Source organism: Rhipicephalus sanguineus, chromosome 1, assembly GCF_013339695.2.
Source record: "Rhipicephalus sanguineus isolate Rsan-2018 chromosome 1, BIME_Rsan_1.4, whole genome shotgun sequence".
In the NCBI taxonomy this organism is placed as follows: Eukaryota; Metazoa; Arthropoda; class Arachnida; order Ixodida; family Ixodidae; genus Rhipicephalus; species Rhipicephalus sanguineus.
Window position 1 is genome coordinate 300,248,724 of NC_051176.1, and position 72,089 is coordinate 300,320,812.

The 72,089-nt window shown below is 46.6% G+C and overlaps 1 protein-coding gene and 1 long non-coding RNA gene across 3 annotated transcripts in view; both read right to left on the minus strand.

Moving 5' to 3' along the window:
- Positions 1 to 36,411: 36,411 nt before the first annotated feature.
- On the minus strand, positions 36,412 to 60,051 carry LOC119379363 (ADP-ribosylhydrolase ARH3). 2 transcript variants are annotated; one of them, XM_037648673.2, is made up of 6 exons: positions 59,766 to 60,051; positions 59,323 to 59,428; positions 54,909 to 55,119; positions 52,028 to 52,206; positions 50,243 to 50,441; positions 36,412 to 36,666 (listed from the first exon to the last, which is right to left on the minus strand). In XM_037648673.2, the coding sequence occupies exons 1-6, from the start codon at positions 59,932 to 59,934 to the stop codon at positions 36,463 to 36,465; spliced, it is 1,068 nt and encodes a 355-aa protein (XP_037504601.1). In that variant the 5' UTR covers positions 59,935 to 60,051; the 3' UTR covers positions 36,412 to 36,462. The 2 variants fall into 2 exon arrangements, with proteins under 2 accessions (XP_037504601.1, XP_037504602.1); XM_037648674.2 differs by having other exon boundaries at positions 59,725 to 59,906.
- An 11,993-nt stretch (positions 60,052 to 72,044) lies between these two features.
- Positions 72,045 to 72,089, minus strand: part of LOC119379366 (uncharacterized) — a 3,256-nt gene continuing 3,211 nt past the window's right edge. Inside the window, exon 3 of the long non-coding RNA XR_005181149.2 lies at positions 72,045 to 72,089. This exon is cut by the window's right edge and continues 870 nt beyond it. This is a non-coding gene — a long non-coding RNA (uncharacterized LOC119379366).

Here is a 72,089-nt window from a genome sequence, read left to right on the forward strand (position 1 = left end):
AATGCTCAAAACCAGTGCAAAATAAACTAACAAGGTCTAAAATAATATAAACTACAGAAATCACCAAGAACTAAGCGTAATGATTCACCTAAAATCGCGAAAACCACTAAAATCGCGAAAACCTCGGCCAGAGGCGGTGGCAAGCGCTGGGTTTGCTGGTTTGCCTGTGCTACACGCACTTCCTCAGCTTTCACGGTAGTGGATATGCATTAAGTGCAGAACTACACCATGCAGGGCCTACGCAAGAGCGACACTAGCGCAGGATTTAGCGCGTAATTTAGAACTACACCAGGGCCTACACTAGAGCAACATTGGCGCAGGATTTAGAACTATACAAGAGCTATGTACAGGCTGTTTCGCACTTTGGGGAAAACTCGGAGCACATTTCAAAGCGCTCCGAGTTTTCCCCTAAGTGTGCAACAGCCTGTACATACACGCGCTACATTAACCACAGATTTTTTTTTTCGTTTTTATTTTTCCGCGGTTTGTAGTTGGGGGTGTGGGTTATATGAAGGAGCGGGTTATGGGCGAGAAAGTACGGTATCGATGTAAACAGCGACTCAGCATCTTGAAACTGTGGGGTCTGAATATGAGCCGCTCTCAGTGCACGCGGAGAGTCGCGAGGTCGTGCAACAACAACACGTGCACATTTATTAAACACGTTTACATTCGACGAGCTCGCCTTCCGAATCTAACACACAATAGTAACACGTTTAAGTAGCCTTGTACAATGCCACTACAGTACCCGGAAAACACAGCAAACCCAAGACAACATAAGACGTACAATGCACCGCGAACACACTTTTTTTCTGCCTGTTGGCGTCACGGAGCACGTGATCTTTTACGAGCTGGCAGCTGACCAATAATCCCTCGCATACTACCTGAAAGCATCAAGTCTGCCAGAAGGAGACCCTCGCTATGAATGCAGGAAGATTATTTTAAAGACGATAGTCTTTCTTGGGGAACTTAAACGCAGAAATTTTGGTCTGTCTTTCTGTTTGTCGGCACGTCCCTCGATTCAGCCACTCGGCCAAAGTTGAACCACTTGCCCAAGGGCCAGCCGTCTTGAACTGGTACGGCTGTTCATACTTGTGAACGTTGTCGATCAAAAAGTAAATATCATGCATATCTGAGGTGCAACATCACTAGGTAAGCATTAGGTGGCGTGTTCCTTTAATAGAAAATGCATACATACGTAATTTTAAGGACCCTAGTTTCTTAAGCTGCGCTGAAAATGCATAAGAATGGAAGCTTGAGCGAGTTGGTATGCGTTCATCTTTGTTGAAACAGCGCTCATTAGACGACGACGAAGTAAAAGAAGGCACTGTTAATATTTCCATTAACAGACCCCATCTCAATTTCAATATGTTATAAACAAGAGCCCATTCCACAGGTTGAGTCGCTTAAATATTTGGGGATAATTTATAATGGCAAGCTAAACTGGACTCCTCACATAGAAAGTATTGCATCTAAGGCACAAAGTGCCTTAGGCATACTGCGCAGACTGAGCAGCAGACGATATGGATTACGTAGGGACACAATGGTGATGATATATAAAATGTACATGCGTCCAATATTAGAATTTGGGTGTGTATTGTTCTCAGGTGGCCCTGCTTACAAAATTAAGCCTTTGATTCTGCTGGAGCGAGAAGCCTTGCGATTATGTCTAGGGCTCCCTAGGTTTGTAGCTAACAATGTTATGTACCAGGAAGCTAGATTGCCAACATTGCCTTGTCGATTCCGCATCCTAACGGTGCAGGCATTTTTAAAATTTTATAGCTATCCATTAAGACGATCTGAATATGCTTTTATAAAAAACCAAGACTCCTTTTTTCTTGCTCATTGGCCACGTTTTCATACACCACAGATTATTTTTGTTCAGAAGCAGCTAGACCGGATAAACGTGAAAATTCGAGATGTGCCTGCAGCAAATGTGTCCAATCAGAATCTAAAGATAGAATATGATGAGATTTTCCCCCCTAAACCTAAATTTCAACCATACAGGGTATTAAATAGCCGGCTACAAGATTACCTTGCACACGTGGAAACAAATAATGTAGTAGCCACAGACGCTTCAGTAATAGACGAAAAGGCAGGAGTAGGCATTTACTCCCCTTCGCTTGGTTGGTCATTTTCATTAAGACTACCGGACTTCACCCCCATTTTTGAAGCTGAACTCTTGGCAATTATTCTAGCCCTGCGTAAATTAGATTTGAACGCCCATAGCGCAATAATAATAACAGACTCCATGTCAGTATGCACGTCCCTTACAGCTTCATCAAAATCAACTGCCCTAAAGACGTTCCTGACGCTAATTCCTCCACAGCTGAAGCTCTTAAAATTATTATGGGTGCCTGGCCACTCTGGATTAGAATTAAATGAAATGGCCGACTCACTAGCGCGAGCTGCATTGAATGGCCCAGTTGTTCCTGTCCTTCCTGTAGTGGCCAGTATAACTGCGATTAGATATAGAAAATTTTCACTTCGTGCAGACGCCATAGAATCAATAACAGCTAGGACAGAATTTAGTCATTTAAAATTTCCGTGGAAGATCCAATGGTGTCCTACTAGACAATTGGAAGTATTAGTAACTAGACTACGATGTCGTGTGCCCTCGTTAAATCTATATTCACACAGGGCTGGTCTGGCGGTATCGCCCCTATGTCACTTTTGTTTAGAAATAGAATCAATAGAGCACTACTTTTTATCATGTCGCAGATACAGATTACTCAGAAAAAGACTTCTTGATAGCCCATTCGCTAACCTGGGGCTGCAATTTACAATTGACAATGTTCTTACCTTCGGTGCTGCAACTCTGGGCTTCAGCCACAGAAATGCGTTTGATGCCGTGTGTAGCTACCTTCAAGAAACAAAACGAATACGGCTTTAAATTTCCGCTTGTATAAGTATTATTATAACAAACAACAAAAAAGTTTTGATAATATTTTCATTATCATTGTGCTTCTTCTTATTATTATTTTTATTCTAATTCCTATTCGGAACAATGATTAAAGTGTCTGATCTGTATGTTTAAAAAACTATTATTGCACTCTTTCATTGATGCGTACGTGTTTTTTTTTATATATGCATTGCTATTATTTATTTATTTATTCTTTTTATTGGCATCAGCATTCAATACTCAAAATATTATTAAAAAAAAAAAATTTTTTTGTAAGACAACTTCTTGGCCAATCCCCCTGAGTGGGTATGAGCCATGCAGTAGAGGCTACTACTACTACTACTACCACAGGACAGGCAGCGCCTGTCCTGTGCCTTCTTTTACTTCGTCGTCGTCTAGTGAGCGCTGTTTCAACAAAGCTGAAAATGCGACTGCGCTGAAATTTGCCTTCCTCCGTGCCCTTCGCACGAGCTCACTGTTGTGTTTCGGTTTCGGTTCTGTTGCACTGTACGAATGCCATGGGTTGGTGTTGAAAAACTTTAGTTTTGAGAAGGCCAAGAAGGTGAAAAAAAATATTTAAAAAATGAAAAAGCAGCGTTGTGGGCGGCCTTCAGGCTGCCGGTTGTGGGTGCCGCTCTGGCGTTCCTGTTTTACCCAGGCGACGTGTAAATAAAAGAGTGTGTGGAGAGTACTCGTTGAGTGCGGACGTTTCTCTGCTTCAGCGCTTCGCGCCAAACCGCGTTTTCGGGCTGGCTGGCGTCCCCGCCGGTCGCGTTGGTCACCGCCGGTCTTCGCCTGCTGCTGCGCCGGGACTACCAGCACGCAACACAGCACTCATGTTTCCCGACGTATTGCCAGATGGCGTCCATATCTCACACAGCGCTTCTATCGTCTTTACACGACATTTGCAGCGAAGCACGCAGATACGCGGCCAATTTTTAAGGGCTCCTTTTTCGTTGTTACACACAATATTAATGAGAACTAACAGACAATAATGCCACAGAAAGTATGGATGTTATTTTCAGTAATTAGGATATAAATGTTAAGAAAGGAAGTGGACGAAAAGATAATTTGCCGCCGGCAGGGACCGAACCTGCGACCTTCGAATAACGCGTCCGATGCTCTACCACTGAGCTACGGCGGCGGTCATCCACTCCTAGGTTTAAATACACATATATACCCCATAAAGTGGACGCTGCTTATTGTGCAGACTTCATTTTAACGCACCGAGTTTTCGCACACTTGTGACGTCGCCTAACAAGGAGGCGACTTTATGGCACACCGAAAATTTTTTGACGAATAGCAAAGAACCAATGACCAATAATACGCCGTATTAAAAATAGTTTATTATCATTTTTTTTCTTTACGCAGTCATAAGTAAGTGATAATTACGTGGTGGATCACTTGCGCGTCATTTGTTGCGTCGTGTTATGAGCAGGTGCTGTGAGCATGACCCAGAAACTTTAACGACCTATACGGAAGGAAACAATGCGGGGTAGTTTAACGTTATAATCGCCTACATTTTTTCAAGGAAAATTTGAGCTTACACAGTTTGCGTAGGCTATTTACTTGGAGGAACCGAAGCGGAGGAGTAAAGGGCCACTTCAGCGCTCTTCCCCCCCCCCCCCAAGCTGGGAAAAGTAGGAGGGCAAGGAATGGCACCTAGTATATAAATTCGTAGTCATTTATAATCTTGTAACTATACACAACCAGCTCAATGTGGCTTCCATAAATATTATTCGACTGAACTTGATCTTCTTCTTTAGAAAGACCTTACATTAGAGGGTTCTAACAGTAACGAAATTGGCACTCGGCTTATCCTGAAGACTTAGACTGTGAAGTTGCAGATGGAATGCTCAGATGAAAAACAGGTTAAATGTGGTTGTACTTCACGGCAATGTTTCCAAAATATTATTAAACCCTGCTGTGTTGTCGCGGTATAGGACGGCCCAGCCTGCACAATCTGTGAAGATTCTTCATTGATTTAAAACAAACAGTTTTGAAAAGCAAATCATCTAATCACCTCTATGAATATAAAAAGTCACGTCAAATTCAGAGAATATATATATATATATATATATATATATATATATATATATATATATATATATATATATATATATATATACACGGCAGACATAGTGAGGGACGCCAGCCCCCCACTTGCGAACGAGTTGATACGCCACTGACTCAGTGTTGCGCAGTGAAGCGATACGTGTTGTGGGGATGGCACGCGCGTCCGGCGGATTAGTCGTAGTTAGCTTGAACAGCCGCCAAGCGAGAGGTGGCGCTGTGCTCGCGCGGTGGCGCCAGCAGCGCCTCCTGGGGGAAAATGAAACTTTGTCGTCGTAAGCGTTTAGCACGCACGCATTATCATGAGCGTCCTGAGGGATCGCTGCTTTGTGAAACGAAGAGAAATTTTGTTTTGTAGTGCACATGAAAACGTGCCAAGTTCACGCTCGCCACGTGCCTGCCACGTGCCATGCAATGTCTCCATGTCGTATAACTTCTAGACCAAGGGACTTTGAGAGAAGAAGAGCGAAAGTAGGACTGACAATTGGGCGAGTTGGTACGGATTCATAATTTATTATGAAAACGGCGTGACGTAAAGAGACGAAAAAACTGTTCGTGTGTTTTCAGTCTTTTCGCCGCGTCGTTTTCATCAGAGCGACAACAGTGACAAAAATATTTGGCCAAATGTGAAGCTAATCGAAAGTACACAGGATGGCTATCGCTCCGCCACGGTGATCTAGTGGTTATGGCACTCGATTGCTGACCCGAAGGTCGCGGGATCAAATCCCGGCCGCGGCGGCTGCATTTTCGATGGAGGCGAAAATGTTTGAGGCCCGTGTACTTAGATTTAGGTGCACGTTAAAGAACCCCAGGTGCGGAGCCCTCCACTACGGCGTCTCTCATAATCATATCGTGGTTTTGGGACGTTAAACCCCAGATATTATTATTACAGGATGGCTATCAGCCAGTGAAGAAGGGCCCCTGTACATGAACTGCCAATCATGCAACGCTGACTGCAAATGTGAAAAATTAAAAAAAAAAGTTAGGCGAAGCTTGCACTAATAAGCCGCGCAAGGCTTGAAACCGCAAAACTGGACGATTCTGAGGACTAATTTGGTTGCTTCTAGGCCTTAGTTAGGTGATGCAGGTTCACACTAAACATTTTTACACCCTTAAGGGTGTAAATCGGTTTGTCGCCAGACGGACACCCTTAGGGTGTTATTGACTACACCCTTCAATTAGGGTGTTAATTTAACACCCTAAAGAAAGGGTGTTCAGCAAAATTTTTATGGGGTGTTAGGGTGTTAGCTCGTATTAACACCCTTTTGTATGGGTGTTGGAAGGATGTACACGATTCCTTTCGCGTCATGTGTAATGGCGAAACAGAAGATTTAGGTGGTCACAAAGGGCGTCATGCATGTGTTCCTGTGGATGTCATTAATTCGGGGTGTACTACCGAATTTGCACAAACGCATCTTCATATTGGTTTGGCTTCATATTGGTTTCACATAAGAAGGGCTTGGTTGGAAAGACACCCCGAATTAGTGAAATCTGCAGTGATCCATGCGTAAGCCTCGTGTGTTCATCTGAAGCTTCAAATTCGGTCATCACCCACTTGTGCTGCATATTAAGGATCATGAAATGAAATCAGAAGTAGTACACACATATAAATATATATATATATATACAACATCATGTACGAGCATATGTACAAAGCAATGCTTAATATGGCTTCCACATCCAGTCAAACTGGTCTGCAAAACATAACACTTGATTTTCAAAAAATATAAAATATTTATTGCATGCTGTGATACAGAAAGGTATGAAAAATTGGAAAAAAACAGGCATGGGTAATGATCAAACTTTTTTTACGTACAACAAAATTTGTGTTATGTGCGCTTTGACAACAAACATAAGCTGATCGAACCTGCCAATGAGGGTGCCTGATACTTGAAAATGATTTGTTAAATTAAAATAAAACTTCCTTATTAAGATGTCTTGAACAGTCAAAAAATCTAAAACATTCCTACTGTGCTCGAAAACTAACAGACCTTTGCATTATATCAACACTAAAAATATAATTCAAGCAAACAGATGCCGAAAATCGCCCGTTGTACTAAGCAAAACTGAAACGGGCGCTTTCATACAGCAAGCCGTTTCATTGTCCTTAACAGAAATTGTTCATGTTTGAGCTCGAGGTAGGGGAAATCTGCAAAACCGCAAGTAGATGCACTTGGACCCACTGGAACACCACTGTCTAGTTGATGCAACATATGGCACCTCTGAAATACCGCTGTCAGTAGATGGAGCACAAGGGATTGCAAGAATGTCACCCTGCATTGAAAAATAAAATGCATTGTGAGTGTGCACTGCATATGCACCTTGTACTACAGCGCAAACACAATCGTAAACACGTTCCCGCTATTTATTGTGTCCTTGTGTGTTCGAGCACTAATACAACGTGAATACACACCTACTTCCCCAGACCCGTTCGCTACAGTATATTGTTCGCTACAGTATAATGTCCTGTACAGTGCAGAAAATTTAGTGCCAGTGTAATGACATGCATAATTAGTTGCGCAGGGAACAAACGGCAAAGGGAACAAAGCTGATGCTATGCGCGCTACTGGTCTCCCTGTGCATTAACAAAAGAAGGCGCAAACAGTGGTGAACCTTTTCTACAGCTGCTTCTGTTTTACGAGCTGGAAAAACTTAATATATGGGGCACCTACTAGCTCTGTGATCAACCTAGGCGAAATATTGTGCTGTATTAACTGTCATATACGCAACAAATGAAACCAAGAGACAATAATAAGCGCTGTCTAACAAAGAAACTAGCCATCGAACAACTACTTTCCTTTAATAACAATTATAGTTGTGTCTTGATCAGTAGTACATACGTGTGTGCATGTATTCAGAATTTCGAATACGAATCGAGTATTTCGATAATATATTATTAGCATATTGGGCTAAAAATGTGAAATCACGCTTTTTGGAATATTCGGACAAATTCGAACAAATGAAGACGTGATTTGTCGCGGAAAGATTAACCGCGTCCCTCAACTCGTGATATGGCCGACGCCACGCAAAAGGTCTTTCGGGGAAAGCGAAAGGCCTATCAATAAGTCTGACTTCAGCGCGAATGCACGCGGCAACGCCGTTACAGATAAACACCGGAAAGCACGAAAAACGCGGTTACGGCCATCTATGAACTTGCCAGTACGACACAGCCCTATAACCATAAGAAAGTGAAGCCATCTGCCACAGCGCTGTTGTATGCGTGCTGCGCAGATTAAATAGGTGACGAGCCAAACGCGCCTGGCCGCCATTGGCTGCCACCTTTGTTCCTTGTGATGAACCGCGAAGTACGCGTCCGTCGCGGAAACTAAAACAGCTGGCCCTCGCAAGGCCTTTCGCTTTCCCAACTGACGAAAGACCTTTTGCGTGGCGTCGGCCATATCAAGAGTTGAGGGACACGGTTAATCTTTCCGCGACAAATCGTGATCGCGGCATGCGCCAACCGGTAGGCATATGGCCAGCCACTACGACAGGGGCGATTCGTCGCAATTACGACTTAACCTTAGCAGGCTTGGAACGATTACGTGTTAGTGATATCTTACTTAAACGCGGCACCTGCGCTCTGATAGGAGAGGAGCGGGTGCGAAGAATATTCTACAACAGGGGGTCGGCAACCTGAAGCCCGCGGGGCAGTATTATGTGGCCCCCCTCCTTTCACTACCTATCTGAAGACCGACATGGCAGTTCTGACCTCAAATGGGTTTAGACAAAAACAAAAATTGCTTGCAGTTGGCATTACAACGATTGTTTGTAAATTGCAACCTTAGGAGATGCGTGCTAAATACAAACGTGATTTCCATTCCAGTTTTTTACGTTATTGTTCGTTCCACGAATTCGTTTGCTTTGACTGCAAACCGTCCATAACGCTGAGAACATGGACCGTCAAAATAAGTTGCGCCGCGCGCGATAGAGGCCGAAAGGGGAGGATCAACCGGTTGGAAAACGTGAAACTGCACGTGCCAAAGATCATGATGTGTGTGTATGTGTGTGTGTGGGGGGGGGGGGGGGGCGACACCCGAAACAGCACAATGCAGAGAAAACACGAACAAGCAGCGTTAGCGAGTGTTTCGTTTACGTAAGTTTTTTCATATTTTTCTTGTTTCGTGTGCAGCTTAACACGGGCGTTATGAGTCCCCAAGTAGCCCAACTGTCGACCCTGTTGCATTATATAACCTAGGTAGGTGTCCCGCCGCACTGTACGAGCTCAGGCAGACATTCACTTACATCCGAGTATTACACACGCGCTTTGAGGTATAGTGACAAAATGGCTGTGCGCAGCGGTCCACAGCCAAATGTAACATGAAGCGCGTAACAACCGCTGCCCGACACCGCGGACGGCGCACTTTCGACGCTGAAACGATTCGCTTCACGAAGGCGCGGATTCGAAGCGCGGCCGGCGCGACAGCAAACAGAGAAAGGACGAAAGAGTTCAGAACAACGGGTGCTGCGCCTGCTCGAAATTCGTCGCAGGCGGAAGCGGCCGCCAAGCTTCCCTGTTCCATTTAGCAGTGAACTGCTCCGTACATACAATGACATCTCACGCAAGACACAAACGCTAACCACAACAACATAAAAGAGAAAGCAGATACTCGCCTGGAACATTCGCGATGATAAGATCCCATACCGCCAACAATGGCGTCACAATGGCACGGCTGAATCTCGACGTATCCATTTTCGACAGCGTACATACAGCCACTTTCGTTGAGAAGACGCATGGCTAACGCACAACGTAGGGGCGACATCTTAGATCACACCACGCGCATATCAATCACAGCTGCACAACATATAAGTTAACACATCGCTGTACGCGAACGAAAACCAAACTATACCGCACGACGACGCACAACCACAGCCAAGCGAGAACGGAGCACAGCGCGGCCGTCGCTGCTTCCCCTGGCTTCCAGGCTAAAAGCACCCCACGTGATTCTACGCGCTATCACGTGACTGCCGACTGTTTCCATCGCCAGGAGCGCTAGGAGCAAAGGAGGGAACGCACAGCCTTGGCTTCCGAGATGGAAGATGCGCTATCTCGGAGGCGATGGCATAGTTTGTAAGAATGGCAGACTGGGCGTGTTGGTTTAGCATATTTGAAGTGTAAGGCGCGGTAACGACGACGGACAGTACGCACACGCTTGTGACAGCGCGTGATGGGCATAAAAACTGTGCTGTTTTCGAAGTAAACATTGTTGAAAGTGGCACTCTGTGTGTGTACCTTACACTTCAAATACGATGTCATAGCGTGCGTAGTTCTCGCTCCCTCTCGCAGTTGCCGTAGTCTTCGTCTTTTCTCACCCTTGAGCAGTGTGATGGGAGTTGGCAGTGCGTGCGCCGTGCCGTGCATTCAGCCATCATTGGGTTTACAGCATATGACTTGCACTTATTGTCATGCCGTAAGTTTTACGAGCATCCGCGGTCATGCACGCGCTGCGCTAAATCGGCGCAGCGTGTCAGGCGACATGTATACATGCATGGAGTTCGTGGTGCCCTAGGAACTCTCTTATGCAAAGGTGAGCGCAGGGAGGGGGGGGGGGGGTGCGGCCGCTTTCTCAAGTAATATGTAAGGGGGCGCCAATTCTGCCCCATACATTTACTCTGTCGAACCTCTCGCGTCATCTTTAATGCGCAGGGTTATGGCTGCGCATGCTCTTCGACAATAATGTCAATGGAGGACCTTCGATGGTGAATACGAAGCACAATTTACCTCCTACCTTTACCCCCGGTGGCCGTCGGGAGAAGCACGCCATCGCTTCATTTTCATTTTTGCATCCATGGCTCATCCATGGTTGATCTTGTTTTGTTCCTTTCGGACTCGACAAAGTGCAAGGGGGGGGGGGGTGCTGCAGTGAGACTTGCCCCTCCCGCCCTGATGGAGAAATCTGAGCACGCCTATGTTCTCATTTTCCTCGTTCGGTAGCGAGGTGCTAACATTATTGTTACTCATGTGTGTCCCCTTAAGGTGACATTGATTTCCTTCCAAGTCTTTGCTTACCTTTTCCAAGTGCTTCTGTGCAGAAATAACGTGGAGAAATTGTGCGGCCAGTTTTTGGCATCGTATATGGAACCGATAATGATTTTCCTGCAGGTTTCCCTTGCATGGATGAGTGGTACGAATTCAGGTGTCGAATTGTTAGCTTCCGTAATGTTTACATTAGGTGGCTAATTAGTACCACAAGGCAAGTGTCATTGTGTCCCATCTTGTTTAATGGACCTCAGTGAGGCCTCGGCTTACTCTAATGTTTGTGGACGAAAAATTCATATCACAGGTACATTTTCCACTGCACGTGCGTAAACAAGTGGGTCGTGAAACTTTATGCATCAGTGTGTAATGTATGCATATTTATGTATGTCAGAATCGCGTGCTCTATGTTGTATACATTCCACATGTACAATTGTACTATATTAGCCTATATCTTGGTCTGTTCAAAGTAATTCTTTTTTTGTCCGTCTTATTGGCTAAGCGAACAATTATAAGTGTTCATACCGAAACTTGTAAAAAGTGTTCATGCCGGCGGGATGTGTTCTGTCCCACTTACAGTTTTATACCCAGAAAGTTTTTGTAATGAATTCAACTTTTGTTCTAAATTGCTTCTACATTTGTATATGTGCCCTCGTATAAATGTTCATGCGGTTGATATGTATAGTGGAAAATATGAAACGGTAGGGCACACCTCGAGCCTGTGCAAAAAAAAAGTGTTTGCTGATTTTCTTGTACATTTTCTCGAGTCTTGTATTATTTTGTGAAGCAATGATACTTCGTCATTTGTCTATGGTATGGTACGGTAAACTTTATTGAGGTCCTGCAGGGCGTGTCTCAACACGCAGCGGGCCGCTCCCACGTAGGGACCATATGTGAAAATAAAATATCACGAGAATTAACATTGTGCCAATGGCTCCACCATTTCCTTGTTTCCGTAATGTCACTGACATCGTAACCTTAGAAAAGGCAGTACAACAAAAGACGCATTACGCAATGCATGCGATTTTAATATGCATGCATGGATGCAGCTTAGTGCTTCAGTGTGTACCCTTCACTTCTTCCATTAACACCCTTATGAAAGACATTAACACCCTTTTTTCCGCGCACACCCTTCTGTTAGGGTGTATATAAAGAAAAAAGGGTGTCGTGCAATGGAAAAAAGGGTGTTAATGTCATTAACACCCTTTTTACACTCTTAAGGGTGTAAAAATGTTAAGTGTGTTGTTTCTAGGTCGTTGCTAGGCTTTAGCTAGGTGATGCTGGGTTGTTTCCACGTTAATTCTCAACGCAGAGAGGTTAGAGTTAAACCACAGACAGACACGACACGGATGCCCAAACTCAAGAGACAGAACCTCGCGCTGAAACCAAGCGTTTGCACTTCTCATAGGTCTACGGGCACGTCGTCGTTGGCGTAGCCCTTCCATCGCTTCGGGTTCTTCACGCAGCCGCCGCTGCCTTTCTCGTTTCCTAGTGTACGTACTCGGGGGTCTTCGGCTCACCGGCGTCGCTGCGCAGCCATTTGTTGTTCTTGTTGTCGTTGTCCTCTCCTCATGGCACATACCCAATGGGGGGGGGGGGGGGGGGAATCGGCCGAGTAGTTGGTGAATTCTTCCTATATTTTCTGCATGGTGTAACTCCTTGGTACGCTATTTGTTTTTAATTATTGAAGTGCCAATTATGAGTAATGAAAAATTTAATGCCCATGGAATTTAGCAAGAGATTCTTTTAGTAGCAATGATATATTCCTGAACAGCAAGGAAAACATCCCTGTGACTGTACCCCAGGGTAGTGGCCCCAAAAGAAAGAAGAATGGGTTCTGATAATGCCAGGCCCAGCTTTCGAAGAGGTGGTGCTAGTATTCTTTTCCTAAATTTGTTGAACCGGCGACATGGTATGAAAAAATGACCAATCGTTTCTTCCTGATTACAGAAGAGGCACAGAGAGGAGTTCACTAAACCTGATCGATGGAAGTAAAAATTGAGGGAAGTAACGCGACAACGAATTTTTGTTATGGCAACTTCCATCATCCTTGAATTAGATAAATCGCTGCGCCAAGAGACTAGAAGGTGCTTGTATTCTGGAGAAGCTGTCAATGCCGAGTCTAATAAGCTTTTTCTGGTTGTAAGTGTGCGGAAACACGCCGTCGTGATGTGAGCTGTTGGCGGGAAAACAGGAATTATCGGTGCGGTCAGCGACGCCTTTGCAAGACAATCCGACATTTCATCGTAAAACAAGCCCTTGTGCCCAGGTAACCAGATTAAATGAATACATTAGAAATGCGCGGGGACCAGTATTTTAAAGAGCTTCGTTATAGGCGTGTCAGCGGATGTGGAAAGCGAAGAGCACACAGACAATGAATCGGTCATTACTGTCGCTACTGGAATTGAAGTACTTAACTTGCGTAAAGCCAGAATTATTGCCATAAATTCAGCAAGGAAGACGGGAATAAAATCAGGCAATCACAATGAAAAAGACCAATCAAGTTCAGGGCAAAACATTCCGATACCAGATCTTTCCTCAGACTGCGATGCATCCATTGCAATAAAAACATTCGTTGGCAGAGTTTTTAGATGTTCTTGCAACAACCCATTTAAAATACCGGAAGGTAACAATTTCGCGTGGTTCGGAAAAATATCATGATACAAAATATCGGGAGAGTTTTGTTGCGTAGTCAGGGGAAGCAAATCACAAATTTGTACATTTAGTGGATCAAGTAACGACTGAACAAATATAATTTGTGCTTTGTGAAATTTGGGCCATTGCGCGGAGAAAAATAAGTCAGGATCCGAGATAAAAATTATCTGTTCGTGGATAGAGGGTGATTCATATAATCTTAAGAAAGTTTGCACCGTTAGAAGGTTAAATCGGCATAAAAGGGGTGGCGTGCGCGCTTCTATAGGTATAACGCGGCATTTGCAGCATATTTACGAAGGCCTAAGCACAGCCGCAGAGCTTCTCTCTCAAGTAGAACCAGCGGCCGAGTACGCTGGCGCACCAGAAAATAGAACACAACCAAATTCTAACACCGGCCGGACATACATTTTATATATCATCAAGAGTGTCTTCCTTCTCATCCCGGATCTACGGCTGCTCACCCTGCGCAAAACACCCATAGCGCGTACTCCTTTTGTCGCGACGTATTCAATACGGGGACCCCAGTTGAGATGTTCATTATAAATAACTCCAAGGTACTTTAATGATTCGACTTGCGGGATATCCTGGAGCTTATAATTAATAGGTATGTGTACAGGGTCTTGAACAGGAAAAACGAGAATAGCACACTTATTCGTATTCAAGTTCTGTAAACCATCTAGCCAAATTTCAAGTTTCTGTAAGTATGCTTGCAGTGTATTGTAAATACAATAAATGTCATTGGCCATAGTAAAGAAAGCAATGTCGTCTGCATAAACGTAAGTTTTCACATCTGGCTGAAGGGCGATAGCACTCAGCAAGATGTTAAACAGAACTGGGGATCGTACTGACCCCTGAGGTACACCCCGAGTTTTGTGTTTAGAAGAAGAGAAGTTGTCTTGAGAACAGTAAAACTCTCTTCCACTTAAAAATTCCGTCACCCATGCTACTATATAAGCAGGAAACCCGTGACTCCACAACCGATTAAATAAAATGGGATGCTTTACACTATCATATGCTTTACATATCTCTAATGTAACTCAAGCCGCATACTGTTTTTTGTTCCGGGCAATGTGAATACGGCTTTTTTAGGTCCACATGCGCGAGCCATATTGAATGGCCAGATCTAAAACCAATTTGACAAGAAGTCAATAATTGTTTATCGTTAATAAATTTATTATATGGCCATGGAGGACCCTTTCAATAAGTTTTACTTATCGAGATTATAACCTGCCGCTTGCTTCTTAAGCACTGGTATAATTTTGGCAATCTTCCATTCATAAGGTATCCATGCTTTTCTAAGAGAATAGTTTACCAAACCTAAAAGATCATCCGGGTATTCCTGGTACAGTATCTTTAGCATTGTGTTTATTATTCCATCAGGACCTGGTGCGGCATTTGGCAATCTTTCCATGGCTTGATCTAATTCGGAAGTCGATACTTCTGAGTATTCTGAGAATACTGGTGAGGAAACAGAATTTGAAAGCCGCGTTGCGAACCTCTTTTCTAGTCCTAGAGCCAATTGATCTAATGATTCCTGTAGTTCTTGCGAGGTGTAAACTATCAAGTCCACGTTTCCTGGCATTGGTATCCTCTTTCCGCACCGAAGGAAATTGAATAACGCACGTTTGTTATTCCATTTAGACAGGTAGGCGAAATGTTTTTTGTCAAATTCCTCTTTCGCACGTGAAACAGTACGTTTGAATGTTGCTGAAATTATGAATTGGCAGTCCTTCCAATTTTGTGGACTCTGATTACATATAAGTATTTTCCATGCAGCTTTCCTTCTTCTATAATCCCGTGTGCACTCATCGTTCCACCACCTGCTAGGCGGGGCATTATTGGTTGACGCCGAAGCAATTACAAATTCTGATGCGTTTTTGCAGGCTTCTAAAGCTGAGCAAAGATTCACACCTATGTCTTCGTTTCTGCCACTGGACACTGTCTTAATATTAGAACTCAAGCAGACTGTGGGATGCGTAGTCGGTGAAGGACGGATCCCAACATAAAACAAAACGATGTTTATTAACGTAATAGCAGCAGCAGGGCAAGCATGCCGATGCTGCGCTTCGGGAGGTTAGAGAAACAAACATGCAACCAAGCTTGGTAGCTTGGGTTATATAGCCAGTAGTGGTGACGTAAGCCTCCGACGAAACTGCATGGCGCTGTCTTTTATCGGAAGCGTGTTGCAGCAAGTAGCTGTGTCACACCGGGCTAATCAGTGACGAGAAGGAGGCTGCGTAGGTCTGTGCGCAGTGGTCGCCACATCACCCCCCCCCCCCGCGGAGTGCAGAGCCCTCAGGGTCTGTAGAAATCCGGGAGGCGTACCGAGCGTTTCGTGAAAGGAGCGGGCTGCGACGTCGGTGGCTGTGGAAGGACGCCAGTTGAAAGAGTGGCGCTGCCAGGTTCGTTCGCCGCGATGTATGCGGGCTTGAGTCGGTCAATCGAGACGCGGACGTCGTTCCAGTTCAAGCGCAAGGTGAAGTTCTTGTCGTCGCGATGGACGACTAGATAGGGTCCGCTGTAGGGTGGCTGGAAAGGCCGGCGGACGGTGTCGTCGCGGAGAAAAGCATGCGTGCACGATGCTAGCTCTTTGAACACAAAAGGTGTGGGCTTGATATGGTGGGCTGCAGGGGACGGGCGTAAGGCAGCGATGGTGCGTCGGAGCCGGGCGACGAAGTCGGTGGGGTCTGACGACGTAGTGCTGGATGGCAGAGGTGCGAGAAATTCACCTGGCAGACGGAGTGGTTCCCCGTAGACGAGTTCTGCTGGCGTAGCATGGATGTCCGGCTTGAAGGTGGCGCGAAGACCGAGGATGACAGCTGGGATGGCCTCGAGCCAGGTTGAGTCCGGGTGGCACATAATGGCGGCTTTGAACTGTCGGTGAAAACGCTCGATCATTCCGTTGGCGCAGGGATGGTAGCTCGTGGTCCTCAAGCGTTCAAACCCGATGGTCAATCCCAGGAGCCTGAATAGGTGAGACTCAAACTGTCGCCCTTGGTCGGTGGTTACGCGACGGGGAGCGCCGAAACGGGCAATCCAGCCGGAGAAGGCCGAGGCGACGTCTTCCGCGGTGATTCCCTCGAGAGGCCATGCCTCGGGCCATCGAGTGTAGCGGTCGATGGCGGTGAGGCAGTAGCGGTAGGATCCTGCCAAGGGAAATGGTCCTATGATGTCGAGGTGGACGTGCTCGAACCGACCTGAGGGCTGAGCGAATGTTCCGAGTGGGGACGTGACGTGCCTGGTGATTTTTGCACGTTGGCAGTGAATGCAGGAGCGCGCCCACGTGCGACAATCCCGCTGCATGGAGGGCCAGACATAGCGGTCAGCCACGAGGCGTGTAGAGGCACGTATGCCGAGATGGCTGAGGTTGTGGAGCTGGTTGAAAAGACCACGGCGATGGCACAGGGGTACGTAGGGCCTGCTTCGTCCTGTCGACATGTCGCAGCAGATAGTTCTTGCCGACCCCGGAATGGGGACTTCTTTTAGCTGAAGTGAGGACGTGCCCTTGAGAAGTTCCTGCAGCTCGGCGTCCGTGGTCTGAGTCTCGGCGAGGATGTCTGCTGTTATTTGCACCGAGCTGATGGTGGCCACACGTGAAAGCGCGTCGGCGACCCTGTTTTCTTTCCCGCTGATGTGTTGGATGTCGGTGGTGAACTGTGCAATGAACGAGAGTTGGTTCTGCTGAACAGGCGGGAGTTTATCGCGACGTTGAGAGAAGGCGTACGTTAGAGGTTTGTGGTCGTATAGATGGTGCAGTGCTGCGCTTCGAGAATGTGGCGAAAGTGCTGCACTGCTTCGTATATCGCCAGAAGTTCTGTGTAGTAGGCTGGCAAAGTTGTCGGGGCGGTTGTCGTGGTTTCATCAGCGGAACTGGCGGTGGAAGGGGCCGTTTTCCGAGCTGCGAGTTTCTTGGAGAAGAACGCCAAGGGATGCCAGGTGTTGTCCACGCGTTGCATGAGGGCGGCGCCGATGGCGAAACCAGATGCGTCCGTGAAGAGTCCCAAGGGAGCGTCTGGCACGGGATCGGTGAGAAGCGTGGCGGTGCAGAGGGCGGCTTTGCATTCTTCGAACGTTTTCGTTAACGTTGGTGTCCACGTGACGGGTTGGTTTCCACGTAGACCAGCCAGGACATCATGAAGGGGCGCCTGGTAGTCGTCGGCGTGCGGTAAGAAGCGTCTATAGAAGTTCAGCATGCCGAGGAAACGGCGAAGGTCTTTAGCGGTGGTGGGTTGAGGGTACTTTTGCAAGTCAGAGATGCGATCAGGCAGGGGTCGAGTTCCCTCTGACGAAACTTCGTGGCCGAGGAAATGGACGGTGGAAGCGCCGAGCGTGCTCTTCTGGACGTTGACGAGCAGGCCGTGGTCGTCGAGGCGTTGGAGCAACAGACGAAGGTGCCCGTGGTGTTCTTCGGCGTCACGTGAAAAGATCAATATGTCGTCAAGATAGACGAAGCAGAAGACGAGGCCACGGACGACTTCGTCGATGAAGCGCTGAAAGGTTTGCCCAGCGTTCCTAAGGCCAAAACTCATGAAAGGAAACTCGAACAAGCCAAACGGGGTGATTATTGCAGTTTTCGTGACGTCGTCCGGGTTGACGGGTATCTGCGTGTAAGCCTTCACCAAGTCTAGCACGGAGAAGACGTGGCAGCCATGAATGCGATGGGCGAAGTCCTGTATGTGGTGGACGGGGTACCGGTCCGGGATGGTGCGTGCGTTGAGGGCGCGGTAGTCCCCACATGGTCGCCAGCCAGCGGTCTTCTTCGGGACAAGGTGAAGTGGCGAGGCCCATGGGCCGTCGGAGCGACGGGCGATGCCTTCTCGGAGCATGGCTTCGAACTCTGCCTTGGCTATGCGCATGCGGTCTGGGGCAAGGCGACGGGCACGGCAAAAAACCGGGGGGCCTGGAGAGGTCCGGATGTAGTGCACGGTGGTGTGCTGCACTTTGCGTGGCAGTCCGTTTGGGCGCGTCAAGCCGGGAAACTCGGCGAGGACGGCATGGTACGGCGAGTGATCATCGACACTGTGGACCTTGATGCTTGGCTGTTGGACGGTCGTTCGCTGGCCTGGTGTGGAGTGTCCCGTTGTCGCGTCGATGAGCCGGTCGTTGCGGCAGTCCGGAAGGAGGTTGTAGTGAGCCAGGAAGTCTGAGCCGATGATTGGCTCGGCGACGTCGGCGATGACAAAGTTCCAGTGAAGGTCGCGGCGTGAGTTCTTGAGCTGGATGTGCAGGCGCAGCGAGCCGTACGTCTTGATTGTGGACCGGTTTGCCGCGCTGAGCTCGAAAGATGTCGGCGGGTAAGGGCCTTGAAGGTGAGATCGCGGGTAGCAGCAAATGTCGGAACCGCTGTCGACCAGGTAACGCTGCTTCGTGATCTGGTCGGTGACGAAGATGCGACGGCCTCCGGGTTGGCAGCTTGCGGCCGTCTCTACGAGCTGCCGTTGTTGTTTTCCGCATGTCCCATGGAACAAGATGGACGACATTGCCGGGCTTTGTCGCCGAAGCGTCGGCGGTAGTAGCACGGACCGTTGATGTCAGGTTGCGGCAGTGTGGTGGTGTTTCGGTCGCGGCTTGGCGAATGGCGGCGCTGTCGCATCGGAAGACGTTCACCCAGGTGTTGTTGAATGGAGGTGAGCCGTCGATCGATGTCGTCGACACGGCGCGCAAGCTCCGTGGTGTTCAGCGGTGCGGCGACAGCTTGGGTGGTGGGCGACAGCTGCGGTAAGGAGGCCTCGACGACGCGATCAGCAATTTCCGCAAGTTCGTCGAGAGGTAGCCTGACCTGTGCCTGCAGAATTGCCTGGGCGTGCGGCGGGAGTCGTTGGAGCCAGAGCGCTCGCAGGAAGGAATCCTTGGCTTGCATGTTGCCCGCGAGCGCACGCATGTGGCGCAGGAGCTGCGAAGGTTTGCGCTCAGCAAGCTCTGCGGACTGAAGTTGTCGCACCTTCTGTTCTTCCGAGAGCGACAGGCGGCGGATGAGTGCAGTCTTTAGGTGTTCATAGTGGTTGGCCGTTGGTGGGTTGGCAAGGATATCCCGGACCTCGTTGGCATAACGTGCGTCCAGGTGGGCGACGACGTAATCGTAGCGGGTCCGGTCTTGCGTGATGCGCGCCAGGGAGAACTGGGCCTCGACCTGGGCGAACCAGACTTCGGGCGCGTCCACCCAAAACGGCGGAAGTTTGACAGCGACACGCCAGGTGTGTGGAGCAGCGTGCGCGATGCCGTCTGCAGGGGCTCTGACGTCCTCAGCGGAGTCGGCAGGTACGGGCAGGGCTGCGGGGACGTTGCCAGAATGCTGCTGTTGCACGGCCTGCAGTTGCTGTTGAAGTTCTTGTACTTGTTGGCGAAGAGCGCCAAGCACTTCCAGGTCGGCCATGGCGGTGCGGTTAGTTCGGTTTCCGGGTCACCAGATGTGGGATGCGTAGTCGGTGAAGGACGGATCCCAACATAAAACAAAACGATGTTTATTAACGTAATAGCAGCAGCAGGGCAAGCATGCCGATGCTGCGCTTCGGGAGGTTAGAGAAACAAACATGCAACCAAGCTTGGTAGCTTGGGTTACATAGCCAGTAGTGGTGACGTAAGCCTCCGACGAAACTGCATGGCGCTGTCTTTTATCGGAAGCGTGTTGCAGCAAGTAGCTGTGTCACGCCGGGCTAATCAGTGACGAGACGGAGGCTGCGTAGGTCTGTGCGCAGTGGTCGCCACAAGACTTTAAACTTTCTATAATTGACTAATGTTCCATCTTTTCTTTCGATGAGCACTAACAGACAATAATGCCAAGGAAAGTATAGGGGATGTTATTAGTAGTAAATGTAAATTAAATGTGAAGAAAGAAAAGTGGACGAAAAGATAACTTACCGCGGGCAGGGACCGAACCTGCGACCGCAGGTTCGGTCGCAGGTTCGGTCCCTGCGACCGAACCTGCGACGTAGAAGCAGCGAGACAAGCCGACCTAGCCGTGACCCGACGCCGCGATTTAACCGCAACACAAGACGAAGGATTAGCGACCTGGACGTACTATTCGACGGCCACAACGTCACCGCTCTCCTCGACACTGGAGCCGACTATTCCGTCGTCAGTGGACCATTCGCCACAAGATTAAAGAAAGTTAGGACAGCTTGGCAAGGCCCCGAAATCCGGACCACTGGGGGCCATATTATAACTCCGGCTGGAGTCTGCACCGCAAGAGTCACCATCAATAACTAGACTTATCCTGCAAGCTTCGTAATCTTACAGCATTGCATGCTCCAGGGATGTGATACCTGGGATGGACTTCCTAAGCCACCACGGCGCCGTCATCGATCTGAGGTCTGAGTCAATAACACTAACCTCAGAAAAAGCGCTGCCGCCACACACGACGCCAGGAAACCCCGTATTGAATGTGATAGAAGAGCACGTCACCATTCCGCCTCTCTCCAGCATCATCATTTCCGTCGGCACCGAAGAACCCGCAGACCTTGAAGGTGTCATCGAGGGCGATCAGCACCTACTTCTGAACCGCCAGGTTTGCGTCGCAAGAGGCATAGCCGAGCTGCGTGATGGCAAAGCAAAGGTAGTGCTGACAAACTTCAGCCACGAACATAGGCACCTCAACATTGGAAAGACGGTCGCCTACATCCACGAATTCGTGGACGCTAGCAATGGTTTCGCCCTCTTCGATGCTATTGAACCTGCTTCGACGGATCGACGAACCCAACCCGATTTCGACGTCAACTCAAGCCTCCCGAAGCACAAGCAAGACCAGCTAAATGCCCTGCTCCTACAATTCAAGGACTGCTTCTCGTCGTCGTCAAGAATTCGACAGACCCCAGTCGCGAAACATCGCATCATAACAGAAGAAAGTGCCCGACCAATCCATCAGAGCCCGTACCGAGTTTCGACGCGAGAACGCGAGGCCGTCAAGAAACAGGTCGACGAAATGCTACGCGACGACATCATCCAGCCGTCCAAGAGTCCGTGGGCGTCACCCGTGGTGTTAGCGAGGAAGAAGGATGGAACCCTATGTTTTTGCGTCGACTATCGTCGCCTGAACAAGGTCACGAAGAAGGACGTGTACCCTCTCCCACGAATAGACGACGCCCTAGATCGACTCCACAACGCCAAGTACTTTTCGTCGATGGACCTCAAGACAGGCTACTGGCAAATCGAAGTCGACGAGAGAGACCGAGAAAAGACTGCCTTCATAACACCAGACGGCCTGTTCGAGTTCAAGGTCATGCCCTTTGGTCTTTGCTCGGCACCCGCGACTTTTCAACGTGTCATGGATACAGTACTGGCTGGCTTGAAGTGGCATACTTGCCTCGTGTACTTGGACGACATCGTTGTGTTTGCCTCAAACTTCGACGAACACGTACGGCGGCTTGAAGCTGTACTTCAAGCAATAAAGAGCTCCGGACTCACCCTGAAGCCAGAAAAGTGTCGCTTTGCGTACGAGGAGCTCTTGTTCTTGGGACACGTGATAAGCAAGTCTGGAGTACGCCCTGACCCGCAGAAGACAGTCGCCATCGCTACATTCCCGCCACCTGACTACAAGAAGGCCGTGCGTCGATTTCTCGGCCTGTGCGCCTATACAGGCGGTTCGTCAAAAACTTTGCCCGCATGGCCGAGCCACTTACTAACCTTACCAGGACCGACGTCGAGTTCAAGTGGAAAACGCCGCAGGAGGAAGCATTTCAAGAACTAAAACGACGCCTGCAGACGCCTCCGTCACTCGCGCATTTCGACGAATACGCCCAAACAGAAGTGCACACCGACGCAAGCAATGTAGGAATCGGCACCGTTCTTGTGCAGAGTATACTGACGGATTGGAAAGGGTAATCAGCTATGCTAGCCGGTCGCTATCAAAGGCGGAAGCCATGACTATTCTACGACAAAAAAAGGAGTGACTTGCCATAATCTGGGCTACATCAAAGTTTCGCCCCTACCTTTACGGCAGACCCTTCAAAGTTGTGAGCGACCACCACGCCGTGTTGGCTAGCTAACTTGAAGGACCCTTCAGGTCGTCTCGCACGATGGAGCTTGAGACTTCAAGAATTCGACATTATCGTCGTTTACAAGTCCGGAAGAAAACACTGACGACAACTGCCTGTCTCGTGCCCCCGTGGACCCGCCGCCGCAAGACGACCAGGATGATGACTACTTCTTGGAAACCATAAGTGCCGACGACTTCGCTGAACAACAGCGATCCGACCCGGAACTCGAGGCCTTATGGAATACCTCGAGGGCAAGAACGCCATCGTTCCGAAAGTGTCCAAGCGAGCACTGGCGTCATTTTTCTTAGGCAACGGCGTTCTCCAAAAGAAGAACTTCTCACCACATCGAGCCAAGTACCTTCTCGTGGTGCCTTCCGAATTGCGACCAGAAGTCTTCCAGGCCCTGCACGACGACCCGACAGCAGGACACCTCGGTGTTTCCCGAACGCTGGCAAGAATACAGGAAAAGTACTACTGGCCGCGCCTTGCCGCCGACGTCACTCGCTACGTAAGGACATGCCGAGACTGTTAGCGACGCAAGACACCGCCAACAAGACCAGCGGGCTTTCTTCAGCCGATCGAGCCACCTCGGCGACCGTTCCAGCAGATCGAGATGGACCTCCTGGGACCGTTTCCAACGTCGACCAGTGGTAATAAGTGGATCGCCGTAGCTACCGACTACCTGACCCGCTACGCCGAAACAAGGACCCTACCTAGAGGCAGCTAGTGCCGCCGAGGTAGCAAAGTTCTTCGTTGAAGACATCGTTCTGCGTCATGGCGCCCCAGAGGTCCTCATCACCGACAGAGGTACGGCGTTTACTGCAGAGCTAATTCAGGCGATCTTGAGATACAGCCAGACAAGCCGCCGCCGGACCACTGCCTACCACCAGACCAATGGCCTCACCGAGCGTCTAGATAAGACCATCGCTGACATGCTGGCCATGTACGTTGACGTCGAGCACAAGACGTGGGATGCCATCCTTCCGTATGTGACCTTCGCATACGACACCGCTGTGCAAGAAACGACGCAGGTGACGCCTTACACGTTGGTCTACGGAAGGAGCCCAGCAACGACGCTCGACGCAATGCTGCCAACAGCCACCGACGAAGACAATCTCGACGTCGCTGCCTCTTTGCAACGCGCCGACATGGAATACCAACCCGGTGACCGTGTGTGGGTTTGGACGCCGATACGCCGTCGGGGACTACGAGAAGCTTCTTCGGCGATACTTCGGGCCATACAAGGTGCTTCGGCGTCTCGGGGCTCTAGACTACGAGGTTATCCCGGACGGCATTACGAGCTCTCAAAGGCGCCGTGCACGACCTGAAGTCGTCCATGTCGTGCGCCTTAAGCCGTTTTATGCGCGTTAGCGAACCTTAGGACTGTACCTTTTTCTTTATTATTGTAATTTTGCTTGTACATATTGCTTGTTGTAATTTTTTTGTGTATGCACTTGTTTTTCTATGTTCTGTCACGAGCATCGGGGACGATGCTTTTTCAGAGGGGGGCATTGCCACGCTCGCTTCGTGTTTTATTTTGATATATTCGGGTTTGACCAGCAATTAAGGACGGTTAGCAACGCTCGGCGCTGACCGTGCCGCAGTGTTCGGGAAGCTTCGCGATTGTAGTAGATCATTTTGTTAAGATTGCCCGCAGGACGCGAATAGTCCAGATTATTCCGGAGCTTGCGCGACCACCAGTGATAAGACTGGAAAGTTCGATGCGTGATATATAAAAGACGGCGCGTCCCAGCCATGCATGAGCAGTTGATCCACGGTAGACGCTCTGTTCGCCGCTATCAGTGTATTGCTGTAGTTTGACTTTCAGTTTCCCGGCCACAAGTTCGGCCAAATAAAGAGTTTCATCTCTGACGTGCTGACTGCTGCCTTCGTCGACGTCACGACCACATGACAATAAATAAATAAATATATATATATATATATATATATATATATATATATATATATATATATATATATATATATACTTTTGTGCTTTCGATGCAGTCGTCTCGGAGAACAAATCAGTGACCACTTGTCATGGTCGCAAAAGACTATTCAGCCATGTGGAATTTTACTGAGATAGCAATAAAATTTTACTCTCGGCTAATTTCTGCCGCAGGCGTCGGTGCCGCTGTGAGGTTCTGTATAGAGTCCAAATCGATAACATCGCCCCGCGCGTCCTGTTCTATGTGCGATTGAAAGCGTGCGCGGGCTGCCGACGATCGTTGCTCAAGCAGAGATGAAACGTGCTGGCCGCCTCCATCGCGCGAAAGGAAGGCTCCCGGAGGGGGGCTGCGTAGCTCCGGCAGAAACTCCGTACTTTGAATGGCCGGGCGTGGTCGCCCGCGCCGTATCTTTGCAGGGATCAGCAAACGGCTTATAGCTTTGTACGTGTTGTGTTCTCATCGCAAGGTTCGCGCTGAAGCCATAGACAGCACGAAAGTCACTTCGCTCACTGCAGCGGCCACGTTTCCTTACGCCAGCATTTTGTTGAGTTACACCAGGCCCATTGGAGTAGCCAGGGGGCGGGGGGTTTAATTTATCTCTGAAATTTTTCAATTTTGCATACATACAAACATACGAACGTATGTACAGTCGCGCTCAATGACTTGCAACACGGGAGCGTGTGGCCTCACGAGTTTAAAGATTTCGCATTTCTTCTACTAGCCCTTACTTCTACAACTAAACGCTGTTCTCTCACTGGGGGATGTTCCCAAATAAGAAAATAATATTGAGTTACAGAAATGACGCAAGTTGAAGCCGTGCGCGATCATTAAACTCGTGAGGCCACGCGCTCCCGTGTTGCAAGTTATATTGAGCGTGACTGTACATAGGAACCTTGCGGCGAAACTTACTTTTTAGGTGAGCTTCAGGTATGAATATTTAGGATTTCGAATTAGCAATATATTGAACTATTTTGCAATCCCCTGGAACTTTGATTATACAGTTTATGGTGTAGTTAAATTTTTATTTTTTTTGTTATTTCACCTTTTTGTCTTTACCAGTGCATTCTTTTTTCTGAACTTTCACTGTAGTAAAAGTTTTAGGGTAGGTTTTCTTTTTTTTAAATCATTTGATGTAGTTTTTGTTTTGACATATTATTTTAACCACTCCCTGCTGTACACTACAGCCCTAAGGGTACAATAAATAAAATAAATTGGAATTAGCATTGAAGCAAATATCATTTCACCATACTGTCTCCGTAGACGCACAAAGCGGCAATCTCCCTACCAACCACAATGCCAAATGATACCATGACATAATACATCTAGTAGTCACTGCACTCTGACTGAAGCTGTGTAGTCCCTAGTTTTCTACCTGCAACTTCTGTTGCAATGGCTCGCCCAAAAGCAACAGCCCTCCAAGTGAACGGCATGTGTTAAAGGGACACTAAAGAGAAACAATGAATCGGTTCAGATTGATAAATTGTACGTTGAGAACTATAATGTCGTTAATTTCACCATCATAGCTCATGTTTCCTTAAAACTCTTATATCCTTCAGGGTTGGGCAACATCAAGTGCACAAGTACAATGTTATACTTTCTGACCAATTTTGCACAAGGCACCAATTACAAGTAATTTACAGATGAGTATCGGCATACAAGGTAAAATTCAGAAGTATTGAGCACGTTTAAAACACAATAAAGGAGAAAATGAAGTTCAAAGTTTCATTTTTAAATTTCGCGCCAAAATCTCCACGCGTGACGTCATGGATTTCAAAGTGTAAATACACTTTCGTATCGTATCGTATTTTGCCGCCATTGGCTCAACAAAATTTCCTCAAACTTGGTACGTTAACTCTATGGCCCTCTCAGAGGACAATGTACTTCATTTTTACCGTTAAGGAACTACGCAGGCCCTAGTAGGCGCCGCCAAAATATATGACGTCACGGCGAATGGTGTGGAAACTTCAAGGTGGCGTCGCTACCCACATTTTCCTTTTGCGCGATTTCTCGCTTACTAAGCGTCTTCTTGCCGCAAGTGTGGTGTTTTTGGTATCGTGAAAGAGTAGTTTACTAATACGAGAAAAATCGTTTTGCTCTTTAGTGTCCCTTTAAAAATAAGGTGCTACCACTTTAACGCATTTAAGGCTACAAGCCTCATGTGTCACTCTGACATATACAATGCAAGGAGATTGCCCAAGAATGAGCCCATAGCAATATCACATACGCAGGGCACATGTCGGCTTCGCAAAACATTAGGCAATACAGTGTGGGCCACTGGGTGATGGTCATATGCAAATAGACGCAGTACCACAAGTGGGTAAAGTTACCAAAAAATGCTAATCAAGTTATTCAAAGAAATCCTGAACACAATGAATAAATGAAGTACAACTTATTAGCAGGCATAGTCCAACAGTTCATGCAATGACCCTGCACTCAACAGAACAAGCAAAAACAAGTCCACAACACTCAGACACATCATAAAGTAATGATAAAAGCTTTATTTCCAAATAACTTTTCTATTAAAACAATACTCACTGGTTTTCAGCTTCCCCAACATACCCTCATGTTTCCTTAAAACTCTTATATCCTTCAGGGTTGGGCAACATGAAGTGCACAAGTACAATGTTATACTTTCTGACCAATTTTGCACCAGGCACCAATTACAAGTTATTTACAGATGAGTATCGGCATACAAGGTAAAATTCAGAAGTATTGAGCACGTTTAAAACACAATACTTAGCAGATATAATCTAAGGATAAAAAATGCACATACTTTTTACTGTCATCCCAGGATGTCCAATTGTCATGGTACACAAGCAGTGCACGCAAAAATATGAGCATTCATAAATAAAATTAACAAAGGCTGAGTTCAGCAACCCCAGAGCTCAGGCCTTCGACACTGCAACTCATGCATTATTTTTTTATTAGTCTTATCATGCCAATGTTTGCCCTCTGCCCTCCTCCTTGCTACGAAACAAAATACAGAGACAGGCTTTATGTTCCTGTACTTAATATCTGGAGGCTTCATAAAGCACAAGGTGCAGAGAATTAGTGACTGAAGCCAGGGAACCGCGACCTAGCTTATTATGTAGTACAGTCAAAGCAAAAGAGAGGAATGGCAGGCTGTTGTGAGCAAACTATAATATCAGATGGGACGTACCATAAACATCAGTAATAAAGATAACACAGCTGCCAATTTTTCGGACATGCTTGAAAATTCAGACGCTTTCGCGGCACCCCCACAAGCCCCATACAGTCCATGTATAAGAACGTCGGATATCTCTGAAGCGGAAACTGTTCGAAGTCTCGCTTTTCGGACTTCTTGTTCAAATTGTATGTCCAAAACGGCATTAACTGAAGCCACCACCGCTGCCGCGTCGATCGTGTCGCAGGCTCGAAGCAGTGCTGTTGCGAGTTGATTTGTAGCGGATTTCAAGTCAGTGCCGCTATGCCTAAAGGATATGCGGTGAAGCATACCAGGAATCCAAAGCGGCTCTTGTCACGGCGTAGGTCAAGACCACTTTGGTGTGGCGCTGAGTAGCCTATTCATGTTTGAAGGGGTGGAAGCGCATGGCTGACGATACTGAGAAGGCTAAAAAACAGGTCCTATTGTATGAGTGCGCGGTGGCCATTGGTGCGGTGGGCAAGGGTGCAGCAGCTTGAATTTCTCGTTCCTTTAATTCTTTTCAAGGATTTCGCGTTCCATTACCTTTCGGCAAGGACACCCAGCAGCCAGACTTCATTGTTATAACCAATAATTCGGCATGGAGGCATTGTTGTAAGCAGGTTATTTTACCATGAAGAACGTACAAAAGTCGATGGTGCAGAAGCTTCTCATTGCTATAACTGATATACTGTCAAAACCGATCGTTATAAGTGGGTTCGATTGTATGTGCCATGTCAAGTCAAAATGCGGCAGCACGTTTACAGCAACTCTGTATGTGCTGCAGTTTTGCAAGTAATGAAATGCTTATAGAAGGCATCAGCCAAAGCTCATGTAAAAATATGCAAATCTAAACCAAATCTTGCAGAAGAACAGTCCATTTGCAGTAGTCGATCTTTTTATTAACCTGTACTGGAATAAACATTCTCATTTCATCATCACATAGCTGCTGACCCAGTAATTAAGCAAAGGAGCCTTCATTCTTGAGTACAATAAATAATTATGTTGCCTTATTAGCAGCAAGTAAAAAAAAGCATGCTAACTGCAGCATAGATTCGGTCATGAAAAGTTCCACACAAAAATTTCATGACGGTACTCCTCTACGCGTCAAAGAAACCTGGTACTAGCAGTCAACAAGTGAACTGGAACAATAACCAAAAGAAAGAAACCTTGCAGAATAAGACTTCAAAGTTGACCGTCCTGCTCAGCTTTGGAGATCCCCGAAAGCTCCTGTAACAAACTCACTTTTGCATTTATTGTTGAAAGCAACCATTTTGAGCATTGAGCTCAACCATCACTGGTTGCATACCACCTGTTGAGCTGGTAAGTCAAATCCCCACCAACATATTAAGGAAAACTTGCACTACCAAGGGTTGGTCACAATGCATGCGTGTGTGTGTGATATGTGAATAACAGTAGCCTAGTAATGCTCACTTTAAATGATAAATTACTTTGAAGAAATTACTGCAGAAGCCTCAATATATGTATGCAGGAAGATGCTGTTGAAAATTTGAACTGCAATCGAACCCACTTATAACGATCCCATATATAACGATCTATCGGTTATAACGACCATATTTGGGTGCACTTACGATTTCCCTATGCTAACCATTGAAGCTGCGTCCACATATAGCGAACATTTTTTAAAGCCTCCTACTTTTACAACGAACACTTCAGACACGGTCGCGGTAAAAATATGGCGCATACGAAGCGAAAAAAATTTAGAACATGCCTTCTAAAGCGTGACAGGGGCGCGCTCTCGTGCGTGCCCCGCTCCAGTTTACTCGCGACTAAGATATCCCAGATCGGCGAGCACCGCACGCAGATTTCGGACGCTGCGAGCGAGGTCGCTCACTTTCCAGGCGTTTCTTCAGTGGGAGAATGGCAGTGAGGAAAAAAAATAGGAGGCAGCATGAAGCCTTGCGGTCAGCTTTCGCACGGTAACCTTTCCTGACGCCGTTCTCTGCAGCTACGACTGCCTGCGATGAACCAAACAATGCCTTGGAACGCAAGAAGGCATAAGCAAGAAGTAATAACCGCGATAACTTTCCATCGCATAAGGGTTCACTGCGTCCCTAAACTCGTCGACGCCACAATGTGCCGCAAAAGGTCGTCCGTCTTTTCGGTAACGGCAGAGACCGGTCGATCGGCGATTACGACTTCCGCGCGATTGCGGCGATGCCTTCGCGGATAAGCATCAGAAAAGAGCAAAGGCGAGGTGGCGGCCGTCGATGAACGTGCCATTATGACTTATAGCCGACAACCTTATCACAGTCATCTGTAGATATCTGCTCGGCTGCACGTGCGGCGTACGCCGTACACTGCGGATTGACGGCAGTAGGAGCGCGCCATGCTGCCGTTCGCTAATGTCCCTCTATTTATAGAGACCTATAGGGACCTTACCGTTCGCAAGTTCGCCGCCGCCACGTCGTGCGAGACCGCTTTAAGTGCGCGTCGCTTTGTAGAAACAAAAGCCGGCAGATCCCACGCATTGTGGGAATCGATGTAATGCGAAGCAGCCAGCAAAGAGCTGCATACATCGTCTTGTATGTCATTGAGGAAAATGCGTGTCATGGTTTTCATGTTAACTCCTATTATTTATGTTCGTCACACAGTAACGTCGCGCAATACCAACTTGGGGGTCGATCAACCTAGAGAAACGGCCGCCAGGGCACCATGAGCGTGGCACGTAAGTCATGCTGTACATGACATGCGTGTCATGACTTTCATGTTAACTCGTGTAATTAATGTTCGTTATACAGTCACGTCACAAGATACCAATTTTGGTGTATATAAATCCAGCGAAACGGCTGCCAGCGCCCCATGAGCGTGGAACGTAAGTCATGCTGTACATGACATGCGTGTCATGATTTTCATGTTAACTCATGTAATTAATGTTCGTTATACAGTCACGTCACAAGATACCAATTTTGGTGTATATAAATCCAGCGAAACGGCTGCCAGCGCCCCATAAGCGTGTCATGTAAGTCATGCTGTACATGACATGCGTGTCACGATTTTCATGTTAACTCGTGTTATTTATGTTCGTCACATGGTCACGTTGCAAGATACCAATTTCGGTGCATATCAATCTAGCGAAACGGCCGCCAGCGCCCCATGAGCGTGGCACGTAAGTCATGCTGTACATGACATGCGTGTCATGATTTTCATGATAACTCGTGTTATTTATGTTCGTCACACGGTCACGTCGGAAGAGGCCAATATTGGTGTATATCAAGCTAGCGAAACGGCTGCCAGCGCACCATGAGCGTGGCACGTAAGTCATGCTGTACATGACATGCGTGTCATGATTTTCATGATAACTCGTGTTATTTATGTTCGTCACACGGTCACGGTGCAAGATACCAATTTCGGTGCATATCAATCTAGCGAAACGGCCGCCAGCGCCCCATGAGCGTGGCACGTAAGTCGTGTTGTACATGACATGCGTGTCATGATTTTCATGATAGCTCGTGTTATTTATGTTCGTCACACGGTCACGTCGCAAGATACCAATTTCGGTGCATATCAATCTAGCGAAACGGCCGCCAGCGCCCCATGAGCGTGGCACGTAAGTCATGCTGTACATGACATGCGTGTCATGATTTTCATGATAACTCGTGTTATTTATGTTCGTCACACGGTCACGTCGGAAGAGACCAATATTGGTGCATATCAATCTAGCGAAACGGCTGCCAGCGCACCATGAGTGTGGCACGTAAGTCATGCTGTACATGACATGCGTGTCATGATTTTCATGATAACTCGTGTTATTTATGTTCGTCACGCGGTCACGTCGCAAGATACCAATTTCGGTGCATATCAATCTAGCGAAACGGCCGCCAGCGCCCCATGAGCGTGGCACGTAAGTCATGCTGTACATGACATGCGTGTCATGATTTTCATGATAACTCGTGTTATTTATGTTCGCCACACGGTCACGTCGCAAGATACCAATTTCGGTGCATATCAATCTAGCGAAACGGCCGCCAGCGCCCCATGAGCGTGGCACGTAAGTCATGCTGTACATGACATGCGTGTCATGATTTTCATGTTAACTCGTGTTATTTATGTTCGTCACACAGTCACGTCACAAGATACCAATTTTGGTGTATATCAAGCTAGCGAAACGGCCGCCAGCGCACCATGAGCGTAGCATGTAAATGATGCTGTACATGACATTCGTGTCATGATTTTCATGTTATGACTTGTCATTTATGTTCGCCATACAGTCATGTTACGCCATACAAATTTTGGTGCACATTCGATTAACCAAGCGACCAGGAGAGCACGAAGTCGTAGGCGGCTAGATAGATAGATAGATAGATAGATAGATACGGTCAAAGTCGCAGAAGTTCGCTAAGAAATGCTTCGCATTTAAAAGTAGCTCGCTGTTGTTGAGCGGCGCGGGCACCGAGAAACGTCGATGCACTGACAGCGAGCGTATACTGCGTGTTTGACTAGGTGACAACTCAAGTGCGCCGCGCATCGTCGTGCAGGGCCGCGAGAGCATCGCGGAGACGTAGAGTGCGCGTTGCTTGCAAAATGCTTGTTTTCGCCGCGTTGAACGAAGAGGCTGGTCGCCGTACCCGTGCACGGTCCGGAGTGAAGCAAGCACGAAGAACGTTCAAACGCGCGCATACGGCAAACAGCAAGCGGCCCGGCAGTGACTCCGCGAGCCGAGTAGGCGATCGACGCGCTGCACGCAACTAGCCAGGGATGATCGGGTCCACGTCGCGGTACCGCGCTTCGGTGAAACGCTGTCAGCTCATTGCAGAGGCGTTTAATTCACTCGTGAGCACGCAGCGGGCGTCCCTTCACGACGCGAAAAGGCTTAGCTTGTCACTGAGGGGGTTGTTAGCACTTTAATAAAAGTGCAAAGAAAAAAAAACGGCTTGGCCGCTATGCGCACGTTTTTAAGGGCGAGTCCATATACAACGAACTACTGATATAACGACCACTTTTCGCGACACTTTCGAATTCGTTATAAACGGGTTCGACTTATAAGGTTTTCACTTGCATTATAATACCTAACCATTCTACACCTATTGAGATCAGGAAACAGTTTTGGTGCTGCTAGGGGGACACCGAAGTGGGAAACTCAATTTCCACCAGCAGGTGACACCACAGACATGGCACCAAGGTAGAAATCAATACTTTCCCACCTCCCTGCCATCCATCTAAGCCTAGCATCATCAAAATAAGCAACTGATCTTGATAATAAATAACACAAAAATATCACTTATACTTTGTCCTTAGCATGAGGCGAGGCTAAGCAATGGCCAATATCACCATCTCTTTCTTGCTGCTCTAACAGAGATCAAGTAACATGGTCAAATTTTACTCCCAAAGCAGGCAGCGCTGCTGCTACAATATTATGGAATATATTGGTTACTGGCGGAATAAGTCCCACTAGACTTACTAAAGCCTACTAAAATTCTAGGCATGTGCAATAGTGGCAGCCAGCATTAATAGTGGCAAGATGCTATGCTATGTATCTCTACCAGTGGCAGTCTGTAGCTGAGGACAAATGCAGGTACCATGTCTCATAGATTAGCAGCAATGGGACCATCAGATTTCTACATAATAGTATATGTTCCTTAAAGGGACACTAAAGTGAAACAATGAATCAGTTTGACTGATGAATTATACTCTGAAAATTCCACTGTCGTTAATTTCACCATCATAGGATCATTACCTAATAGAAGAGAAAATCAAGGTCAAAGTTTCATTAAACTCTGCGCCAAAATATTTGCATGCAATGTCACTGATTTTAAAATGTTTCATTCGTATTTCGGCCCCACTGGCTCAATGAAATTTTCGAAACTTGGTATACTAAGTCCCTGGCCCCTTCAGAGGACAACGTACTTCATATTTGCCGACTAGGAACTACGTAGGCACTAGTAGACGCCGCCAAAACCTATGACGTCGTGACGATTGGTGCGGTAACTTCAAGGTGGCGTCGCCACCCGTATTTTCTTTTTGCGCATTTTCTCGCTTACCAAGCATGTTCTCGCGGCAAGCGTGGTGATTTTAATATCATGAAAGAGTAATATAGTGATACGAGGAAAATCATTTTTCTCTTTAGTGTCCCTTTAAGTTCCTCTTTTGCATGGTACATGACTGAGCTGCAAAATGCCTCCTACACACATTTCCCGTGCAGTATGGAAATCCAGCAGCTCATTAGCCTTTGCAATGCACAGTTTGTGCCTATTGCACTTTTTTTCCTGTGTGTGGCAGTGTCCTTAGTAGCTTCCATCATCTGGCCCTGGCTGCAACTTGTGTTGGTTTATTTAAAGTGTATGGCGTAACACCATTTGAGTGAGACATACAACCGTAGCAGCATGAGGCAGCCTAAATTATATGGCATAAGAAGGTGAAGCAGCATTCCTATGATGCAATGGCATAGATGTGCTGTGGCTGGTTGGTCTACGGCAGCTGCGTTCAAATGGCTGGGAACCCAGAGACTGTGCTTGAATGTGAGCAGTGCCAGGAAGCGTTCCTTTTTGAATTATGAACGGTAAGCATCAATTTGGACAGACATTTTCAATGCGATTCATGGGCATTGCGTAAGTGCACACTCAATGACATAGGTGGTGCAGTGAAGTGCCTTTTGTCCTCCAAAATAAAAGCTGATGCCAAAGGTGACGCCAACATTTCAGCTTGCACCAATGCAATATGAAGATATTTGCCTTTTTTTCCCTTTATGGCGCCTAATCTCTTTCACAAGACATTCACGTAGACTACAACGGCCTTAGTATTAACTTGTACCAGCTCAACATAATATACATAGCCAACAGCTAACATCGTACTCCAATATACTGTTCTAGGAAATATTATGCACTGAGTGAATTTTTGCTCTTACAAACAATTATACTGCCAAGGACACTTAGTTAAAATGATTAGGTAACTGTAGCCCAAACATTCCTACACTATATATGGCATGCAAGTCTACGTAGATGCAGAAACGTTTCAAAATATTTAGTAAATGTAATAGTTTCATTAAGTACTACACCTTAAAATGACATTACATGCACAATTTCAGAGGTTAAGGTCACGAAATATTGATGATGAAGGTGCTCTTTTATGAATAAAAGAAAAAGCTGGTTATCTTGATTTTCAGGAACACAGTAAAAAAAGCTTGAATTTGGCAAAATTCTAACAAAAAGAAGAAAAGGAAATGGAGCGAGTTTTGGCAGTGGAATGACAGAGAACACCAAGTTTGTTCATTTTAATTCATAAAAGTCTCATCGGCACTTTTTTTGTTATTTACAAAGCAGGTGTCAGTTTGTTTTCAAGGATGCTTGCTCTTTTTGTAGCCATTTGACACACAAAGAGCGACAGCGCACCATTACACTCTCAATAACACTTTACCCATTTAATGCCCCTTTTTATTTATTAATTGCTGGTAGGTCAGGCAAGGACAACCATTTACACAAGCTTGTTTAGATTTCTAGTGCCAAATATGATGGTAAAAAAGATGACAGGTTGCTTGTTGCTCACATCTCTTTTTAACACAACTTCATTACCAATGACAATGCTGGACTGAATTGCCTATCAATGAGCCCAGCTACCAAAGTGGTCATGACCACTTGTTGGTGCAGGCACTGCACCCTCATGTTAAAAACACCACCAAAGCTTGCAAGAATGCATTTATTAATTGCATGCATCTATTTCCAAGGTGAAACATTTGCAGCTTGCAGTGAGGCTTCTGTGCAGCAGTGGTCATTTTCAACAATGCATGCAGAAGTGGCAACAACATAGATTGGTGAACTACCACCAGTGTGGCATTATGAATTCTGCTGTCCTGTAACAGAGCCATGGGAGGTGCATGAACATCTCATTTAGACTGCTGGACCTCATCTGCTGCGCATATCACCCTTTTGGATCATGGTTTACAGTTCATACACAGGATTATGCAGATTGAATTATTGACAGCAGAATCAATTTAGGTTTGAATTAGCAAGTTGCTTTACAAATACAGTTCTGTGAACACTATTTGAATGAATCACCATGGCCAAACCATAGTTACTTGTTCAAATAAATGAGAAATATGAATGAACTACGTCATTAAGAGTTATAGAGCTTTTACATCTTGCCCAGCTTTGACTATTTCATGTAAGGCAGATCTAATGAATATATACATGGTTCGTGTGTCAACAGCAAACAGTGAATGGGACTCAGTAGGCAACCTAAAGCACTGTATTCACCCCCCCCCCCCCCCCGCCTCTGATTCTTATTTACTGCAAGCTGTCAACTAATAGCAGCTAACTTCGACCAAACATTTGCTTTAAATATATGATTACTTGATGTTGTTGCAAACAAGAAAAAGAGCGAACAAGTATCACTGTCTACAACAAACAAACATGACTGGCTCCAGTGAACAAGCTCTCATTCACTATCACTGCATAAAATTCGTTGTCTGACAAGAGTAAGCTTCCCTACTACAACCCAGGTCTAGGTGGACATGAATGGCAATATGCAGACAGCTGCTGGCCAAGTCCACAAGTAGGGACAGCACGCCATTTCGATGAAATTACTGCAAGCGAGAGCAAGGTCAAACACTATAACCTGGCACCCAGAATAAGCACCACAATACTCGTTTCCCTGCAGTTACCATGTAATACTTTCTCTGGCTCTTAGTGAGCTGCCCAAAAGCAGGTCAGTGAGAGTTCAATAATCACTGCTTCCTCAGCATCAACAAGTCAGTCGTAAGCTGTACATACAGCTTATGCCTGGTCAAAACAGGGGATCACTTAGCAGTGTTTGCCAGCAGCTTAATGTGACCCCACAAACTCATACATGTCATCTGCTAGCTTTAGGGTAATGTCCAAGCCCTCACAATGCCTTTGGAGAGAAGTTGGAATGCCTGAAAGACTGTGAAAAGCACCAGAGATACTTCCTGCCATGGAGGCTATGGTGTCAGTGTCGCCTCCAACAGATATGGACAGCACGATGGCTCGGACGAATGGGTTCTCGGTCTGTGCAGAGAAGAGAAGAAAACAGAAATGCACAATTTAGTCTGCATAACAAGAGCAGCCTGAAGTTCACGCTGAAATCATCTGCGAAACACGCCATGAGCTCAGAGTATTCTCACTTCAGTATTAAAGGGGTACTGACACCTTTTTTCGAAGGCGAGTGTACTCCGCCATACAAATCTCCTGTATGCAGAGACAGCTCTGAGCAAGTGTGAAGCTCGGCAAATGCTGATAAGATATTTAATTTTGATATTAAAATCAATTTTTCCATGGCGCACCTACCGACATCGACATTAGCTTGACGTCAGGCTACAGTACTAATTCTGGTGACTTCACGCAGCAATCTGACTAGTTGTGATGATGTCAGGTACCAAAACTTCCAAGATGGCCGCTTGTGCGTCACCAAAACATTCAAAATGGCCGCTTCTACGTCACCAACGGAGCCACGTTGCGGAGTGGCCGTGGAAACGTCACTGTATATTGTGCGAGCACGTGACAAGAAGCTCATACCGTGTTGTGACGTCAGGGTACAGTAGGAACCGAAAGTAGCTTTTAAAAACACACTGTAATTACTTCTTTAGGGTGCACTCGCGCTTAGCACTACCTTTTCTAGAGTCTTGAGGGCTTGGCCTTTCATTTGCCGCAAAATAACGACAAGTGAAAATTTTCGTGTCAGTACCCCTTTGAAGTTGCCTGTTGGGTTTGTTGGCGTATCATATTAAATGCCAGTGCCAAAGCACCTCTAGGATAGGACACAGAAGGGTGATACAGCAACATACACAAACACAAAATGCCACACACACAGCACTCTGTATGTGTGTTTCTGTGACGAGTCTTCGATGCACTTCGCCATTGCCATTGCCATTGTCAGCCCTTATGTACTTGGAACGTTAGACACTGGGCCACCTTTCACGGACGCCTTTCTCCTAAACAAATACAATTCATTTTTGCAAATACAATTCCACACTATACACTTCCAATAAACACAATTCAATTTTTCAAGCCATGTGGTGCCTCAGACAAAAGCAAACTGACACTCATGCTTCTAGACTGAGAGTGTGCTTACTGTCTAACTGTTAAAAATGGACAGGTATTCCTTTCAAGAACGAGAGACTACCCTTCTAATGTTGGCCACGCTTTCACTAGTTATAAGTTTGATCTTGTACCGTATATACTCGCATAATGATCGCACTTTTTTTTCAAAAAAATTGACGCCAACTTCGGGGTGCGATCATTACGCGGGGTAAATTTTCCGTGAAACAATATTCTGAGCACCGAAAACGCAAAGAAGTCGCTAATCTGAATTCTTACGATAGCTATCATGAACATAACCAAAAATAAAAGTAGAGTAAGGCTTACCTTTGTAATAAAATGCACGCGTTACGCAGGAGCTACATGCATGGAACACTGCCCTTTTATTTTTGAACTCTCTGACCCCCTAACGTTCATTCTGAGTCCGAAGCGTCACTGGCGTCAGTGTCGTCGCCGCACGATTCCCTGTCGGAATCAGCAGTGTCTTCACTGTCCCACAGACGGTCATCTTCTGTCCCGTCGAGCGCGTTGGAAATGCCAGTCTTCTTAAAGCTCTTGACGACCACCTCGTCGGAAATGTTACTCCACGCTTCTAGAATCCATGAGCAGAGGACTTCCACGGAGGGTCTCCTGATTTTGCCACTTGGCGTGAAATCGTGGTCGCCCGCCGCCATCCACTCTGCGTACAGCCTCCGGACGTTGTCCTTGAACGGTTTGTTCAGTGACACGTCCAGAGGCTGTAGCAGCGAAGTTAGACCCCCAGGGATCACTGCAATTTCCGTGCGCCGCTCCTTCAGCTCGGTACAGACACTGTCAACGAGATGGCCCCGAAAGCTGTCCAGCACAAGAAGTGAAGGAAGCAGAAGCGCTCCTGCTCTTCGCCCCCAAACCGTCTTGATCCAATCGACCATGAGGTCTGCCGTCATCCACCCTTTTGCTTGAGCGCGGATGTGGATGCCACGGGGAAAGTTTCCCTTCGGAATTGTTTTCCGCTTCAGAATCACATACGGCGGCAGCTTCCGCCTGTCTGCCGTCACTGCGAGCATCACGGTGCACCGCTGCTTCTCCGCACCACACGTTTTCACGAGCACACTTCGAGCACCTTTCTCGTTCACAGTAGTGCTTCGAGGCATGTCAAACGTCAACGGCGTTTGGTCGGCGTTGCCTATCTGTGACAGCAGGAAACCGTTTTTCTGGCGTATCCTCGTGACGAACCTGTGAAAAATCGATCACTTTGTCTTCGTACGTGGATGGAAGTCGCTGGCAGAACGACGTCCGCCGCCTCAGCGACAGTCCATTCCGCCGCATGAAGCGTGTCCTCCAGCCGGAACTGGCGCAGAAGTCCTTTGTGGCTATTCCCAGCCTCCGGGAAACTGTGCGCGCCTGCGTCCGTACCATGTCTAACGACACGGCACAACCGTCTTTGCGCATGTCCCTCACGTATTCGAGGACTGCCTTTTCGATGTCAGGGAACTTGCCCGTTTTGGGTCCGCGGAAAGCCTGGCGCGTGCTGTTCGTAGCCATGAGCTTCTCGATATCGGATCCGGATCTCGGATCCGATATCGAGAAGCTCATGGCTACGAACAGCATAATATCGGATCCGGATTTCGTCGACGCCGAAATGTCTGCCGGCAGCGCGGTTTCCGTGCTCTAGCGCGTAATCAAGCGCCTTCAGCTTGAACGCGGCAGTAAAGCTCGCATGCCGCCCCATGGTGAAGCGGCGCTTCAACAGACGATCACAAAGCACAGCCAAAAAAACGTGGTGTCAGGTGACGCCGTGACGGGCGGCTGGGATGGCGGCGACACGGCTTTTTCAGGAATTATGGGAATGCGTCGGCAGCTTGTTGCTGTGAGATGACAACAGGTCGACCAACAGGCGGCCGCCGCTGTAACAGTGCGGGATAGCAAAACAAACATGGCGGCCCACAGAGCGAAGCGACCGCATTTTTTTTTTCTTCTTTTCGTCAGTCACGGTGGTTGTGAGTACGTCACGCGCGTCAAAACAGTCTCTTCTGTCTAAATAAGGAATGCTTTCATTTAAATCAGTAAATTTACGGCATTAGCGTAGTGATGCCTGCTTTCAGATCACAGAAACAAAGATGGGCGCGTTCAGCTGCCACAGACATAAAACACATGGCGGGCATTCAGTGAAAACTGCGGCATTTGCCTTTACTGCAATCCTAAATGGCACGTTTCCGCCAACGGTGGGCAAAAATTACGAATATGTTTGGTGCGTGCAGTTCACTTGGCGAGTTTGGAAGAGTTATTAACGCAACATTCGACAGATGATAAACGCGATGATCATCGGCTAGACTTGGCACACGACATATCGATGCGGCAAGTTCGGGGTGCGATCATTACGCGGGGAAAAAGAAAAATCGAATTTAGACGACAAAATTTAGGGGTGCGATCATTACGCGAGTGCGATCATTACGCGAGTAAATACGGTAGCTGTTTGCGTGCTGAGCTTGTGTGTGAGTCTAATGGACAGAATGCCTTGGATCACTCTTCAGTGCACTTTATAGAATATTCGTGAGCAAGTAAGTGATGAGTCTTATGTTTAAAATACACACATCTAAGTGCATGAATAGCAGCATTTGTGCACTATGTGTCCACTGGAATAAAGTTGCCACAGCTCAGGTTCACTATCATGCACCTGTAACGTGCAGCAGAATAACACAAGCACCAAGCCTTATGGCAAATGGAATTCCTGATTGAGACTGACTTTCAGTGTGAATGTTTAAAGGGACCAACAACTGATTTTTCTCGACCCAGTTTTTTACGGCGCGACAGAAAGCTCACCCTTCGTAGCGTTTGTAGCTGCAGTGGTTTATCCGAAAAGCACGTAGTTATTTTATAAGCAGTATTTTTCGATCTGAAAGGCTCCAAACACGCATGGAGGCTTGCTCCAGCAACGCTGAGAATTGATAGCGATGCCGCTAGCCCTTGTGAAAGCTGTCGTTGTTCTCCTTTCGCAGGAGTTACTATAATTATGCTTAACCACCTTTATTTTGAGCTTTCCAACCATTTTTGAAAATAGCAAGCTGTTACAATGAGATGTGTGGCTTTATACACTTTCCCGGTATTTGTACAGCGTTGTGTGCGCCTGCGCCCAAGGTTGCCGGCGCCTGTGTCATGGATGGCTTGTCCCGGCGTCGTTACTCTCTCGATACACGAGCCAAGCCAAGTAATCGAAAACGTAACTGTGCATATCCACGGTCGCACCGAGTAGCAGCGCGCGTCATTTCTGAGACGAAGTGTAGGTAGCAAAACTATGTCGCTCCAAAATCTCAGCGACCTGGAAACTGCGTGCACGGTTGCATGAGCACGCTGAAAAATTGCTCAAGACGCGCTGACGAGCACGGGATCATTACGTCACGCGACGGCAGCGCCACTTTAATGCATACTACTAACGCAGGCCTATATGTACATTATTATGGAGTAATACCTTTTAATATAAAGAAACGAACAATATTTCAATACTAACAAAAAGATCGTCGACCGCATACAGCAGTCAACGGTCACGTGGCCGTCTTCATCGGTCCATTCATGTTTTTGCCGCCAGAGGCACCACAGGTCATTTTTCGCGACTTTCAATTAAGAAATAAAAATATAAATCCATCTCTCACAAAAAAAAGACAGGGTTGGTTTGAGTCAGTGCAACGGACAATCTTTACATCAGTGGAGTCAACTCATTTCACATTCTGGGCAGTTGTCGGCCCCTTTAAATGAAACCCAATTAAGTGCACTTTACCTTATGTCAAAGGTAAGTCTGCAAAGTTTGAGCACATACAGCACCACTGCTCACTTTAGCAAAAATGAAATCAAACCTCAAATTAAAGTTGTGTCATAAAACTGGTAATCATTCAAAGCACCTCCTTTATCTCTCTTTCATTTCCATTTATTTCAAGAATATAAACTTTCCTTGATCTGGCAGATTAACACTGCCTGTGATAGCTTTTTCTTTTTTTCCCCACTTTTTTTTTTTTTGCATGTACATGGTCATAACCAGCATTTCAAAAAAGACTGCAGTTGCCCTTAGTTTTACTGGCGCGTCAACTTGCCAGGCAAGAAGAAACACGTAAGCACAGGCCTTGCCTCCTTTCAATAAAAACACTGTTGAAATTAGAAGCTGTACGAACGAGACAGCAGGATATTCTCGGACTTTTTTTTTTTTTGCAACAGGGGGTACGAGAAGCACCATCACATCTCATACACTGTACAGAGCTTCTGTGACCATGCTAGTCTGTAGCTTAAAAACCTTAAAAAATGAACAATAGACAAGAAAAAAAAATAATAAATTAATTGAAGATGCTATTGCAATAACTAAAGGTGTTCACAAATGATGTCATAAAAGGTTAGCAGAATGTTAGTGGTCTTAAAAAAAAATAAACGAGAATCAGAATGAATAATGGCACTTTCAAGTAGCCATTTATGAGCAGTATAGTACAGCACTTGGTATACAGTATGCACTATATTCAGTAGATCGAAATCAAGCACTCGGAGTAGTACATTAGCTGGGCCCTAGCTCGGAGTGCTTGAAGGTCCTGGAAACATGACTAAGTTCTAATAGAGAGAGAGAGCAAGGTTTATTTACAGAAAGGCAGAGAGGTTGGCCTGAGCGATAGTATGCTCTAGCATGCTACTGTGCACCGGGGCAGGGGAACGGGAGGAGAAAGAGTAATGAATGGCGATGGTAAATTAGGGAGGTGAGCACATACAGTCCCATCCATGCACGCTGGTTTGCCACCACACCCCCCTAAAGTCAGTTTCTCAATCAAGACGCGCAAGGAGCGCTTTTAACAGAATTCCTTTCATATGGTTACTGCAATTTCCGTTGTTGGTGTGTGACACAGCCATGACGGCAGCAGCCAGGTGTGTGTATGTTTTGGAGGGTGTACTTTCTCCGTTGGTACGCACTTGTTTGTCTGCTATTTGCAGTGGTGGTGCAGATTTGCAGCAATTTTCAGAGCAGAAAGAAAGCTGCTTGGGAGCAGGTTTGGAGCTCAAAAAATTGTGTTTTGGAGCAGACAAAATGGTGGGGTCACTTGGAGCAGTAAAAGTCTAACTTTTTAGTTCATATTTTAATCAGTGCACAAACAAGAACTGCTGCTCTAATGTAAATAAGGATACAAGACCAGCAGCCATAGACAGTGGCATCGGCAGAAATTTGTTTGGTTGGAAGGGGGTGCCAGCCAAGCAAATGGTTGAGTGTCAATTTGTGCTCTGTGTACCATGGCAGAAACAAATTTTGGGAGGGGCACGTGACTGGTATGCCACCCCCTGGCTACGCCACTGGCCAGAAAGCAGCCGTCAATCAGGCTGTTCACACGAAATAACGTCCTATGCTAGCTTCATTGCAGCACACACGATGTGCACTGCAGTGAAGCATTGGTGACAAAGCAAGCATGGCATATTGCCACACCCGCTTCTTGTTTTATTTTGATGTACTATTCGCGTTTGACCCACAAGGACAGTTAGCAACGCTCGACGCTGACCGTGTTGAAGTGTTCGAGAAGCTTCGCGATTGTAGTGAATCACTTTGTTAAGATCGCGCACGACGCGAATAGTATAGATTATTCTAGAGCTTGCGCGGCCACCAGTGATAAGACTGGAAAGTTCGATGCATGATGTATAAAAGATGGCGTGTCCCAGCCATGAGCAGTTTTGGCCTCGAGGCCCACCACTGGACACGCCGGCGCCACCGTCGGCGTGACGTGCTTGGCAGGATCACGTGGTCTCAGCGGCCGCGTCGGCTGCTTGTGGAGCACTGCCGCGTGCTTTGGAAACGAGTTTCAAGTCGTACATGCGCTGCGGTCTGTTCAAATTCGGAAGTTTTCTCTCATTTTCTACTCAATTGAAACCATTGTAATAGAGCGGCTGCTTCCGAAGGCAACGAACATGGGGCTCTATCACTTGGTGCCGCAGTGCCGCGTTTACGCAACGGAGCCCAGTGTCAGCCTGCACCTGTAACCGCGGGACAAGAAACTGCGTGAAGCATGGGTTGTAAAGCTAAGAACCGGCAAGTAGCTATCGGCTACGAGTCTTGTGTGCAACAAGCACTTCCGCGACGAAGACTTTCGTCACTGCGTCGGGCCTGCGATGTTCGGTGACTAGCAGACAGCGCGCACTGAGACGGTGGCTCGCGCGCGCTTCCCGCCGGCAAATGATGCTTATCTGCCACAGGATGGAAAAGGCGCTACCTTTTACCACGTGCGATACCATCTCAGAACCCTCCCGTGCGACCTCTTGATCGTCGACCCCGTGCTCAGCGTCCACAAAATCAGCTGCAGGTGCGCAATTCATTGTTTAGATACGTTGAATTAAAAAACGCACAGGGTCCCTTATGCATTCGCTAAAGATGACTAGAAGGTGAAAGCAATCTTCTTCTTGTCAGTAGTTGTACTGCCCCATTTGATGAGGCATCTAGGGCTTTCGCCTTCATAAGCTACATAAGTTTTGCATTGCCTCCGTGATCGGCCCACCGATCACGGAGGCAATGCAAAGGGACCATGTCGTGTGAATACGTGATCATGTGACATCACGTTATGTCACGTCATGGTGATGTCATAATGAAGTTACAAATTTAGGAGATCTGCGACGTCATGATGACGTCATCACGTGACGATTATTTTTTTCGTCACTCGTCTTGATGCCGCCGACGGTCAATCTTCCCGTTTGAAGAGGCATGTAAGGCTTTCGCCTTCATATATTAAGCTACGCGACGTTTGCTGGTGGACTAGCGAGAGTCAAATGCTGCGGCTGTGTGCTGCATTTATGTTGGCAGTAACATTTTTCAGTCGAGCTTGCGTTCCCCTCACGCAAGCACAATGTGATAAAAAGCCCAAATTTATTTGTGCCACTCTCAAACTCACGTTGGGCCTCTGGAACTCCATGTATTTTCCTGGAGCCTCATTTATTTACGTGGGAAAGATGCCACCCTGTTGACGTTAGACATGACACTGCTGCCAAAATTGCTGGGGTACTCGTCAAATATTTACTATCCTGTTTTGTGGCTGCTGGTTGCTGCAATAACTTCTATTTTATTCACCGCTATTTCAAGTTCATGTGGGCCCTAGTTCACAGCCGACGTTTGCAGAACAAGTCCAGCAAACGTTACTGTATTTTCTTTCTTTTCCTTGGCGTTGCATGCTACTACATGCTCAGTCTCGTAGACTGCTTTTCCTTCCACCAGCAATCTCGAAGTGGTGAAGCTTTGGTCTATGAATTTGTTGATGACAGAGACCGGCAAGTTCACTGGAATGCAAAGGGATCGATAATTAATTGGAGCATTAAAAAAAGGCGTTGCATTTGCTCACGTTTTGTGTGAGCACCAAACGAAACGAATGCACTGAATAAAGAAACAGAAGCAGCGGCATTTGCCCGCTGAGAAGACCGATCAATACTCAGTGCGAGACAACTTGTCTAATGACATTGAAACGTACACGAATTTAGACCGAAAAAAAAAAACACTGAATCGTCGGGAAGGCACACCACAAAGTTGCCATGCGCACCGAAGTGGTAGTTGTAACGAAATTGTTTTTGAACTGCTCTGATAGCGCCCGCGCAACAGTAGTTGTCTGTGTACTCACAAATTCTCATATTTTGCGGCCTAAAGTTCACAGCGCGGTGTCAAAAGGCTCTCGTAGCAAAAGCGAAACCATCAGTACGAACATACATGCAGACGCTCATACATGCAGGCACCGTCAGTCGTCGCGAACCCGTGCGATCGCTGGCTTGAGGCTTCTTTCTGTTATGCTCCGTTAGGTTATACAGGCAGTCTACTCTAACGAGATATTTCACATAGTTTGCACTCAGCGAGTGACTACCTTTCACGCAAGAAGCCGGTTCAGGGGTCTCCAACGGGGTGACCGCGTGAAGCGGGTGCTCGGTTTTCTGCAAAGAGACAGCGACTGTAGACTATCTTGTGCTTTCAGTTCGTCGAAAATTATTATTTTGACAGTAAAGAACACAGTTCCTTTCGAAAGTACTTACAGAAATGCCCTGGAGGGCTTCCGCGGGGTGTTTTTGTAGAGCGCCGACAGCAAAACCTATCGGGAGCGCGCCGGCGGTATCCTGCCTAGCACGCAATCGAGGCGCGTCCGATAGAGGGCGACTCCGTAACTCCTCGAGGCCATTATCGACGGCCGACACCCTGTTCGTCGCTATCAGTGTACAGAGCATATTGCTGTAGTTTGAGTTTTAATTTCCCGGAAACAAGTTCGGCCAAATAAAGAGTTTCATGCCGACTGCTGTCTTCATCGACGTCACGACCCACGTGTCCTCTGGTGGAGGTTCTGTTCGTTCATGTTCCGGATGGCCCGTCAAGCCATGAACCCAGCCCACGTCGCGAAGAAGACTACGACACCATCAGCGACAGTCGAGCCAGCCGCAGACTGAAAGGACTACCGCCCCAATACAGACCCCTACCAGACAAGCCAAGAGCCACGGCGACGAAGACAACAAACACGATGACGGCCGCAGTGTCCCCTGCAGCGATAGTGATGCAGCCGCCCAGGGAGCCGCCGACATTCCGTGGTTCACCATGTCAAAACCCCGAGACCTGGCTGGAAACGTTTTAAAGGGTCTCGACCTTTAACAACTGGAACTCTGACGATAAGCTGCGCCACGTGTACTTTTACCTGGAAGACGCAGCAAGGACCTGGTACGAGAATCGGGAGTCCGCACTCCGTACCTGGAACATCTTTCGCGGCACTTTTTTTGGTGACGTTCACGAGCGTCATCCGAAAGGAAAGGGCCGCGGCCTTGTTGGAGACACGGTCACAACACCCGAACGAAAATGTGGCCATCTTCACAGATGAACCGATTGTTCCGCCACGCTGACCCCGACATGCTCGAGGAGAAGAAAGTTTGATTCCTCATGCAAGGAGTCAAGCAAGAACTCTTCGCTGGGCTGATGCGTAACCCACCCAAGACCGTCCGAGAATTCCTGACGGAAGCAACAGCGATCGAGAAGACGATGAAAATGCGTACGAGGCAGTACAACCGCCGCATTCCTACGACAACCTACGGGGAGGTTCAGGCGCTGCAATCTGATGACCTGCGTGACACCATCAGAGCCATCGTGTGGGAGGAGCTACGTAAATTGTTGCCCTCCTCCCAGCCTCAAGTGGACCTGATTGGCCACGTCGTACGCCAGGAAATCCAGCAATTTCTGGGAGCACCTGAACCTGTGCAGCCTGAGCCACAAGGTATGAGCTACGCAGTCGCAGCCCGCCGTAGCGTACCCCCTCACTGCCGATTCACCAGCTACGTAAGGACATGCAGACTGTCAGCAACGCATAACACCGCCGATAAGACCAGCAGGCTTTCTTCAGCTGATCGAGCCACCTCAGCGACTGTTCCAGCAGATCGGGATGGACCTCCTGGGGCCGTTCCCAACATCGACTTGCAGTAATAAGTGGATCGTCATAGCTACCGACTACCTGACCTGCTACGCCGAAACACGGGCCCTGCCCAAAGGCAGTGCCACCGAGGTAGCCAAGTTCTTCGCTGAGAACATCGTCCTACGTCATGGCGCTTCAGAGGTCCTCATCACGGACAAAGGTACCACCTTTACTGCAGACCTAACTTGGGCCATTCTGAGATACAGCCAGACAAGCCACCGCCGGACCACCGCCTACCACCCACAGACCAATGGCCTTACCAAGCGCCTAAATAAGACCATCGCCGACATGCTGGCCATCTACGCCGATGTGGAACATAAGACCTGGGATGCTATCCTTCCGTACATGACCTTCGCATACAACAACATGGAAATGCAAGAAACGATGCAGATGACGCCTTACAAGTTGGTCTATGGGGGGAACCTGGCAACGACGCTCGACGCCATGTTACCCAACGTCCCTGACGAAGAAAACCTCGGCGTCACTGTTTACCTTCAACACGCCGAAGAAGCCCAACAGCTCGCCCGCCAACGCATCAAGGATCAGCAGGTGACCAACAGCCACCGTTACAATCTGCAACGACGCTTCGTGGAATACCAGCCCGCGACCGTGTTTGCGTTTGGACGCCGATACGCCGACGTGGACTCAGTGAAAAGCTTCTTCAGCGATACTTCGGGCCATACAAGGTGCTACGACGTCTCGGTGCACTGGACAACGGGGTTGTTCCTGACGGCATCACAAACTCTCAGCGGCGCAGCGCACGACCTGAAGTCGTTCACATCGTGCGCCTCGAGCCATTTTGTGCGCATTGAGGAACCTGAGGACTCTGCTTTTGCTTGCTTCATTGTTGTTCTTTCGAGTTAGATGCATATATTCTTTTTTTACTTCCATGTTCTCTTTTACGCATCGGAACGATGCTTTTTCAGAGGGGGGGCATTGCCACGCCCGCTTCTTGTTTTATTTTGATGTATTCGCATTTGACCTGCAAGGACGGTTAGCAACGCTCAACGGTGACCGCGCCACAGTGTTCGAGAAGCTTCGCGATTGTAGTAGATCACTTTGTTAAGATTGCGCGCAGGAAGCAAAGAGTATAGATTACTCCAGAGCTTGTGCGACCACCAGTGATAAGACTGGAAAGTTCGATGCATGATGTATAAAAAGACGGCATGTTCCAGCCATGAGCAGCTTATCGACAGCCGACGACCTGTTCACCGCTATCAGTGTACAGCGCGTATTGCTGTAGTTTGAGTTTTCGTTTCCCGGCCACAAGTTTGGCCAAATAAAAGTTTCATCTTGAACAAGCCGACTGCTGTCTTTGTCGACGTCACGACCCACGTGACAATACACAGCTTCTCGGAGTGACAGGTGTCGAAACATCAATCTTTCCTGGTTTTCGAGATGGGCAGGGGTGACCACCTCTACAGACCTTTGACCTCCTCCCCACCCCCTCATTATTACCCCTTTGATACGAAAGTGGCAGGGGTTCTCAAACTGGGTTCCGCGAAGGGAGTACTACGACACTGCGAGCAGCTTATCGATAACTGATTCGACGACATACCGTTTATTTCCCTTAATTTACACAGATTAATAATTAAGCAAAACAATTTTGCAGTGCACCTTGGATTTACAGAAGACATTGCATGCCACATGTGGTGTCTTCAGTGCACTTGTGAGCGCTAAGCACGCTCACAAGCACAGTTTGCAGCAAGTCGGTGGGAATCAGTTGGGAAGTTTTGCAGACTGAGAATGACTTGTCTGGCCTCTTTTGGTGATTGACGATAATATTTGTTGTTCAAACAGCTTTCTGTAATGGACACACGAACGCAGTCCCGGATTATTTGTGGTTTGTGGTACACAGGTGTCTGCACATGTCAGTGTCCATGCACGCTGGTTTGCCACCGCGCCCCCCTAAAGTCAGTTTCCTAATCAAAACGTGCAAGGAGTGCTTCAATGTGCGAGAACAGCAGCTGCACCACTTCATGCCAGATGCATGCTTTTAGGCTTAGTGAGCAAAATGTCTTAGTGTTAATTACGATCAGTGCACCAAAGAACCTTGCACAGTGTGATTGACATGGGACATTTTCTTGAAAATATCAAACAAACTTCTGTATGTACGAATCATTAGCATGAAGACGCCAGTTACAGCACAAGGTGGCTAAAACGGCCACTGCATGGCCGGAGTGCACTACATTACGATGTGCGTGGTGGCTACAATAACACTGCTCGTCTACGCATTATCACCACTTCCTCATCAGGAGTGTTGAGCTTCTAGAGTGCAAACAACATGTCTGACTGTCAATGACGGAGATTACATGCACATATATTGGTTACGACTACTTATCATAATGATAAAATGCATATCGATGAAATGAGGGACAAGGGGAGTGAGTTCTGCGGAAATATAAGAAAAGCCGCGTTTTGATAGACCAGGAATATTTTGGACCAGAAGCGCTCGAGTGCCATTTGAGCAAGCAGAGTAGTGAAGTTTGATGTGGTTGGCAGAAGCTGCACTTGAATGTGTGCAGTAAGGCCCAGAGACAGGACTGCAAATGGACAGAGAGGACAGAGAGACAGGATCGCGAATGGCGGAGCTGGACGACCACTGTACATGTGCTAAAATAAGCACGAACATGTTTTCGTTTCCTGCATTTGATTGCTCTGAAGTGTGGCTGAATGTCTAGCACAGGCAAATATTTTTCAGGCTCCAGTCTAGAGCAAGCTCTGCAATACAATAATGTGATTAAGTGAAGGGTTGTGAAAATAGATTTTGCCTGTACCAGTCGAATCCTGCATATACAAAGTGAGATAGAAGGAAATGCTTACATACTTGTCATCTTTATTTCTGCTTGCAAGGACTTCCCTGATGTACTATTTCCCTAACTCCTCCTCCCCCCTCAGCAGCCTTTACCTGGCTTTTCTGGCTAGTGCTATCCTATTAACAGGAGTGAACCTTAGTGCTGTTCACAGCATGTCGACAAGCAGTTGGCATGTGTACTATTTGTACGCTCGTAATCTGTAATTTGTGCCCGATATTGTCAATGTTGTACAAACATAAAAGTAAAAAAAATTATTGCAGAAACACACTGGGCAAGTTAACTGGACTGCATCACATCTGACAATTAAGAATCCCCCAATCATACCTGGAAGAATGGCAGTGGCTCGTGTGACCTGAGGAAGGCGTAGATGGCTGTTGGAACCGACTTGTGGGCCGAGACGTCATTGCCAAAAAGGGCAGCAACTTCCTCTGCAGACAGATCCTGGGGTTCATCACACAGTACACGTCTCATGTTTTGCAGTGATGTTGTGAATGGCTTGTCCACTGATGGATCTGTTACCAGTCTGAAAAATAATAAAAACAGAAATAAACTCAAGGATTTTGCAGCAAAAAGCATCAAATGCTGTAGTAAGCAATACAGCACAGTGTAGCAAATGAAATAATGACATCTGAGCAGAGGGCAACAAAACTTTTAACTGAGCAAGATCTCCAGCAGAAATCAGGATCTGCATTACATACAAATACTCTATGCATAACTCTTTGCAAAGCCGTAATAAGGGCTTCTTTTACTTGAGTTTTAAAGGGACAGTAAAGAGAAACAATGAATCGGTTTAGATCGATAAATTGTGCTCTGAGAACTGTAATGTTGTTAATTTCGCCATCATAGGTTTATTAATAGAGGAGAAAATCAAGTTCAAAGTGTCATTTTTAAAAGTTCAAAGTTTCATTTTTGTATTTACCGTATTTTGGCGCCATTGGCTCAACAAAATTGCCCCAAACTTGGTACGTTAAGGCTATGGCCCCCTCAGAGGACAATGTACTTCATTTTTACCGATTAGGAACTACATAGTCCTTAGTAGGCGCCTTCAAAACATATGACGTCACGGCAAATGGTGCAGAAACTTCAAGGTGGCGTCGCCACCCACATTTTGTTTTTCTGCGTTTTCCCACTTGCTAAGTGTCTTCTCACAGCAAGCATGGTGTTTTTGGTATCGTGAAAGAGTACTTCACTAATGTGAGAAAAATTGCTTTGCTCTTTAGTGTCCCTTTAATGCTTTTAATCCACCTAATTTTGCATCTACATTCTTCTGATAATTTCTACTGGCCTCCAAAGTTCATCCTTTCAAAGTAGCTCAAATCTTGATTCCACCATGTATGCACAAGAGTAGTGCATGGAAAAAACGTTTTTATCTGTTCAACGAAGCACTGCTGCAAGGGGGAAAAGCACAGTTGTAACTTATTTGTGTGTGAGCAGCGCACCTTTCGCAAAAGCGGCCACTGCAGTGAGCAAAGTGACCTTCGTGCTCTCTGTAACTTCAATGCAATCTTGCGGTGAAAGCCGAAGACGTACAAACCATCCCCATCCCGAGATAAGCGCGCGCACGAGCGACCAAGCGCTGTGGAGGTGCATGCGCATCACAACGCGCAGGGCGACGACCTTTAAAGCACGTCCTTCGAGCCCTTCGCGCCATCTCACTAGTATATAATGAAAACACACTGAAGTGCCACCTATCTCGGAGTACCGCCAACGGTAAATGATGTATATAAATAGCTCACAGTTAGCATGCTTAAGAACGTGCCGTCTATGGTCAGTTCGGGCCGTGCGCTGCGGAGCGAGGGGTCGTAGGTTCGAGTCCCAGCGACGGAACTTTTTCTTCTAGTTTTATCCTTTGCCATCTGTTAGTGTATACTTTACAACATCATATCCGTGACGGAAATACGTCAGTGGAGCCATCGTGGACCCTGGCATAAAACACCTTAGTGTTCCAAAATTAAGAGGCCATTGTTCCTGTTTAGTAAGCAGCAATTCCATTAAAGCGATTACCATTCACTTAGATTCTACTACTGGGCAGCACATTACACATACTATTTACAATACTAACTCTGGACACAGCCAAAGTGTCTATGAAGCAAGGCCCTTTCATCTTACTTGGTCCCTTTTGACTCTATGGTGTCCATCTGTTCCACAAGAAAGTCCAGAAAGGCTGCTTTGTTGAGGGGTACCTGGGCATCCGATGCAACAGCACGGTGCACAGCCAAGCATTGAAGGATGGCTCCATTATAGCCATTCTTGTGAGTGTGTGTGATGCGTGCCTGTTTTTCAGCAACCTAAACAGCAATGGATGACATAACAATTCCAATAAATGCACAAATATTTTGGTTTCTACGAAAGCATGTGAGAGGCTTGAAGAAGCCTGCAGCGCTTTCTTGAACATGAATAAACTTGCATGGTTGATAGCCAATACGTTCAATGAATGTCTGCACTAAACAGAGGTTATATGCTTTGTCGAAGGTGCGACATATGTAGATGATATGGCAATGCCACGCTGTTGCAGCATAGCAGTGTACTAGTTTGTACATGAGCTTACATTGGATTGTCAGCTGGAGGAATGACAAGAATAACTCTATAAATCAATCAAACAACTGGTGGGCATTGAAGCCTTAGAGCCAAAACTGGGTAATATAAGCATGTACATCGAGGCTCCAGAAAAATTCCGAGCATGTCGGATTCTTCAATGCACCACAAGATTGCTGCACATAAGCGTTCTTGTATTTCGCACCCATGAGATGTGGCCAACATAGCCAGAATTCAATCCTGCTACACTGTGCATAGCAGCGCAAAGTTATAGTAACTAACCTACCATATCAGGGCCAGTGTTTTTGTAGCAATGCCTATTCTAATGCTAATGCCTTTTCGTGCTGTTCACACTTGGCCAGATATACCGGGTGTCCCAGCTATCGTTTGCCAAGGGTTAAAAAGTACAATATTAGAGGCAAGAGAGTGAAATCAATCGCAAATTGCAGACAGTCACCTTGCGTACTACAGACATTTTTTTCTAATTAATTATTTTTTTAATTAGGATGATTGAACTAAATTGCTAAATATTGACTTTAGGCAAGAAATGCGACTTGCAATGTTTGATAGCGCCTTTAGAAACCCTCATTGCATTATTTGCGATCAAGAAAGTCTCACGTATACCATTTTTTCCAAGCTGCAAAGAAAGCCCGTGAAATACAAAAAAAAAACCAAGTGACTAGTGCATTCGTGCGCAGTGAAGGTGCTGCTCTCAGCCGTGGTTTGAGCGAACGAAATTAGCTGCGGCCACGACTTGCCGGCTCCGTTGCAGCGGTAGGCCGATAAGTTGGCAGTGGCTTCTTGGCCCGCGTCAGCCAGTTGGCACGCATGACGGTGCAAGTTGCAGCGAGCGTGGGCCAAGAAACCACCGTTAGCTTATTGGCCTACTGCTGCAACGGAGCCGGCAAGTCGCGGCCGCAGCTAATTTCGTTCACTCAAACGAGGGCCGAGAGCAGCACCTTCGCTGCGCGCGAATGTGCTAGTCACGTGGTTTTTTTTTGTATTTCGCGGGCTTTCTTTGCAGCTTGGAAAAAATGGTATAAGCGAGACTTCCTTGATCGCAAATAATGCAATGGGGGTTTCTGAAGATGCTCTCGAACTTTGCAAGTGGCATTTCTTGCCTAAAGTCAATATTTAGCAATTTAGTTAAATGAGCCTAATTAACAAATTAATTAATTACAAAACAAAAAATTGTCCGTAGTGTGCAAGGTGGCTGTCAGCAATTTGCAACTGATTTCACTTGCCTGCCTCTAATATTTTATTGTTTAACCCTTATCTCAGCAATTTGCAACTGATTTCACTCGCCTGCCTCTAATATTGTATTGTTTAACCCTTATCTAAAGATAGGTGGGACACTCGGTATATATGCGATATGCACTTGTCAGATATATATGTGAGTAAGCAAAATAAACCCTCAGTTGGCAGTCTTGTAACTGTGCTTTTTGTTTGGTCTGTGTGATTTTAGGGCTGCCTAAAAGTATAGAGCCCCTTGGGACCATGTGTTGTGGTCCCAAAGACATTTTTGGAATATCTCACTATAGTACACATATTTTGTAATGCTGTCAAGCATATTTGGCATCAAACAACGTAACAGGTTCAATGCCAGCCGTGGTGGCTGTATTCTGATGCAATACTTGCAGACCGACCAATGAAACACAAGTGGCCTTGATTGAATTTCTTTTTCTAAGGCTATAGTTGTCAGAAAAAGAGGAATTTATGGCAAAAATTTTCAACTGCTGTGCAAGCAGGACAAAATACTAAATGTTGGTGTAGCTGGCACATAAAACTGTAGCAAAATGTCACAAATTGCACAGTTGGACAACCACTGCATAGAGAACAGAGCTGGCTATCAGCACATCAATAAAAGGTACAGATGGGAGCTACAAATGTTGATTCACAGCACAGTGCTGTCCTGTGTGCAAGCTATTCGGCAGGAAATCAGCAGCAGCTGTCCCTGTGAGCAAATTCCAAATGGGTTTGATAGAACTTCTTCACTCTACTATTCTAAAATGTACAAGCACAAGTGACAATTCAACTGCAACCACCTCCTTAGTGTAAACTAGCACCTCGCAAATGTGAAAGGACAATAGACGAGTTGCATAAATACCAGCAACACTGTAAAAAGCCCCAAAGCGTTCAGGCGACACTGGACTGAGCCATCATTGTGCATGAAAACGAATAAAAAAAACACGCAAGAACGCGGCGCTCGTTCGAGTGAAAAGAAGTATAAGCGTCAGATAAACGTTTCACTTGGATGTGAACGTTTTGTGTGATCCAGGTGGTATGCATGGCCAGCCAAACGCACGGGACTGCTCATGCACAATGGCGGCCGTTGGCTGCTTCCTGTACATATGTACAGATGGCGCTGTTTTTTGCAACTCGTCTATCTTGCTGCAGTCAATAAACCTCACTGAAGAAGCAAAGACGGGTTGAAGAACATGCTAGTTGGACTCACAGAAATCATTTCTGCCATATTCTTGTGACAAAACAATGCAACAGGGGCCACCCTCATTGCACCACCATTTCCATATGAGCCTGTGCCTTCAAACTGGCTTTTGGCAGGTCCAAAAGGATCTTCAAAGTTGCCTTTTTTGAGTGCGTGGAACACATCAACCACATTAGGGCCATAGCCTCGCTTGGGCTGCTCAAAGTACTCCGAAGTGAACCTGTAACAAAACGTTCATATCATAAAAACTATAGTTTAGGAGTCATTTTAGCTAGCGTGACCAGTCCAAATTGACTAGTTTTAGACAATGTACTTTTAAACTTGTCTAGACAAACCTGCATACCTCCTAGTTTACGGGGACTATCTACCACTTTTAATGGGCTTATTTTGCAGTGCTACAGAAGGCCTTCCGTTGAAAGTGTTTAAACAAGCAGTGATCAAAAATCATTGAACAGGGGATGTTGCCGGAGCCAATGTTTCAACATGGATACTTGCTTTTATCAGGGCAGCAACTTTCCGGATTAAAACAAGTCCTCTTGTCAAAACAACATTTCCTGTTCAATGATTTTCCCTGAACTTCCACCTTGTTTGGATAAACGTACAGTGGTTTCTTTAGAAAGTGAGCATACGTTTTCAAAACTGAATTTTTCTATCTTCTCAGTCTCTTCAAACTATGTATGAACATCCACAATACTTATTACTGGATGCGATGACAATGTCATGTGTGCTGTTAAACTTGAGAAAATGAAAGCACATAGGACTTCCACAGGAATTAATACTTTTCGAACGAGAAAGTTGAACTAGTTGGTGGGGAGTTATCATAAAAGAAGGTAATGTTTGTGCTGTCTTGTTCGCTTCTCTTGCATCCCTGTTTGCATGCCGTATTTTCTTTTATGATCATTCCTTTTGGTCAAGCACTGAAGATATAACCCTAATAATACTATTCCTACAGGCATAGTCTGTTTATTTTGGCTCTGCTAAAAATTTAAACTTGTTTGCAATGGCCTTGCAGGCAGACTATAGTACAGAATGCCTACCCGGCCAAGGGGATAACACCAGCATACCTTAGAAGTGTGGCACATTTTTAAAATTCCAAAAATGGCAGCAACCCTACCACCATTCCCACAACTCAATACACACTGGTAGCACTAATGTGCATCAACATTTCAAGAAAGCACATCTGAGAACCCAACCCATTGACGCATCATTTATATTTAGGCAACATGAAGCCAGTGCCATTTTATTAACATACACAAACTGGAAATAAGGAAAAAATTACTTTATGATGCAAAGAAACGTTAGCAAAAACACATAAAATACATTTATTACAAAGACATCAACACTGTTAAAGGAGCACTGACATCAAATTTATGCCTGTCATGATTTTTGCATCCACGAGTAGTTATCTACCCCCTAGTAGCGATTCACGACCGAAAATGCAACTGAGGGACGAATAACTACCTGTTTTATTGATTTATATCACCGGTATCTAGCATGATTCAAAATGGCTGGCATGCCCGCCATTTTTTTGCGCTTCCTCGCGATCAACTCCAGGCCGCTCCCCGGTTGACCACTTGTCCACAGAAAGGAGTGACGTGAGGATCAGCTGCTCAGCTAACATTTCGTCTGCTAGGCGCGCACTTTCAGTCATGCCTTGTCACCAGCATCGCCGTCATCGCTATCAAAAGTACCAACTAGTGTTGAAGACGACATTCTGGAACTTGGAATCATCGCGACGCCGCGAATCATTTTCGCTTCGACCCTTTGCAAAACAGTGATTCACAAATGGATGCCGTTCCAAGCAGCAACAAGGTGGTATCCAGGGACGCACGCTTGGGCCATACTCGCTGTTGTGTCTCAATTAGCTCTATTAGAGAATTTAAGCGTGCACGGCATTCCAGCCGGTATACGCAAAGGGGTCTATGGAATATCGATGTAGCGAATGCGCACTAGCGGAGAAATAGAATACGATAGGTTTCTACAATAACAATTCCGTGCTTGCCAGGTTCTTCTTTGCGCCGCCAGATGGCCGCACCTATCCGGCATCTCACAGTTACGGCTGCAGCAACCCGGTATTACGCTAGCGCAAGGAAGTCCATGGACGAACTAAAATACACTATTAACGCTACATGAGTGTTATTTGTTAGCGATGATATTTACCTATACGCTACTCCACTTTGATAGCTTGTGGTCGTGATGGCGTGTACCGCACGTGCAATGAAACGACACACTAATTCTGCTTTTTCCGGGCTTCCGACACAATTTTAACTGCAGCTCAGAACGGTTCTCTGACATGCTGACTGATGAACACACGTCGAATCATGTTCTTTCTTTTCACCTGTCTTTTCATGGTGGTTTGCGTCTTAGAATTTCATGAAATCATTCAAAGCAGCACGATGAAGGTCAAGCATGAAGAATGAGAGAGCTTCCAGGCGTCGGCACCACAATAAAAACACTCCGTTCTTCGACGTCATCGCTACTAGCGCATCGTCACTCAGGATGGTCTGCGCCACATCGTACACGTCACAGTAGTGTCGATGTCGCAGGGAGATGAAAGCACCTTTGAGCTTTCGTACGCTCTTTGCCCTCGAAATAAACTAACTTTCAGGTGACAGACGCCATTCAAATTTGGTCAAAAATACTTATGCATACCGAGCAATCGAATGAAGGACACATCTCGAGCTTGAAATTTTATGTCAGTGCCCCTTTAAGCAAAACAAGCAGTTAAGATCCCCTGTATGGATTTTAGGTGAAGTGCTGTTATGCAGTTGGGTCATTCCATGCCAAACGTCCCAGCCATTTTGGCGACCATTTCAAATGTATTTGAAAAAAATCATGCTGATTTATTGCATTGAAAACAGTGAATTGCTAGAATATTTCGAAAAGAAAAAATTTTTGGTGACAAGGGAGCCTTCCATATGTCGCATAATGTCGTCCGAGTGATATTTGTCAGAAAATTTATTCCGAGAGTCACGTGTCAATACCAAATTTGGTTTACATATTACGTAAAGGCATTTGTGTAAGGTTTTCGAAGCTCAATAATATTGCTGCAATTTTTTCTCCATATTTGTCTCCAGAAATCTTGCCAAAACCTTCTGTTTGCATTTTTTCTCCTGTGAGACTGCGTTATGTATGAATATCTGAGTAATGAATACTAACTCTACGGAAGGTGTATTTTGCGTTAAGAATATTTTCAGACCACTGAAGTGCGTAAATCTCACAAGAAAAGATCACGAATATAGAAAATCTTGATTTTGGTCCACAATGAGACGCAATTTACACCATGTGGCACTCCACTAAAAATCAGCTTTATACCTCAATCGAAAGCAAATGAATAGTTTTCTTATATGGCAAGTTCCGTCATTAGACGTTTTTGTTTTAAGGAAGAAAATAATTTTTGAAATTCTCAATTGACGGCTATCTTCCTATTTGTTCATACGGCAGCTTGCACATTGAAGTTCCCCATTGCTATCAATGGGAAACATCAAAACTTATTTTATTCCTTAAAAACAAAAAAAAATGTAATGATAAAACTTGCCATATAAGAAGTATTTATTTGCTTTCGACTGAGGCATAAAGCTGATTTTAATTGGAGCACCACGTGGTGTAAATTGCATCTCAGTGTGGACCGAGTACAGATTTTCTCAAATTCGTGATCTTTTCTCGTAAGATTTACACACTTCAGTGGTCTGAAAATATTTTTAACGCAAAATACACCTTCTGTAGACTTAGTATTCGTCACTCAGATATTCATACATAACGCAGTATTACAAGAGAAAAAAATGCAAACAGAAGATTTTGGCAAGATTTCTGGAGACAAATATGGAAAAAAAATTGCAGCAATATTATTGAGCTTCGAGAACGTTACACAAATGCCTTTACGTAATATGTAAACCAAATTTGGCATTGAAACGAGAAACTGATACTCTCAGAATAAATTTTCTGACAAACGTCACTCAGACGACATTGTGAAATTCGGAAGGTTCCCTTGTGACCAAAAATTTCTCACTAAAATATTCTAGCAATTCACTGTTCTCAATACAATAAATCGGCATGGTTTCTTTAGAATGCATTTTAGATGGTCGCCAAAACGGCTGGGATGTTTGGCGTGCAATGACCCAGTTTTGTTTACATTGTTATACCATTAAGTGACGCTATGTCATTCACACATAACTTTCAGAGACAAGTGAAAAAATATGATTTCTTGTTTATAGAATAAAAGTCCACTCGTTTACGTCAACATGACACTACCTTCTCGAATCCACCACATTTGATTCTGAGCGGCAGACAGTTCCTTCGACGCCTACTCACTCAGAAAAGAAAAGAGCTCTTTCAGGACTGGGCGCATTCTAAGCGCCGAGGAAGCACTGCATGTGAGCAGGCTGCGGAGAAGATCTAGAAGCTGATATAACGCAGTCATCACCTTTGGGCAAGGTCACTGGCATGGAATCCCTTTTTTTCGATGAGAGAGGTCGCCAGGCACCTTGTCATAGCAGTGTCATCGGTGTAGGGACGAAAAGGAAGCAGACCTGAAGCGAGTGCATTTTTTCATTCGCACTGGTCGATGTGAATGCGAAAAATGGCTACAGAACTTGAACATTTCACGCACGCTAAAAGAACAACCATAACTCCTCCAGATTTCTCCGCGACGCGCACTTCAAGGCTGGCGCATACTCATAACTGTTTAGACACGTAGCCAAACTACTCAGCCGATTCTCCCATGGTAAACACACAACGCACGAATGCACACCACAACACCGTGCAATCGTGAATTAAGTGTCCAGTTAGTAAACACTAGTTGAAATGGACTGCTACTCGAACGTACTACAGCGTTGCGATGATCACTGAGTCCAGAATACGGTTCACCTTTCGCTGATTCATCGAGGAGCTTTGAGACATAGGAGGTGAGCACAGACTTGGATATGGGGAAGTCGCCTTCGAAAGGCGCTCCCAGACAGTCGCCGAGGAGAGAGCCGACGAGGCAGCCTCGAAACTTGCCAGCCAGTGAGCACACAGAGTTGGTCACGGCCGACATTTCGCAGCGAACTTCACAGGCAGAGCTCTATTGGCCCTTCTGCTGGTACGCCCTTGCCAAAACTTTGCACCACCTTCCTTCGCGAAATGCAAACGCGGGCAACGGCGCGCTTCACAGTGGTGGCCAAATTACGAACTAGGCGAGGCGCATGACGATGCCCATTGACCGTTGACCATATTTGAGTTCCAAGTACATCGAACCACCTCCTTTGTAACACGCAAGTACACAAGCTGAAAGAAAAAAGTGAACAATTAAATATCAAAACAATAAAATAAGTATATGAAAGGTAAATGTTTGGACCACGCGGTCGCGGTTCGGACCAGTTCGGACATGCCCATGCATGGAGGAAAGAAAAAAATAGGGAGTATGCACTGAAACTGAGCCGCAATGTGGCGCTGCGGTGCCCCGAGCTGGGCGCCATTTTTGCGGTTCTCGTGCAGCAGCCGACCCACGCTTGCTACTGTGTTTGCTGTGTGTACGCGCTAGGTGTTGAGTGGTGTTTCCTTGACTTCCGTGTACTCGCGTGTTTCATTAACGATAGTACAGCGTTGGAATTGTCCCCTACCACTGCGTGTTGCACGGATCTAGTCATTTGCCTTGCTGTGCAAGCGATCGCCGTGTTGCTGCAGTGAAAAGATGCTGCTCAGCGACTACGCCAAGTCGCTGTCTGATCCCGAGCGCAGGAGATACCACATCAAAGTCGCAAAATGCGGTAGCGACGACCCCTTCGCGCTTTCCGATGACCAGTTTCACGAACGATGTTGGCTGCTATCCCAGCGTAGACCGTGCGGATATCAACGATTATCTTGTTCACGGGACAAGTTTCGTGACGCGGGAGCAGCTTAAGAGCTACAAATCCTTGGAGGCTCACAATTATGTCACAAGCGGCCTCGTGGAGCCACCAAGGGTGAAAACTCTTTGTGATGGCAACATCGTCGTTGTTTCAAAGGTAGGCTGTTGCTCGCGCTTCTTTTAGCGTGCGTTGTGGACTTGTAGCCGAGATTGAAGCTCGGCGCCCAGTCGGGATTGGCCTCGTCCATCGAATAAGCTGGTCTTCCTGAAATGGAACGTACGCTGCAGTGCTGTACGTAAATTATAACGCCGAGGAGATGCATTTTATGCTGCTGCCGCGCTCACCTGTGATGAAATGCGCCCCGCAAACGCGGTAGTGCGTCGCCGATTCGTCCAGGTCTTCGCGACGAATTCTGCTCAGCCATAGAGCTCTCCGCTTTGACGACAGCTCCGTTATCTTCGCACACTGTCCTGATATAACTTTCGGCACGACATTGAACCCTACCCGTTGAAAGTTCTCGTCGTTGAGGCTGTTTCTTGTGCGGTTGGAGCAACCGTAAACAGCGCAGTTCACCATAGCCGATTGACGCAGCTCGACGCGCAACAACGTCCTGCGGCTTGGGCACTTTTACAAGTCCACGCAACACGCAGTGGTAGGGGACAGTTCCAACGCCGTACTATCGTTAATGAAACACGCGAGTAGACGGAAGTCAAGGAAACACCACACAACACCTAGCGCGTACACGCAGCAAACACAGTAGCAAGCGTGGGTCGGCTGCTGCACGAGAACCGCAAAAATGGCGCCCAGCTCGGGGCACCGCAGCGCCACATTGCGGCTCAGTTTCAGTGCATACTCCCTATAGGAGGGAGCACGCCTAGCGTTTACTCTAAAGCCGCTTGCTCCTCGCATTCGTGTCTCATTGGCCATGATGCTCCTGTTTCAATTCCTTTTTTGATGGGCTCATGAACAAAAACAAAAATTGACGAGCGCGCGCGCCTAGCGTCCACAAGCCAACCTCCTCGGATGCCGCTCCCCCCCTCGTTCTCCATATGCTCGTCACTATTTCCAGCATGCTCCAAGTGCTATGGCCCTGCCGGTATTTGACGATAATGGCGGCTGAGGACCCCTGGTGTTGCATTCTAAGAACTTAAACCTCCCGGGGACCAAAGGCAGGCCATTGTGAGAAGCACATTATCGGGGCAGACTGATGAGCTAGTTGGTAGTAGATAATTCAGACAGTAGCACAAAGTCTTGATCTTTCGCCATGGGCGTCGGCAAGGGGTTGCAAATGGGGCACTTGCCCCCCTTACGCCACACCAGCACTTGCCATCTACACCAACGTTACTAGAACAAACTTATCTACACCAGCACTCTGTCCCTCCCCCAGCCGCGATGCAACACGGGTTGGCACGCTTCGCACAAAATCCTGCCGAAGCAACGCTGGCCGACTGCCGACGATTGGCTGATCACTGGGAAATAGCCGGCAGCCGACTTCACTGGCCACCATCCGAAAAGGGTCAGCCTATTCTAGTACACTGTAGTCAGCCGGAGGTGCGCTGCCAGCTACGTCGGCACTAGATCGGCTGCACGATTCGCGCCACCGTCGGTGGCCGAGTGAACGCCGAGCGCGCCAAACGCTTGTCGGCACTTAGTCGGCTGCACGATTCGCACCACCGTTGGTGGCCGAGTGAACGCCGAGCGCATCAAACGCTTGTCGGGGCGACAAGTCGGCAACACGTCGTGCCGGCAGAGGATTCGAACAGCGTGTATTATTTTAGGGCAGCATAAAATACACTGCAGGAAGTGTAAACAACTCCTACAGTGTGATTTTTTAAATATTACATAAATCACCTGTGACACACAACATACTTGTGGTCCTTGAGCTGATTACACCAAGTGGTAGAGATTATTTGTGCGAACAATCCAAATACATTATTGACTAAATAACAAAAATAATAGCGAGCCATTACATTCGTGCATGGTTTCTCCAGGCTTGCGTATCTACTTTAAAAGATTTTTTCGAGACCATCATTCACCAAGTGTGCGACAGTATTTATACATGGGCGTTAAACTAGGCTTTTGTCGTTGTTCGATGCTGAAAACGGATTCTTACAAAAATAAACGTGACTGAAGCAACAGTGAATTTATACCTCAAATTTCATGGCATAAATATTAAATCGTAAGATTTCTTTCCAATTATTGCAAACTCAGTGGCTACAGCTAGTCGGTTGCAGTAGGTAAGGCAGTGTAATTTGAAGGTCATAAATGAACTTTATGTAGATAGGCGATTATTTATTTTGCTTTTTCATGCAAGTAATGCCACCCGCTTGCATTAAACCAAGCTCACATAATACATTTACGTCATTTCTGAACTAAAACGGCCATTAAAAACCATTCTGTATAACTTAAAAGAAGCATCGTCTGTGTACAGACAACATGAAGCATGAAAATTTTGGCGCGCTGCCCGAGCAGCGTTGCACCCAAACAGTCTGTGGATAGAGAGACGCAATGTATTGTAGACGCAATGTAGCTTGTCCTTTATTATGTAATTTGCGCAATGGAATGAGTAAACGTTCTTCTTTCGCTGACGGATAAGTCAGGCAAACGGAAATACCATATATGCTACGTGAAAAAAACTCATCAAAGGGCGTGGCTGCAATGTAAGATTTTAGTACCAATACACGAACAATATATAAACAAGAAATATTCTTTCAAGATTGTTAGAACGAACACAAAGCAATGGCAATCCACTGACGACTCGTGCTGTGGAAAATAAAACGCAGAAGGTAGAAAAGTCCGGTAAATAGCCAAAGAGAGTCAGCCTAAGGCCAACTAAAAGAAATCGCGCGGTGCTCTACCAGCTTTACCATTTAAAAAAAGAAGCAAAAAAACATGCGCTACTGCGCCCCGCGCCCCGGAAGCTCCCGGTGGGGAGAGGGAAACTTCTTTTTTTCTTTTTTTCCGCCGTTCTCCGGTGTTCTTTATCAGCGTTTTCTAGCACCGCAAGGCCAAACTGGTGGAGCCGCCTCCTCTTCCGAAGAAGCCGCATCAGCACAAGCCGCACATCTGCACGCTCGCCGTCGGTGCCCAGCAGTGCTTTTGCCACCAAGATAAGAAAATGGGACACATGTCCGAAACAGCACCACTAAAGACTTGCGTTTGTCAAAATTTACGCGTGTACGTCTAGGTAGCAACAAATTTTCAATTAAGTTAACGCGAATTTATCTTTTTTTTAAAATGTGCAATGTAGTTACACCTTTACCTCCCACAGATAATAAGCTCTGGATACAGTTACGACGGGTATATTCCTCGATATATGCCTATTTGAAAAGTTTCTGTTATCCCATCACTTTGTCAGAGGTCGCCTTGCATATGCTTGTGACATTCATCATTTTAGCACAGCATTTCAAATAAAAATGAACCCTTTTTTTAATAAAACACAAAGCAGGTACACCGTAACCAACATTATAAAGAAGTTAAAATACTGCACAATTAGGATATCCTAACGATGCACTGCCTCAACATACGAAATAATGACAGTCAGAAATCGCATTGTGATCATTTTATACGTCTTGAAAATACTAAACAAAAAGATAAGCAAGCGAATATGATGCATGGAAATGCATGAGAAACATTCCAAGGATTTGTCTAATCTTCTGACTCATACGCAGTGATGCTACCGAGGACTTCTGATTTTGAGCAATTTTTGGAGCAGCAAAATTTCCGTTTTGGAGCACTTTGGAGCAGCAAAATTTTCATCTTGGAGCGCTTTGGAGCAGATAATTTTGCATCTGGGAGCACTTTGTAGCAGCGAATTTTATATCCTGGAGTGCAATACAGAAGCATATTGCATTAACATTCAAGCACCTGAGTATTATTATGGGGCTCTTATGAAGGCTAGAAATATTTCGATTCATTGCAAATCTCATAGAAAAAATCATCTCAGGAGCATAGACGTGCGCACAGGGGGGGGGGGGGCAGGGGGGGGCGGCCGCCCTGCCCCCCTAATCACCTAAGAGGGGGGGGGGGCGCAAAATCTGACCCGTACATTGACCCTTGCGATAGCAATTATATGGACACTCACGGCGGATTTTTGCCGTCGCCGTTGCCGTAATTTTCCGTATAAAGTCCAAATTAATAACATCACCACGCGCATTCTAGCCACGGGTAAAAGCTCACGAGCGCTGGCGACGAACGCGGCTGAAGCGGAGATTAAACTAGCCGGCCGTCTGTCTCCGCCGCACGGACAGCGCATGAGATAACATCTTCCCACGTGCGGGCCTGCCGTCGATTGCTCATCAGAGAGGAAACGCCCCGCCCGTCTTTCGTAAGGAGCATGGAGGGACGCCAGGGGAGCGGAAGGGGGGGGCGCATCGTTCGAAGGGCGCAGTCGCTTGCGCGCGCGCTATCTCGAGGCAGCAGGAGACGGCTCGTAAACTTGCTGTGCTCTCAACGCTTACTTCGCGTTTAGAGAACTCAGAGCAAGAAAACGCTTCGGTTCTTGGAGGGTCCATATTCCCTTAAAGCAGCGTTTTGTTGAGTTACGCGAGATCGGATCAAAAAGAGTTAGCTGCTAGTCTTACTTCGTTTCACAATACATTTTTTGGTATCGCATTCATTGCTTCGCTCTTAAGCGAAACTTACTTTTTTAAATGCGAATGCATTTCTTAGTCGGGCTATGTGAGGCATCCGGCGTTGTCCGCGCGCCGGCAGGTGTTATCTCTCCGCTCTCACTCCCTCTCCCATAGCAACAGATGCGGGCGCGCGCTTATCCTCGCCCCTAGCAACCGGAGCATGTGGTGCGAGAGAGTGTAGGAGAGGGTAGGTGCAGTGCTTCGTCGCTCCTTCTCTCGCCGTTCGCTCTGTCTCCTCCCTGCGCCACCGCCTCAATGCAGTGCGTTTGAAACGCGTTTGTAGCGTTTGTGCTGCCTTGGCACAGCCTGAAAACAGCGCGTTCTAAACGCGTTTGTGCTGCATTGAAGGCGGTGGCAACATCCCTGAGGTGATTACGAACGCACGTATAGCGTTCGTTGAAAGAGGCGCCCTAAAGGGAGACACTTGAGCGCGTTGATGTGTCCAGCTTTACGCCATTAAAATTACTACGCCATGTACTCTCGGCGCAAGAAATGAATTCGCATTTCCTCACGATTCCCTTCGGGGAGGTGGGGGCATTTTTTTAACCGTTAGCTATTGACCCCCGAAAGCGAGGGGCGGACGTGTAACATGGCGTAGCCGCTTCACTGCGGGCCGTCAGCGACGGGCCCGCTACTGACAGCTGCGCATTTGCGGCTGCTCCGACCAGGGGATATGATTTTACTAATGAGATGACATTTTTAAAAAAGCAAGCAAAAAATTCGAATTGGAACCCTAGCACGTGAGCTCGAAAGGGCAGGGCCTTTTAGGGGGTATTTACCGCAGAGTGATTACAAACTCGGACGTGCTGGCGGAAGGAATTACGAAAAAAGCGGTTCTGGATGAAGATCCATGGATAAAGTATATCTGAGGAAAAGTGTCAACGCGTTTCCACCGTTCGTGTGCTCTTTCCATAAACGCGAAGCAAGGAAAATTCGATATTGTCCCATATATCTACTGCGAGCGATCCCAGATTTCATTCCGCGATGTCCGGAAACAGAAGTGACAGACATTTTAGCGGCACTCATGTGGTTATTACTGAACATTGCTTTCCTTACGTGCCGTGCGACGCTTGAAACGAGCTATCAGCAGCGTTTCTGGAACAGACGACGTCCGCCGATGAATCGCCGTCGCACTTTCTCGCTACCGATAGGCCTAGACGTCACGAGCCTCTGCGGAGAGCGCGTTTTGCTGTCGAGCCGACTTGCAGAACAGAAGCTGCGTCGGCACCGTGCATGGCATCGTGGCTTACTCGGAACGCACGCGCGAGCGCTATTTATTCAGCGGAATAAATATTGGTCCATGATTGCGACTTTATTGGCAGCCCCAAGATCGAGCTGCACATGTTCTGACGCGCCGGCGGTGCGATTGCCGGTGACAGACGCCCCCAAACCCGAGACTTTGGCGCAGTTTGGCGCAGTTGGCGCAGTGGAACCACTGATACGTATAAAAGAATCGCATAATGGAGCATTTGCGGCGGATAACGCGCAAGGCGCACTGCTGTTCTGTTGGATCACTGTTAATAAAATGTTTACCAGTTCCGTTATTTCAGAGAATGATAATTATCAATGGGAGCAACACGTGCTTAAAACTGGACGCTGTAGCTTTATATTTGAAGACGCGTTAGACAAATGCATAGCTAGTGCCTCGCGGTAATCTGCCGTCGTCGGTGCCTCGCATGCAAAACGAAAAAAAGTAACAAAATTACATTGCTAATAGTATAGACGCTTCACGTGCCGTTGACGATGTGTGTGGCTGAATGTAGAGGCTGCGCAACGTGAGCGTACCGTACGTTTCTACACATATGAGAGCTTAATTATCAAGTCCCTTGCTGACGCACCACATGGGACCGGGTGCACTGTTCTACACCGTTAGATGGATTTATATACTTGTCCAGCCTTACATCGGCATGCATAGAGTGATGAGGATTTGTCAGCAGAGCTCATCAATCTAACGTCGTTGTTATCGAAAACGGAGCAAAATAACGCGACGTGGTGAAAAGTATACGTCTCTGATCGAGTGACAAGTTGAACACAGGTCAATTTTACTTTGAAATTCAACATTTAGGTTTCGAGCTAACAAGCGCGAGCGCGTTCGGGCAGTATGTTGAGGAATAAGTCATGTAGTGTAGATACAAACGCGATGACGGCCTTTGGTCAAACAAGGAAAACGGCAATGACCGTCAACCACAGACGTAAGGGAAACTTCCGGCTAACATCGAGTTAACTGACTGAAGTTAAGCTATTAATCGGATGCTGACTGGACATGCGATGGCCATAATGATGAGCGCATGCATTGGCATCAATATGGAAGTTGGAGTTCTTCGGCGTTGTGAAGAATTATTCGATGGAAGACATATCGTTAAAATATTTTTATAACCTTGAGAAATCGCAAGATTTGAACACTCTGGAGATCAATGTATTTGCCACCAGGAAGTACATAACGGATAAGAAAGTGCGATCACGCGAATTTATCTTTAATGTGGCTTTACAATGCATGGTCCATTGTGCTGCGGTATAGAATTGACTGAAATAGTTCGCAAATGGCACGTTGATTGTAACCGACCATATACATTACACCATCTATTAGTAATAAACTTTATTGAAAATGAATTAATTCAATCTTTCTCCCATCGGAAAGGTTTTGGTTGCTTTATAGCAAGCCCCCCCCCCCCCCCCCAAAAAAAAAAATATTAATTTCGTCACACGAGTTGTGCGAAATTGTGCGAGTTCTCGCGGACTGTACAACTTTGGTGGAAAATTTCAGATGCGTGTTTCAGGGGCGCGAAAGCTCTAACTGATTATATGAAAAGCTGAATTGCGAAGTGATCTTAAAATCTGGCGTTCTTGTAGTTTATTACACATCCATTTGTCTAAGAATGATGTCGCATATGCAGTTCTGCTCCAATCAATAACCGCAGCACTAAAGTTATGTTTGCTGTGCCTCAGTTTTCCCCAATCCAGCCGAATATTTCTGATGTGCACATTAAGTATGTGATTAAGAAAAGGTACAATTACGGACATGGGCGTCGGCAGGATTTTGCCTTGGGGGGTGCAAACCCGAGTTACATTAGCGCACCCAGGATTTCTCTCAAGGGGGGGGGGGTTGAAATTCTGAGAAGACTACAGGAATGTAACAACAAATGAAATATGTGATACCAAATAATAATAATAATAATAATAATAATAATAATAATAATAATAATAATAATAATAATAAAATGTGATGATGATGATGATATTTCAGCGTTTTGCAGCAAGATATTGAAAATACTTGAGAGGGCCGAGAAACCATGGCACTCAGTGAAGCAGCGCACGTAGAAAATAAACGGCAAATTGAATGAACCAACGCGTAATATAGTTCCAACAAATCTGTCTGGCAAATACTTGTTTTTGTAAATTTTTCAGCTCCATGTAGTAATAAGGGTGCTGACGCGCGGGCCGGCTGGCGATCGCACAAACTGTTATAAAACAAATGATTACTATGGTAGCGCAAACAAATCGGACGCAAGAAAGACACACGAGGACACCCGGCGCCGTGTGCCTTTCTTGTGTTCCATTTATTGTGTCTTGTGTCCGATAGCCACAGTAATCAGGAAATGTCATACAAACAAGCCCCATTGGCAACTTTAGCAGTTGAAAAATTCTGCAACTGAGAATTTTGTGCATAATGCGAGCAGAACATCCTATATTATACTTCCTTCGAGCCTCGCCAAACGACAAATCTGAAAGTGTATCGTAAATATTGATTGTAAACTTTCTGGCATTGATTATAAACAGTATGCACAGGTCAGTGCAGCACACGTACAATACGATTCTCAGCTCACGGATAAACTGTTGTAGCCACGCTTACCGATTTGCCATGTCATTCGGGTGCACAGGTTCGGCGACTGAAGTACCCTCTGATAAGTGACTGATCGATTAACGCATCCGAAGGCGCTATGTGCCGAGTCATCGGTTCCTTCTTGCCCGTAATCGGGCATTCCGGTGTTGTTGCTGCTTCTCTTGAATTGGAACACGGAATCTTTGTCGGGAAGTAGGTGAGGATCGTGTTCGACTGGCACGTCAGTGAGATGTCTGGTGTGGCAGGTCACTGTCGACACAGACTCGCGCAGCAGACACAGAAGCAAGTTCTAGCAAAGCGAACTTTTCCGTCCGATGTACAACACACAAAAAAGAAGTGGTAAAAAGAGAGAGAGCGAGAGTTGCCTACTGAAAAAAAAAAGAAAGAAAACGTGGCACCCCAATATACCTTTCACATTTTCCAAAGCCTCTTTTTCTTGTCCCACGGCCATAGGTAGGCACTGTAAGAGAATACTCACTCATGCTCACTCACCCCAATTTTTTCCGCCTTCGCACTCACTCACGTTCATACTCACGCCTACTCACACTCATAGGTACTCACTTACGTTCATACTCACGTTTACTCACACACATAGGTGCTCACTCACGTTCATACTCACGCCTACTCAGACTCATAGGCACTCACTCACGTTCATACTCACGCCTACTCAGACTCATAGGCACTCACTCACGTTCATACTCACGCCTACTCACACTCATTGACACTCACTCACGTTCATACTCACGCCCACTCACACTCATAGACACTCACTAACGTTCATACTCACGCCAACTCACACTCATAGACACTCACTCACGTTCATACTCACGCCTACTCACACTTATAGGCACTCACTCACTTTCATACTCACGCTTACTCACACTCATAGGCACTCACTAACGTTCATACTCACGCCTACTCCCACTCATAGCCACTCACTCATGTTCATACTCATGCCTACTCACACTTATAGGCACTCACTCACTTTTATACTCACGCCTACTCACACTCATAACCACTCACTCATGTTCATACTCATGCCTACTCACACTTATAGGCACTCACTCACGTTTATACTCACGCCTACTCACACTCATAAGCAGTCACTCACGTCCATACTCACGTTTACCCACACTCATAGGTGCTCACTCACGTTCATACTCGCGCCTACTCACACTCATAGGCACTCACTGACGTTCATACTCACGCCGACTCACACTCATAGGCACTCACTGACGTTCATACTCACGCCTACTCACACTCATTGACACTCACTCACGTTCATACTCACGCCCACTCACACTCATAGACACTCACTGACGTTCATACTCACGCCTACTCACACTCATAGACACTCACTGACGTTCATACTCACGCCTACTCACACTCATAGACACTCACTCACGCTCATACTCATGCCTACTCACACTCATAGACACTCACTCACGTTCATATTCACGCCTACTCACACTTATAGGCACTCACTCACTTTCATACTCACCCCTACTCCCACTCATAGCCACTCACTCACGTTCATACTCACACCTACTCGCACTTATAGGCACTCACTCACTTTTATACTCACGCCTACTCACAGTCATAGGCAGTCACTTACGTTCATGCTCACGCCTACCACACTCATAGACAGTCACTCACGTTCATACTCACGTCTACTCACACTCATAGACACTCACTCACGTTCATACTCATGCCTGCTCACGCCAATTGGTACTCACTCGCGTTCATACGTGCACGCCCACTTACGCTCATAACTACTCACGTTCACACTCAAGTGTAGTCACAATTATGGGCAATCGCTTACGTTCATACTCATACCTGCTCATACCCGTCGGTACTCACTCGCTTTCAGTTCCTACTCCCGCCCACTCACACTGGTAAGTACTCACTCGCGCCTACTCACACCTACTCACAGCCATTTTTACTCACGTTCGCTCATGGCTACTCACTCCCATGGGTACTCTCACATTCATACACTAGTATGTTACCTTCATACTCATGTCTGCTCACATCCCTCGTCACTCACTCATACTCACGCCTTTGAAATGAGTCTACTCATGAATGAACATGCCAAGCTTTCCGCTCTACTCACACTCACATGCGTTCATACTGAAGTACACTCCCGTTCACAGATACTCGCGTTTACACGCCCACTAGCTCCCATATTCGACCATTACCGCTCACACCCACTCAACCTCGCCGGGTCTCATTCAGATCTATCTCTCACACTGGACGTCTTGTATGCATTCGCATCTAAGATGATCTCTCATATATTCGCGTTATATCCAAACGTGCAGATTTGCAATGAATATTAGGGACAAACCGCGGATGGTAACACTCGTGCAAGAGAGATGTCCTATGTATGTGTTTTGTATGCGATGTCGGGACCGCGGAAAAAATTTTCGAATTAACCGAATGTCGAATTATCGAAAGTATCAAGAAAACAATAAACAAGTGTCTATTACATCATTGCATTTGCCTTTTCTTGATGATTACGTAAATTCATAGTACATATTTGGCATATAATAGCAACCCAGTAAACCATGAATGTCCATTAGATATCCATAGAATGCTAGTCTCGGGATATTCAGTACATCTTCTGGATATCTACATTTCTCCACATGACATTTCACGGATGTACTATAGATCATCTAAAATGCACCCGGATCACGCTCTCAGTACGTTGTATGGATATTAAGGCTGGATGTTCCGTACATTTAAAAGATGTTTTTCGAATAGGCAGCGCACAAAAGGGCAACAAATACGCACACATAAGACTCAAACACAAGCGCTGTGAGCGCTTGTGTTTGCGTCTTGTGTGTGCGTATTTGTTGCCCTTTTGTGCGCTGCCTATTCGAAAATCATGGCT

Excerpts from the sequence above, each read along its gene's own strand:
- LOC119379363 (XM_037648673.2), bottom strand. The coding sequence starts at position 59,934 with ATGTCGGCCGTGACCAACTCTGTGTGCTCACTGGCTGGCAAGTTTCGA. Across the intron at positions 52,207-54,908 it reads ATATGGCAGAAATGATTTCT|GTTGCTGAAAAACAGGCACG; the intron begins GTGAGTCCAACT and ends ATTGCTGTTTAG. Across the intron at positions 36,667-50,242 it reads AGCCACTGCCATTCTTCCAG|ACCGAGAACCCATTCGTCCG; the intron begins GTATGATTGGGG and ends TTCTCTGCACAG.